This window comes from Mytilus galloprovincialis, chromosome 7 (assembly GCF_965363235.1).
Source record: "Mytilus galloprovincialis chromosome 7, xbMytGall1.hap1.1, whole genome shotgun sequence".
Classification (NCBI taxonomy): domain Eukaryota; kingdom Metazoa; phylum Mollusca; class Bivalvia; order Mytilida; family Mytilidae; genus Mytilus; species Mytilus galloprovincialis.
In genome coordinates, this window is record NC_134844.1 from 57,011,564 (window position 1) to 57,083,652 (window position 72,089).

General features: G+C 35.3%; 2 protein-coding genes and 2 long non-coding RNA genes across 4 annotated transcripts; all 4 read right to left on the bottom strand.

Moving 5' to 3' along the window:
* Window positions 1–6,019: 6,019 nt before the first annotated feature.
* LOC143083350 (uncharacterized) lies at window positions 6,020–12,097 on the bottom strand. The gene is made up of 2 exons (XM_076259608.1): window positions 11,979–12,097; window positions 6,020–6,991 (listed from the first exon to the last, which is right to left on the bottom strand). The coding sequence occupies exon 2, from the start codon at window positions 6,982–6,984 to the stop codon at window positions 6,223–6,225; it is 762 nt and encodes a 253-aa protein (XP_076115723.1). The 5' UTR covers window positions 6,985–6,991; window positions 11,979–12,097; the 3' UTR covers window positions 6,020–6,222.
* A 7,177-nt stretch (window positions 12,098–19,274) lies between these two features.
* LOC143081800 (uncharacterized) lies at window positions 19,275–21,243 on the bottom strand. Its single transcript, XR_012980097.1, has 2 exons — window positions 21,127–21,243; window positions 19,275–19,953 (listed from the first exon to the last, which is right to left on the bottom strand). It is a non-coding gene; the product is annotated as an uncharacterized LOC143081800 (long non-coding RNA).
* Window positions 21,244–38,535: 17,292 nt separating this feature from the next.
* On the bottom strand, window positions 38,536–40,939 carry LOC143083351 (uncharacterized). The gene is made up of 2 exons (XR_012980659.1): window positions 40,802–40,939; window positions 38,536–39,220 (listed from the first exon to the last, which is right to left on the bottom strand). It is a non-coding gene; the product is annotated as an uncharacterized LOC143083351 (long non-coding RNA).
* A 2,701-nt stretch (window positions 40,940–43,640) lies between these two features.
* LOC143081801 (sialate:O-sulfotransferase 2-like) lies at window positions 43,641–50,770 on the bottom strand. Its single transcript, XM_076257495.1, has 5 exons — window positions 50,599–50,770; window positions 49,274–49,292; window positions 47,994–48,148; window positions 46,028–46,184; window positions 43,641–44,879 (listed from the first exon to the last, which is right to left on the bottom strand). Exons 1-5 carry the CDS (start codon window positions 50,653–50,655, stop codon window positions 44,626–44,628), a joined length of 642 nt encoding a protein of 213 aa, XP_076113610.1. The 5' UTR covers window positions 50,656–50,770; the 3' UTR covers window positions 43,641–44,625.
* Between the last annotated feature and the right edge of the window lie 21,319 nt (window positions 50,771–72,089).

The following is a 72,089-nucleotide window of genomic DNA, read 5'->3' on the forward strand; positions in this document are numbered from 1 at the left end:
TATAAGTATATTTACTTTAGGCCTAACACAGTGCCATATTCTGTGAGATGTCGATACGCAAGTATATTTCATTTGTCTACATGATTTATTTTCTTATGCTTGATTTGTTCAGTACGGTATACGTTTTGTCTTGTATCTACAGTATATCCTGTTTTATTTTAGAACATAAACAATGTCGCTCTCATGAAAGAAATCTAAGCGTGCGTGACATTGCAACATATAGACTCTTTAAATAAGTATCACTTAACTCTTTCAAATCCTGCAATCAAAATACTGGGACCCTTCCCCATGCAGTGTATAACTAAGTTCGGGTACATGTATGCTTTGTTTATTAAATGCGAAGTAATTTAAAACCTGAACATTCTGTTTCCAAAAATCAGACGATACGACCGTTTATATATAGTTGTTCCGGACGATATGAGTATATGGTCATGACCATATAGGTATATACTCATATGGTCCGACCGTACGCATATGGCATGACCGTACGCATATGGTCGGGGTAATTAACAGGTTTACTTTTAATACCTAACTCTTCATATAACCAATTTTATTATATTGTAGTGAAATTTAAGGTTCATTTAAAATTAACTCTGCTGCTTGCAAGAAAAAAAAGTGATTATTTATTTGAATTAATCTACATAAATGATTATTTGGAAAAATCACATTTCAAATATCTAAAATATATTCTTGGTGTAAATAAGAAAGCCTCAAATTTAGCAGTGTTATCAGAGGTTGCAAGATTTCCTCTTTATTTTTCTGTCATTATATCTATGGTAAAATATGTACACAGGCTTAACAAATTGGACAAACTTAAGGGTTACTTTATGATGCTTATGTTTGTAATAACATTTTAGATGCTGAAAACATTAATTGTTGGTATTCATCTATGAGATATGTACTTCAATCACTTAACATACAAAATTTAGATACAAAGCTCAATAAATTAATTAAATTTGTAAAGTGTAAACTTTGTAATAGTTTTAAAACATTTTGGTTGGTCAAAAAGATCTGAAACCTTATCACAAGGTAATAGTAAATTAGAAAATTATTTTAACCTCAAGACTGACTTTGTAAAGGAGGCTTATTTTCAATTAAAGATTTTAGTATAAGTAGAGCTATATGTAAAATGAGAATAAGTGCTCATGATCTTAGAATTGAGAAAGATAGATACAGTAAAAACTACATAGAGAGAACTCAACGTCTATGTCATCACTGCTTATCACATGGATCAAATTCTATTGAAGATGAGACCCATTTTACAGTAAATTGTCCATTATATAATGAACAGAGGAAAGTATTATTTAATAAAGTTATCACTTTTTGTACTAATTTTAAAGAACTACCTAATGATAAGAAATATTTCTGGCTGTTCACAAATGAGCATTTACCAACTCTCATGTACCTAGGAAATTACATTATTAAGAAATAAGATCCAGATGTAAATAAAATATATGAAATAATATAAGATTTTATTGTTATAAGATTTAATATAATAGTTATATAAAACACATGTTGTGTTAGTTTTATGTTTTGCTTTTTCCAATCATATTGTGTTGTAAAATGATGCCCTTTATGGGTTTTTGATTAGATTAATAAAATTCTTATCTTATCTTATCTTATCTTATAACCCTTCTAGTTGTCACGTCATTAAAAAGACACTATGAAAGGTCATTTTATTATAGATCTATTAGAAATTAATAATAAAAAGATTAAAACTAAAACAAATAAGCAGTTTCACACAGTTAATTTCATCAAGGATTTGTATATTTGTATATAGTGATACATAAATCCTTGATTTCATCACAAGTCAAAACTATAGTAAACACATTTTATTTTTTATAGTGAATGGCAAAATGTCGACGTGGGAAGTTATCTTCCATAAATATCTTAATTATCTGTTACATATACGGAGTCAACTGTTTTACTATAAACTTACATAAAAGTCGACAGGATAAAGAGTCTAATAATTTTCTTACTTTTGAAACTTTATACAATTAGCATTAGCAGTGCAATATTCAGAATTTTGTTACTCATACGTGTTTTTTGTTTTAAAAACAATGAATGATGTAACTGGCAAGGACACTAGTTTATGTTTAAAGCTGTCTGGTAATATGATGTGATTCAGTCATGTTACACAATTGGAGATCTAGAGCTTTTTAAAAACACCGTTGACACATCGGAATGACCTTGGACCCAAGAAAAGCTATGGTACCGTGTGGAAGTCATTGTCACCCTATGCATACATGCAAGAATACAATTAGCGATGAAAACTAACTTTTTCCTCAATATTAAATGTTTATGTAGCCTTTGAATTGTAACTAATAAATTTGCATATAGCCATCATTGTTTTTTTTATAAAGTTTTCTAATGCATATTATTTAAAAAAAAAAAAACCTAATATATGGTCCAAACACTCATTTGGTCCGGCCTGTTAATAACCAAACGAGTCACGACCATACGCGTATGGTCCGAATACTTAATATATGGTCCGGAACATATTATATATGAATCTTAATAAATTAGAGAAACATAATATTTTTGTAACTCGTAACTCGAACTTCGTAACTTGCAACTCGACTTTCGTAACTCGCAACTCGACCTTCGTAACTTGCAACTCGACTTTCGTAACTCGTAACTTGCAACTCGATGATAACGCAATGATAAGAAATCCTCAAGTCTTTCACTTCCTAAATTGTCTGTTTTTAGGTTTTATGATACATTGCCTAATTTTAAAGAACTGTTAAAACAAGTAATTATCTAGACTAAGTTGTTTCTCACTCATGGCCTTTCTCTGTTCAAATAATATGTAATATTATTTAAAAGCTGTTGAAATCTGAATAGGATAACTTTATATGTCCTTTCATGATTTCCTTGATAGAGGGTTGCTGCTCACAAGGAAGCTATTGAACCAAGAGTTCCAAATGGTGAAGTTGAAATCATCCCTTTATAAATTTTATGGGCGCCATCACGAGTTGGTTTATCGTTATGGAATAATCGTTTCACAGATGATATCGGATATGTTCCTTATGTCGTAACTGCAATCCCCTTCTGTTCCCTTTTCACGAATATGACCTACCGAATTAGACTATTTACCGGGTTTGTAATACCATGAGCCACACGACGGGTGCCACATGTGGAGCAGGATCTGCTTACCCTTCCAGAGCACCTGAGATCACCCCCAGTTTTTGGTGGGATTTGTGTTGCTTAGTCTTAGTTTTCTATGTTGTGTATTGTGTCTACTATTTGTGTTTGTCTTTTTCTTTTTTAGCCATGGCGTTGTCAGTTTGTTTTCTATTTATGAGTATGACTGTCCCTCTGGTATCTTTCGCCCCTCTTTTATAACACTTACTACTCTGTGAAAGTTTCAGGGAACCTGATTTAGTTGAGAAAGCTACACTATGTTTGAAAATACCATTGAAATAGTTCGACTCATTTTGTGGAAGTTGGAATTTAAGAATCAAATATTTTCCCAGAAACATCAATGATTTACAAATCAAAGAGTTGGAAGAGTTACTTGAACGCATGATTTATCTTGAGATTGTAAAAGTCGTATTTTTTATATAACTGTTATCCTTTCTAAACATTCTGACAAGTGTTACACGTATTTCGCCCTATTTTTTTTTTTTATTGTTTTATTATATGAAATAGCATTTTACTAAGTTAAACATGCATTTTTTATTCTAACGACGTTGTTCTAAATGTTGAAAAAATTAAAGTAATTTGATACGAAATTAGGAAGAAAATTATTTTTAAAAAGCTAAGTTATTAGTCTCAGTCAGTCATGAAATGAAAAATAAGGGACACGACGCATTTTTGTTGATAACAAATCAGTAAATCTTATTGACAATAAGCAGAACAGCGCGTGTGTTGCTGTTCTTCATTCTAAAGTCTTCATGGGAAACATATGCTGGCTTAATTTATCGAATTATTATAGACAGTAATATAACAGACACTTGATCTACAATGTTTACAGATTTCGGGTGAAATCTTCAAAATAAGTCGATCTGGAAGAATGTCGGAAATATGTGATTGCCATTTAAAACTTAGAGTATGCTGGGTAGGGGCAAATCTAAAGAGTTTTTGCAAAGGCTTTTTAACAAAAAGAAAGTGAGACATCGAATTTAACGACCCAATTCTGTAAATATGAATATTTTTTAATTCAAGCACCGGTATACAGTCGGTTAAGAGAGAAATGAAACTCGTGTTCGATCAGTAAGTCCTCTATATACAATAATGAACCAAAGATGGGATCAATATAAACAGGCTTATCGAAAAAAAAGTCTTGCAACTTTTTGCTTTTAGACCGACAAAATGATGCATGGACATGGATATAAAAATGGTATGCTTTGACGAGTTGGAATGGGTGGCAAACACACAGTCACGTTTTAAATGATATGAACCGTCGCTCTAATATTGACAGCTGTACATAAGCGTACTTATTTGCTTTGCGGAGTATGGTGTTCTGTGGCAAATAGATGTTGGTAAGTGTACGATGGGGAACTACTCTGGTAGAAAAAATAAATTTCTAAAAGTATCAGAGTTATCTTTCTTAATACGAAGTATCTACAAGCTATGCCTTAGTGAATATAAACTATTTTTAAGCAATTGTATTTAATACTATTTTATGCTTTATAAAATAATTATGTAATTTACTTTTTATTTTTCATGGGTGTCATATATTTACTAATAATGATTTGTTAATAGCTTACCAGAATATCAATGAATCAGACCAGTAGTCTGTTTTTAGTGGTTGTCGTTTGTTGGTGTGCTTCAGAGATGTTTCTTGTTTCTCGTTTTCTATATATAGATTAGACCGTTGGTTTTCCAGTTACTAGTATTTTTGGGGCCCTTTATAGCTTGCTGTTCGGTATGAGCCAATGGTCTGTGTTGAAGGCCGGCCGTACTTTGACCTATATATAGTTGTCTAATTGGCACTCATACCACATATTATTTATACAAAATTCCTTTCTTCACCAACTTACGCTCAATAAATACAATTTATTAGATTTACATGCAGCCATATTTAGAAGTCTTTGGAGCACGAAAATGCGAATAAAGAACAAAATTAAAATCACATCTAGTGCGATATTTTAGATGCTTATTTATTCAAAAATTGGCTTCTGCTTTACCGCGCCACATTCTTTGTATGCTTTTTTTGTATGTGATGTTCCTTACTTGTGAGTAGTCTTATTTCAGTGCTTTGTGTCTATGCATGGTTTTTATAAGAGTTATTATTGTGCATTGTAGCAATCTTTTGAGTGGAGCAGATTGCATCAGATTTTTCCAGTTTGCTATTATACAGTGTTGTTAAACCACTGTCCCAAGTTAGGGTAGGGTTGAGTGCTCACAATTTTTTTTTTTTTTATTAATAGCTATTGGCATGAACTAGCTGTCAGTCACTGTGAGTACTAACATATGTGTACATTGTGTCTTTTCTGTTATGGGGGATGTATAAATATCCTGCTTAGTCCGGTCTTTGTTTTTGATTGGCGGGAAATTGGCGCCAGCAAACATGTTCAACCCCGCCACATTTTGTGTATGCCTGTCCCAAGTCAGGTGCATCTCAGGAAGCAACCATTTAGTTTCAAGGGGAATGGTTATTTGTCGGAGTCAGAAATTTTGTCGGGAACATGTTTATTTACTTTTTTCAAACAATAAATCAATTTTTCTTTTTTTTTCAAAATTAAACACCATAAGGTATTGGGAAAATCAGTATAAAAATTAAATTTTTTTTCATCAAAGTGGGGATAAGAATATTTTTAGAAAAAATCCTACCACCCCCCCCCCCCCCCCCCTTCCCCTTTTGCAGTTAAATGGTCGTTCCCTTACATGTTGAATTTTACATCCCTCCGTCTCTAAAAAAAAATTAAACATTTCACACTGCATTAATATATTTGTAAACAAATGATTTTTCCTAAAACTTCACAATAAATGGTACAATCACTCAGTCGTGTCCTTTTATCAAAGTGTGTGTTTACAATATAATATTTTTATCTGGCATATCTTCTAAAATATATTGCATAAAAGCAGCGCTCATTTATTTTTTTTAGTACACTTTAACTAGCATGTTGCATATCGTGATTTGATAAACATATGACGGACTACTAAATTCATATAATCAACTTCCGGTAATGCATTTTTTTTTAAATGCATAAATTTTAAAAATCGTTCTCTAGTTTGTGTGTCTATCTAAGTTAATAATTCGATGATTTTGCGAGGTTAACTAATAGGCTCCTCTTCAAGTCGAACCGATTGTTCAATTCCGAATCTGAATTTACAGTTCCCTTCAATATCCCAAGTTATTGTTCTATTCTCGACTACAAATCCTTTTGCACCCCTTTTAGCTTCGTCTTTCATCATTTCTGAAAAATCTCCTTCCACAGACTGAATGAACGAATTGTTATCCTTTAGATTTGTAATAGAGACAAAAACAATTCCGCGGACTTTCACATTCATTTTATAACTTGCGGTAAATTCTTTTTCCTTTACCTCCATGACAGCTGTTGTTTTGGTCTTTTTCGGCACCTTCACTGTACTATTAACAGCCCAAGTTAATGATTTCTCATTGGTATCCTCAAATCCGGTTTCCATAGTTGTCTCCCTTCCGAACCCAGCTGTAATACCTGCGACTTCATCCGGAAGTCCAAGTTTCAGCTCTACGTTAAAGCCTTTCGTGAATCCTTTGGTTATATTGGTCGTACTAACGCATGTCGTTGTTCTCTCTGTTTGGAATGAATGTTCCTGCTCAGAATCCGTATTATTTTGAAAAGTGGACTGAAAAACAACTTGTACTGTTGGCACATCTTCCATCTTTTTATCTAAGTATTCCTCTCCCTCAGAAACAAAGCGGACCCTGGACCAATTCACGTCAAGTCTCACGTCATCATATTTTAATTTACTGAGTTCTTTTGATCGTGTTTTCATGAATGCAGTCCATGCCCAGGTCTTGGCGATTTCCTCCAAGTCTAATAAGTTAGACATTTCGGCACTGAAAAAATAGAAGCAAATGATAGATAGAACGAGATTATTTGTTTAACATTCACATATTTTATTCTATACAAAAGTAAAAGGCTAAAGGGACGTTTTTATATTAATTTAAACTTACTTATCCTTGTTGTGTTTTTGGGACGTACAACACTATAGCAATCAATCAATCATATGCTAGATAGATTCCATACAACAACAAAGAATTAATAAAATTGTGAAGTTAACATGACAATTGTCATAAAATATTAATTTAACTATTGTTTTGACAATAAGAACTTGACAAGCGTGAGAAATCCCGTCAGTCAGATATCAATTTTTGTTTTACATTTGCTATTTTGTGAGTAGGCGACAAATGTACAATCGTAATCGGGACATTTGACAATTAATTTATATTAAATTAGATTAAATAAATAAACTTAGTACATGTAGGTGTAATCATCATTAAACTTTTTGGATCATTTTAAATAATAATTTTTGTAATGTGTGTCCTATATAAGTTGCCATTTTATTGTTTTGACACATCAAAATAATGATATGGATGAAATGATTTAAGGCCTCGTTTTGAGTTAAATTGTACAAATGTTGTTTTATTACATAACAAAGGACTCAAAATTGTGCTTCTGGACAATACATATTTTAGGATTACAATTATAAACATTTTCGAACTAAATACGTAATTACAGAAGCCTAAAGTAAATCGGTCAATAGAATTTTATTTCTACATTAAACTTTCAAATGTTGTTTACACGAAAGATTACGGGATTTTTTTTCCTTCAATGATTGAAAAATAAACATGACGGACAAAACAAAGATTATATATTCATCATTGTAAAATAATTGAAAATATTTGAAGTGTGAACCAGTAAACAGATTAGCAACTTTTATTTTATTTTAAATTTTATGGTGTGGTTGTTAAATGTTTATAATAATTATAGTTTGACTCTTTTGTGTACCGAATGGTGAAAAAATGTCAGGTATTGGTAAGAAAAAAAGGAAATTTTCAGAACATTAAGCAAAATCCCATAGTATTCTATCACCCTTAACTTATATAAAAAAAAAAAAAAAAAAAAAGGCATTGTTCAAGTTTCAAACTTAACATTCGCTGAAATCATAGAGTTTACTGACGAACAATTCGGAACGTAATGATAGGCATTTTGAAACCTTGGGTATCAATGCCGGATGCGTAAAGAGTTAGACCGTTGGTGGTTGGGTGTGTGAGCCGAAGGGGCAATTTATCCACGAACAGGCAAAGTGTACAATAATTACAAAGTAAAAAAAAAAAGCTAGACTTATTATATTGCGTCCATGCTGAGTATAACATGTACCAGTATGAGAATGAAACATATTTATACATTGATAATCTATATTGATTGATAACATTCTTCCAATGATTACTAGTAGTTACGGTGTTGTAATTGACATACCGAGTGTTAATTACCTTACTCATACCGTAATTGATTAACTTGTAGTGATGTATCGACATATTCAACAACATGTTGTATTTTTTCACAGATCTGTATACATTATTTAGCTTGGGAATTATATTGCTTTCCAGTTAATTCATACTTATATAGAGCGTGTTATTAGACAATGTAAATAATGTGATTGATGATGATGTTGTATTGTTGTTTAACGTCCAGTTGCAACTATTACATACATATCAGCACGAGAGCATGGACCCTGCTTTGAAAATGTACGAGAACAACATTACACAACGATAATGCTTTTTGAATATCAATATTTTAAAAACCAAAGTAAAGAAACAGGATACATGTACATTGTAATTTGTACATGTAGTAGGATACTGCAATATCATCCAAGTTTGCTGTGATTCATTTATGAGAGTATCCAAACTTTGTACTTATGTGCTTGGTTATAGAAGAAAGAGGACACTTTCCACACCATTTATTAAATGTGGACGACAATTCGCAATCTATTTTACCATTATTCAAAGGTAGCTGTCTTTTTGTTAGAGAGAAAAGGGGGGGGGGGGATATAACAACCTTTTTGTTTGGAAGCTTTACAAAATTATTTTTTTTTGTATCTCATTCTTATTTCTTAATTAAAATTGTTGCATCTACAAGTTTAGTAAGTATTTTTCCTTTAAATCCGACATTCTTTACAAAATGATAAAAGCCATAATCATGAGATGTGACTAATATGGACAACAATGAACGAATTTAGAAAATTGCATCGTTAATATCCATCGCAAATTACTATTGGCAAAAGAATTATTTACACTAAAGTAATTTAATAACCTCTCTCCTTTATCGAGAAATTGGATTGTTTGTGATAAAGAGAACGGAATGTATTTGTTCATTCCGGAGACCAATAACTGGAGAAAAGAAGATTTGTTTTACATAGTAAACCTTCAAAAGATCGTCTTGATCAATAAATGATCGCATGATAGGAAAAGATTTTTGTGATGTGGGATTTCATTTTCATCTTAATGTAATTTTGAATATCTGTCAAGGGGTTAAATGGTAAATGAACAACAATCAATGAGCATTTATACTTAAAAGGAAAATGGATATATGGTAAGATGATTTTGAGATAGAAATCGACTTTCCTTAAGCTATTTTCCATATGCCAATAGATGTAGGAAGATGTGGTATGAGTGCCAATAAGACAACTCTCTATTCAATTTATAACAGTAAACAATTATAGATCAAGGTACCGCCTTCAACACGGAGCTTTGGCTCACACCTACCAGCAAGCTGTAAAGGGCCCCATAAATTACTAGTGTAAAACCATTCAAACGGGAATACCACATTTAACGGTCTAATCTATATAAAAACGAAAAACGAAAACCATAATAAACCACATAAACAGACGACAACCACTGAACATCAGATTCCTGACTTAGGGCAGTTGCAAACAATTGCACGTTTTTATATGTACAATAACTATTGGCAAGCAGATTCTTAAAGAACTAAACACTCCCCCCAAACCCCAATCCCCCCGATTTATATATATACCGAGACGATTTCTGTTTGATACATACAATACATATCGATAGGCTAAAGATACAAGAAGTAAAAAAATACCCCCCTTTTCCTCCTCCTTTTTTCACCAGAGACTCAATCTGTATCAAATCTTTTTGACTTGAAGCTAGAAGATTTCTCTGAGGAAGATTTAAGCGTCTGGCGTACTAACTCATAATCCTGGTACATTTACCTTTGATAACTATTAAGATCGTTATTACCTCCATGCCACATCAATTAAAGAGAAGAATTCGTAAGAAAGGTTAAAACAAAATGTTTGACATGTTTTGAACAGGAAGATGTGCTGATCGTGTGTGTATGTAATTAGTTTCCCTTTCCTCGTTAATGAACCGCATCAGCGTTTTATAGTGGAAGTCTGTACTTCATTATTTCCTGTGTGTTTATAATATGAATTATTAGGTTTAGACAGAAGTTGATCTTCTCGGCATTATTATAAACATGCTCAAAATATATACATGTGAAAAGTATTTAAAACCATAGAAATTATATTATGTTTGATAAAAGGGGGAGGTGGATGGGTCCATATAGCCTTGCTAAAAGAATGAAAATTGAAGGGGGTACTATAATATAAATGTATTTGCATTTTATACATTTTTTACCGTGTAAGATACAAAATAGTATGACAGGAGGGTATCGGATATTGGTGGGGTACAGATAGCCGTGTCTTATAAAAGTGAAAAATTACAAAATTATTTTTCTTTTAAATGACAAAATCAATAATATGACGAGAAGTAAAACAAAAAGAAACTATAAGAAGCAAATATCCATCAAATTATGAAATTATCATTACACATCATCTTGAAATTTGTTCCTTGGGTATATATCATTTTACCACTTTGCCAAAAGCAACAATTTTAATAGTGTACAACATTATCGTCTTCACTCAAGCGTTTTTATAACTTTTGTTTCAAGCTAAGTACATACTATCCCCTGAGACTGGGACTCTATTGTATATTAAAGTGTCAGTATGTATTTGTTGCAACAGGTACATACAAAATAATTAGTAAACCACACTATAGATGTAATACCCATATGGGTTATAAATGTAACAAAAAAGGGAGAGGCGTCTTCTTTGGATCTCTTCAACGTTTAATTGTGGAAATTTTCAAATTTATATAATTCATCCAATTCTTTCCTTTCTTTCGAATTTACCCAGCACTGAGATCAAATTTAAAAAAAATGAAACCGCTGTCCTTTAAAAATGAATTTATCCCTATAAAATGTGTTTGAATAATGAAATAGAAATTAGCATATTACTCTCAAAATATATATGCACACCCTGGCAAAAAAGGATTCATTACATTTTAAAGCGTTCAGAATGCCGAACCTGTCAAACTGGGGTAGACGGATGATACAATTTAAAAGAATTGAAATATTTTAGTTATTGTTTAAAGTATCTGTTATTGTTCATATAATGCGCTTTATTCTAATATTTAAATATTTATACTTATCAAAAGGTTCTTATAAAACAGACTAAACAAGTCAGCCGCCATTGTGAATATATTTGGATTATTTAATAATCACACGGAAATATCTGCTTGAAAATTTGTAGTGTTTTAAGTCTCATGTAAAAGTGTAAAATAAACTTATTTAAAAGGAAATAATTTGTAGATTTGGGTCACAGTAATGATAATGGTAGAGATATAAAAATCTAAGGAAATAATATTATCAAGTGAAAACAAACGGGGAAATGGAAAAAAATGGAAGCCCGACATTTTCCTCGCATTAAATAAAACAAACAGTATCCGTGCTACACGTATTGCAAAATATATCAATAATTATCTTTTTTGTTGATAAACTTGATCAATTCCCATTTCAAAATCAATGATTTCATCCCTCGGCCTATATTAAATTCCTAAAAAATAAGTCTCCACCCTTTTTCCAAAACGGAAAAACACATACAACACTAAAAATGTTTACTCCATTTCACGAAGATTTGTTCTGATATGTTTTGATCATTAGAAAAAGATGAAGAATACTTACCTTTATATATAATTACTGACAAAATTTACTGATCCAGGAAAAAATCCGATGTAACAGCTGAATATGGATGATGATGACTGATAAAATGAATGGTGATTGGTTGAGAATAATCACATGACTTCGAGTATTGATTTGGTCTGGCAGGTAATTTTTGCCAGGTGATTTATTTGTTTAATAATCACAGATGGTTTAATTAATTATTTATCAATAAAATGCAGAAATGTCACGATTTTCATTTCAATTATTTGAAAATTAATTAATTGTCGAACTACACCCTTAATAGCTATAGAATTAACATACTTACACATTTTGCTTTCAAAATACTTTGTTTTATCGATTATTAAAGTTACTCAACGACCAGCGGTCATGGAAGTAGATGCACAACCTGTAACGACAAACGGCGATTTTTTTGTAATACTCGAATATTAGAGAAATCTGACCCGTAAATATAGTGCGAAGTCTTTTCTGGGAGTTGCTTTGGGATCATGCAAGTTTCTTTGGCCTCAAAGAGTCAGATGTATAAAAACAGATGCAGGACTACATCAATTTTGTAGTTTAAAGATGTTTGAAAGCTTTTGGCTTTGGACTGATATAACATGTTAAGTTTCTTTGACAGTGTGTTTTTTCAGGCGACTGTTACAAATACTAAAAAAGTTACTAAAAATAGGGTTTCGGTTCAAAGTCAACTGATACGAACCATCAATTTTTTAATGTTACTTGTACCATAATCTATTATTTATCATTTCATTTTTCGAAGAATTAAATATAAGAGATTATGGAACATTCCGGCAGCACTTGATTCAATTTTTTTAAAAAGCATGAACTTGCTTCTACATGCTAACAGAAAAACTACAAAATCTGATAGCTAAAGATGGTAATTTATTATACAGAAAGTTCTTCTATAGTTTGACTGTTACCATGCAGACGTTTACTCAACACAGTCAATATTGTCAAGCAAATTTGTAAATAGAGATGTTTGTGCGTGTCTTTATGTTATGAAAGTATCCAAAGCATCAAACTGCATTTTCACAACAAAGTAATTACAAAATTAAAATCATTTATATAGATGCCGAATAAAGCTTTCTGGAAATAGGAAAATGTTGCAGGATTGTTAATAAGACAACTACCCGTACAAACTCAAGATAAAATTTGTGACTAAATATACTGCTGTTGATTTGATTAAATTGGCATGCATAAAAAAAAACCACTCTATCAACGTCTTTTAAGTGGTTCGATTCAATGTAAATGGCTTGTTGTTAATTTTTACTTTATCCTTCCATAGCTTCCAATAGCTATGGTGGCCGGTTAAGGCCATTTTGTGTTTTTGCCCTTCATATTCTATAGGGCGAAAACTCGAAGTCGAAAACGCGAAAACGCGAAGTCGAACATGTGAAAACGTGAAAACGCGAAATATTTTGTCCTTCTTTTCGACTTTGAGATCTCGGCGAAAACTCGAAGTCGAAAACGTGAAAAACGTGAAAACGTGAAAACGCGAAATATTGTGTCATTCTTTTCGACTTTGAGATTTCGCGCCAGTCGGATAGAGTATTTTTTGACAAATACCACGGCAGAGAGGGTAAAAAAGGCATATCCGTTTGCATATACCCCGGCGGCGTTAAAACATGAACGATATTCATTTGATACAGTAGATTGGTGACAAATACACTGGCTATCAACCAATCAAAACCCAGGATTCTTACATAAGGTGTAATTATCTATATTACGGCTTATTTGTTGTTTAACGTTTAACGTCCAGTGACAGTTATTTCATACGTATTTAGGTTGAAGATACATGTTAAACGTTTACAATGTAATCTTTAAAGACGAATGTGTATCGGTTAATGTTGATGACCACTAGCTCGATTCAAGTAGAGAGTGCCCCTCAGGTCTCACTATGGGGGTCCTAAATACTGAATAAAAGGGTCCATAAATGTGGAGAAGGTGTGAAAAGAGACAACTACAAGTATATTATCAATTCAACAGGTACCTAGTCGTTTTTCGACAAATTTGACCATACTGAAAGGTTTACTGAATATTTTACGGAGGGAGTTAGCCTATATATATATTATATATATATATGACGTGTGCTAGTCACGAATACGAATACTCGGTGGGTGTGATGCTTTTGCATCTCTCACAAACTGACATCGTGTTTAGCGCGGTTCCTTTCTGTGAGACGGAAAACGTCCAGGTACAACACTATACATGTACTATAAATCTCAAATACCCATCAATTGGATTTCAACGAAAATATGTTGACATATTTTATTTACATACAAGGTGTATACCATTCCATATCTATATATGTAGATTAAGGGACAATGTTTTATCAAAAATTAAGGCAATTAAAGATTTAATCTTCAAATAGAATTGTCATAACGAGATTTAATTCTACTCTACATGGCCTATTAAAGATTGACAAAGATTACAGAGGAATTTGCTACAAACTACATATGTAGATGTAGCAAATGTACATGCAATGATTCATCTCGATCTTATTTGAAATCTTGTGAACTATCTAACCTAAGGTCATTTGTGATACTTTAGATTATTTAGTCATCTCTCACAAACAAGACCCTATATATATATATATGTGACCGTATACAACAATGCGGATTGACTACATTTATATTCCTTTTCATCTGTCGCTATATATGCTGGTTTTTTTCCCCGCGGAATCACGGAGCAAACATTTGTCTTTGTCTTTTGTAAACAACTGTCACGTGACATGTCTCCTACATTTTGTGTTGCAGAATATTGATTTACATTCTGTCTGTTGAAAAAAGTTTTTTTTAAGCTCTTATAAGGCAAGAATACTCCTTTTCAAAGCCTCTCGTCTCCGTTCCCAGAAAAATAAAATAATCGTTAACCTTAAAAATATAAATACAATCAAAATTTTATTTAGCCTTGTGCATAATAAATACTGAAGTGTTTTTGATAAAACAAACAAATACAGTTGAAGAAATTTGGAACCAAATATACTGAATTAAAAACTTATATCTGTATTCTGTTTAACTGCACTGTATCTATCTATTTTAAATCTCGTTTAAATTACTCCAAAAGATGAGTTAGAAAAACGCCGGAAATACTTCAATATGCACAAATGTTGTCAGAACCTCATTGCAATCGTTCAGATGCACCCTTGTTGCCGAACCCGAATAAGTCGGTCCCTCTCAAAATTGGATCTCTCCTTATTGCAAAGTAAACGTAGATCAGCGGGAAAAGACATCTTCTCTATATCTTTAACCAAAGGCTTTACCTTGCCAATAAGCGTTTTTGACTTTTTCAAATTTAAATAAAATTTTCCCTTCAAGATGAGATGGACGTGTTGATTCATAATCCAGGCTTTCTTCCCCACATTAAATAGTATTAGGAAAATATTGCATCAAAACAATTTTGTTCTTATTGCATATGTCAAAGCATTCCTGAACACAAATTTTTAATATCATAAAAGCATCATATTTTTTTATTTTTGTGAATGTTTTGATAAGGTTATTGTACCCAAAAAAAATCATAGCACAAATACAGTTTTTTCTCAATAACATATAATGTATCTTAGTAATGTCGCTTTGTCCGACACATATTACTTTGAGTAACTAAACATAAAAACCTTTTAAATGTTCGTCGCTTCAACCCACATTCACATATCTTTACAAAACTATTAGAAAGTTAGAATATGAAACAACTTTTACCAAGAACGGTGCTTCTCAGTGCGAGCTGTATAGGACACTATACAAATCTGTCCCAAACACATTCGAGTCGGTAAAAAGGTTAGATCCATTTTTTCCCCTTTTGGAATGCTTATAAAAAGTCTGATGAATGGGAGACAACTCAACTTTCTAAAATATTTATGAAATAATCTGCACCACCGTGCCAACTACAAAGTTAGGACGGCTATACTAGAGGGCACACGAGTTTTTTCCTTAACAGATTGTTATTTTTTTTGGCAGAATACAGCATCTTTTAAACTGAAAGTCTATGCGACCCCCGCGGAGATGATGTAGCTGTTACTCACCCCGAGAGTGACAGATCAAGATTTCGAACCCCGCGGCCGGTCATACTAAAGACCTCAAAATTGGCATTTGCTAAGCACGAGCCATTTAGGAACACACATATAAAGACTGATTAAATCGGAATCAGGGTAAGCTAGGTGACATGTGTAGTCGCGGCCTTATATTTTGAGAAATAGCCATCATTCCAAGTATTTGCATTTAGGATTTACATGCTTGGTAAAGAAAAAACAAAATTGGGAATGGCATCTTCTTGCACGCAATAAATGGAGCAAACAACCCGGCTGAAAGTGACATGCACCGTAAAAGAAAAGAGGATAATATCAAAGGAACATTCAAACTCCTAAGTCGAATACAACTGACAAGGCCATGGTTAATGTATGCTCATTAAACTTTTTGTCTTTTTTGTGTTCTTAACTAATAGATAATTGGTAGAATTAAAAGTGGGCAAACCAGGATATACTAGTAAACCAGATATAGTATCTTCAACTTATTCTTTATTCCCATAAGAAACATTTTTAAATTTATTCACTTTGGTAACAGGAAAGAACTGGAATTTTTAATATCATTTTTAAAATAGCTATTGTTACCACATTTAACAATTGTTTGAATTACAGACCACAGTTCTCGAATACTCAATGTTTGTTCTTCGATTTGTGCTATTAAAATACCGGTTCTAAAGACATTTTATGGGATTTTTTCCTATTTCCAAAAATTAGACATTTTCAGATATTGTTTCATGTGCATGTCCCAAGTCAGGAGCCTGTAATTCAGTAATTTTTGTTTGTTCCTGTATGTTGATTTTGTTTTTGGTAATTGTTTTGTACATAAACCAGACCGCTAGTTGTTTTACATTTGTCACTTCGTGGTTTTATATAGCTTACTATGCGGTATGGGTTTTGACCATTGTTGAAGGTCGTACGGTGACCTATAGTTGTTAACTTCTACGCCATGTTGTGTCTGGTGGAGATATGTCTTATTGGCAATCATACCAAATATTTTCATTTTCATATTTATAATGCACTCCTTGGTGTAGAAATTCTGATTGTATGCTAAAAGAATCATCAATTACAAAGTGCAGATTAATTACACACATATTATAATGCCCATAATTAGACACCAACCAGACAACAGCAAACAAAAGAAATTTAAAAGTGTGAATCAATCTAACATACACTTCCAAAGATGTGTCATTAATAAATAAATTATTGAAAGAATAACACAAATTAATGTAAGCAAACATAGCTACTTTCTACCATATTTGATTTTCGTTTGTTTCAGAAATCAAATCGGGTTTCTAGTATGCATTGTAATTGTGTGAATTGTTTAACATTATTTTAAATGCCGGGATTTTATAGTCTACAATACGGTGTATGCTCTGCTCGTTGTTGAAGATCATACGATGATCTATAATTAGCTACATCCAAATCCTTTGGTGGATAGGTGTCTTGATAGGAAATCATACAACATATCCTTATTTTTCTAATTACGAGAATTCTGACTTCATTAATTTGTTCAACCCTAGCCATTGACCTGTATTTCAATATAATGCTAGCCAATTACTAAAGACTTCAATAGTAAAGGTTTACTTCATGATTTAAGGTGGAAAATAAAAATACTCTGTAAACAATTCCGAATGGTGGACATCAGGTCATGACAATAGTCGATTTCAATAATTTTAGGCATACGTTTGTTATAATTTCTTTTGGACTTTGAATTGTAATTCATAAAGTCCACCTCCCCGACCAAGGGGACTGGGGAATAGTAATATTATAACTTTTGGTCTTCTTTTAACCGGCAGTAAACCTTTTCCAAAGGGGGCGTCTGTTTTGCAGTGCGGGATGTATAAATACGCATCCACGTCCGGTCAGAATTGAAACTTTAAATTCGATGACTCGTGTAGGGAGAGAGAGTGCCACGCTCTCTGCACGAAGAATCAACAACTCTAACGAGGGTACCGTAGGCAGCCGGGTACAAGGTAGTATTTCCGTCCTTATCCAATTAATCGTTATTTTCAGGTGGAAGTTCACATTTCCCGACATTCACCCAGGACAATGCCTATTGTATTTATTGTTAGTTTGTTCTCGTCCTGCACATACTAGGTTAAATATGTCCCACCGACGTTAAGAAAACAACAATCAACCAATTTAAAAACTCCACCTTAATTGCTCTTGCTATCAAAGAAAAGATGAATACCAGAAAACCACCGAGGAATCTAAATTCGGAGTTTGTGTTGATGTCAGATACTGGCTATAACGGTTTTATTTACTCTGAACAACTTATGTATTGTTAAAGACATTTTTTTATTTGACATCCAAGTTTTTTCATGTTGTTCTTATTGCTAGATTGCTGTCTTATTACGAATACCTCTAATCCCTAAGTTTTCATATAATTGGCATAAATCATGACCGTCTGGTTTCCAAACACTGACTAAAGAGACAATAAATATGTCGGGTACTAAAGTGAAAAGGCCTTGAAAACAACCCAATGTAGTAAATAAATGTAAATGTTGCTTCGTTCGAAGTATTTTGTTAGGATAAAGCATCACCATAATAATAAAGTCCAAGAAGACCCTGGAGTTATACAAAAAGGGGGGAGGGGGCAAGAATTTTTCCCATTTATAAATATCTTTTGACTTTGTGGTGCCTGCAATACGTGTGTTTCATTGAATTACACATTTTTCTTGCGTCCTTTTTTCTTATTTTTGCAATCAGATCTTATTTACATTTTAATTAATTCCATTAACGGTTGATGATATCAAGAGATTCTGGTGATTCTCATGATGCTTTTTCATTATTGAAGATCGCATTTTGATCGCGACTTTTCTGTAAGTTGCTGATGTGTTATTGGATTTTTAAATAGCATTCAACAGTTAAAAACAACCATGATTGTTTAACGTCTTCCTTTGCTCAATATTCTGATATGACACTTGTCATAAAATACAAAAAAGAAGATGTGGTATGATTGCCAATGAGACAACTGTCCACAAAAGACCAAAATGACACAGTCATTAACAACTATAGGTCACTGTACGGCCTTCAACAATGAGTAAAACCCATACCGCATAGTCAGCTATAAAAGTCCCCGATAAGACAATGTAAAACAATCAAACGAGAAAACTAACGGCCTTATTTATGTAAAAAATTCAGTGTGTTGGAAAAACATGGGGACGATTACAGCTTATTTGCGACATTCCAAATAAACAAAACAAACTTAAGACCTGACTATTGTAGTCAGTTAACAGCGAAATCGCCAGGATAAAATTGAATAAAATAAACAAAATTCATTTATAGTATGAAAATAACTTATATTTTATTACATACATAAATTAGATAAGACATTGCACAGAGAACACAACATTTCATGTTGAACCATTAAATAAAAAAATACAATACGTACACTAAATTAAGTCTTATTGTTTCTGTACAATTAAATGCAAACAACAAAATTGGAGTATTGTAATACAACACAGAAAGTCAAGTTACATACATCGGACCTATTTACTCCGAAACAGTCCTCGTCAATATTGCACGAAGAACACAACACCAGTCTTCATATAACAATTATAACCCATATATACAGTGAAATTAGTTTGAACGTTTCAGTACAATTCAATGCAACAAACTTGATGTAGTTTAATTCAACACGTCATCATAACTATCAAGTTACATAAATTCGCTTATCGGACCTATTTTCTCCAAAACAGTCCTCGTCAAATTAAAAGTAAATATTTACACATGGAATAGCTTCCAGTTCACGCTTCTTTTTCTGGTTGAACATGGTTTCATGCAGCTGAGCATTTGTGTAGTTGCATGGTCTACGCATACATCATTTGAACCTCCGTGGATTTTACAGCTGTTTACATCACCCTGATATTTGTGTGCACAGTTTGTCCGACATGTTGCAAATGCTGTACCGACTAGAAAAAGTACGGCAATCAGAATTAATACTTTCCTCTCCATTTTCTACAAAAGAGTAGCGAAAAATTAGATAACATCTAACATGTGATTGTTAAATGATATAATAGAACATGTGAATGCTAAATGAAATACCAGAGCATGTGAATCTAAAATGAAAAAAAAAAACCAGAACAGAACTCGTGAATTTTAAATGAAATAACAGAACAGAACATGTGAATGTTAAATGTTAAATGAAATAACAGAACATGTGAATGTTAATTGTTTAATGAAATAACAGAATATGTAAATGTAAAACAAAATGATTCGTCCACATATTGTGTGCTTTTACTCATAACACAGCAAAATGTGTATATGTGACATAGGCACACAACTAGAAGCCGACATATTATATTGTGATTTCGGACCGGTTACATGTATGTAGCATGATATTTATCTTAGATATTATTCTAAGGGTAGCAAGTCATTTCGTACCTTGACCATTTCGTACCTCTGCCATTTCGTACCCCAAAAAATACATCAATGAGACAGCTTAACCAGAAAATCAAAAACATCTTACAAAATGGTATACATATAAATTTTCAATGAGGTACGAAGAGGTATACATGTAAATATTCCATGAGGTACGAAATGGCCAAGGTACGAAAAGGTCAGGGTACGAAATGACTATAATTCATTCAAAGTCACAGATTATCTTATGTTACAGAATTTTTCGATATTAAAACCTTCAATTTGCACATTTATAATAAATACGCTACATATGTTAAGGAGTTTGTACGACGATCTGTTATTTGGGAAAAGTTCATTTACAAGCGCCAGAAACCTCAAAGAAATGGATACAAATGAAAAAATATTGATGCGTTTCTTCTGAAAATAAGTCTTTTAACAATTAAGTCAAATTCAATTTCATTAATGTAACGTCCAAGATAAAAACATTGTAAATGTTTTACATTTGCTATTGTGTGACCATATATTGCTTGCTATGCGGTATGGGTTTTGCTCATTGTAAAGGCCGTACTTTGACCCGTAATTTTGACTTCTATGTCATTTGGTATCTGGTTGAGAGTTGTCTCATTGGCAATCATCTCCCTTTTTTGTATTTCCGAAAGAAAAAAAATTGTCAGAAAAGAAACACTAAATTATTTAAAAAAAAAATAAAAAAAATAAAAATACAGAGACATTCATGAAAGAATATATAAGTTAGAAATGAAGTGTACTTACAATTTCGTCTGCTTTTTGTGTATAATCAAAATGATAGCTTTGTCCAGTTTTGACTTTTATTTGGACAGTGACCAGTTTATATAGTTACTTTATTAGCCGGTAATCTCAAGTGACTAGATAAATACTCAGATGAAGATTGGAATATTAAGGCGTAATACTTATACTCAATATGTATGTTGTAAAAACCGCACCAATTGTATTTTAATAGTTGTATTCATTGTCAATAAAAAAATAAACGAAGCAGTCGGCAATTTTTGAATATGCTTGAAGTTTCGAAGCGGTTCCCGAAAAAAAAATCTTTTTTAAAAGGCATTGCTTTTTGTTTCAAGTTAAGGAAGCTTTTAATTTTATTTGATGACGACTGAGCTAGTCTGAAATTTCTGATGCTTGTTAATGTAGTTCATTACTGTATCCATGATTAACATGACAGGTGCCACATATGGGGCAGGTTTTGCTGGCAGGTTCTGCTTACTATCTAGAGAACCTGAGATCACTCCTGGTTTTTGTTTGGGATCGTGTTGCTCAGTCTTTAATTTTCTATTTAGTGTTCTGTGCACTTGTTTGTCTTTTCGTGATTTTTATATATATATAAAGATAAACGAGACAGTTTTGGAAACTAACCGTTTGGGTAACACTTGTTTCTGCATGTATATATGACATAAAATTGAGAATGGAAATGGGGAATGTGTCAAAGAGACAACAACCCGACCAAATAAAAAACAACAGCAGAGGGTCACCAACAGGTCTTCAATGTAGCGAGAAATTCCCGCACCCGGAGGCGTCCTTCAGCTGGCCCCTTAACAAATATATACTGGTCCAGTGATAATGAACGCCATACTAATTTCCAAATTGTACACAAGAAACTAAAATTAAAATAATACAAGACTAACAAAGGCCAGAGGCTCCTGACTCGGGACAGGCGCAAAAATGCGGCGGGGTTAAACATGTTTGTGAGATCTCAACCCTCCCCCTATACCTCTAACCAATGTAGTTAAGTAAACGCATAACAATACGCACATTAAAATTCAGTTCAAGAGAAATCCGAGTCTGATGTCAGAAGAAGTAACCAAAGAAAATAAACAAAATGACAATAATACATAAATAACAACAAACTACTAGCAGTTAACTGACATGCCAGCTCCAGACTTCAATTAAACTGACTGAAAGATTATGATTTCATCATATGAACATCAGGCACAATCCTTCCCGTTAGGGGTTTAGTATCATACCATCATAACATATATGAGAAGAACATAACCCGTGTCATACCAACAACTGTTTTTAGAATAAATGTGTTTAGTTCCGATGCAAAGACCTTATCAGTGACACAATATTAACGCCAAAATATGCAATCTTTAATGACTTGACAACAGTATCGTAATTTTATCCCTTCTTAATAAGTCTATTCAAAGGTTTTGTAAGTTTCTGAGGTGAATACTGACACCTTTGTGCTTTATAAAGAATATATCCATAAAAAATTGGATGTGAAATACCTGAACGTATTAGAAGTCTGCATGTTGAGCTATTTTTACGAATGATGTCTTTATACCGATTTATGACAGTTCTTTTGTAAACGACATTAATTTGCGGGAATTAAGTTTCCAATTTAGAAGGCTTTAATTATAAATTTAATTGAAGTTAAATTTTTCTGTGGTTTCTGACGCTTGTTAATGTAGTTAACTACCATGATCAACATAATAGGTGCAAATGTGGACCAATATCTGCTTCCGAAGATATTGAGATCGACCCCGGTTATGATATTACGTCTTTACTTTCTGTAAAAGGTTTGATGAACAGGTCTTGAGGTTCATGTCTTAGTTATGTCGATTTGTACGGGAATTTAGCACTAAATAGGATATGAGTCCAACTTGAAGTCTCAGAGCAGCTTATATCCTTTCCTTATTTATACTAATTTGATCTTTATGAAAAATTGGGAGATATGGTATTATTGACAATGGAAATCTATCCACAAGAGACAAAAGGACGTTGGTGTTAATAGCTAAAAGTCATCATACGGCCTTCATAAATGAGCAAAACCCTTACGTATAGCAAGCGATAAAAGGCCTCCTCATGACAAAACAGAATAAGAATACTATACGAACATTTGTATTGTTCCAATTCAGGGCCATTGATGAGCAGCATGACATTCACATACAGAACATTACAATATGATTTATCAAAAAAATTTCACATTTATGAATTTAGGCAACAGTAGTTTACCGATCTTGTAAATCCATTAGAAAGACACAAATCAAGGTTATAAACAAAAATAGTGGGAATCGTAGGAACTTCAAAAGGAGCTAGACTTGAAACAAGTCAAACGAGAAAACCACGACGAATTTTTGCTACAACAGTAAACGAAAAACAAATATGTTGGACAGCAACAATAGAAAATCACTGAATACAAACGCTCTGACTTTGGACAGGCATATGCAGAATGTGGCGGATCGAGTTACATGTATTCGTGTCAACTCTCTCTATATATTAATGATCAGTAAATTGTTATCAATTCCAATTATCTACCACAGCACCAATTTAACAGGTGTGTGTGTGTGGGTGAGGGGGGGGGGGGGGTATCAATAGACTACAGTCGCGTATTATGAACATAGCGCGGAACATATTCATTTAAAGTAAAAAAGTTTTAATGATGAAGGGATATTTTTTTTACATACAGTAACTATATATGGACATACCATCTTATATGTACCATATCAGTTAGGTTAGTCCAACAAATCATGGATCTGTTTCCTGTCCCCTACATTTGAACCTATCCTATACATTTGTATTTGTATGCCAAACCTTACATAAATTTAATATGGTCATTTCCAGTTATGCGCTGTTAATAAAGGCAGACAATTTCCGTATAATATATAGTTTGTGTAAAATATTTTGCCAAAATGAAATTTTATTTCCCTTCCTACCATTTATTTCCTGTCAAGAGACAGGAAAGAAGTATAATTACTTTGACCCTATGAATTCTGCAATAACTATTGCTTTACGACGTGTCGTTTTAACTTTTCTATTACGTACAGTCTGCTTGATTCTTTTTTTCTAGTATCTGAGTATATATTTTGTAAAACGTTTGTATAATCGCGGTTAAGCAGTCAAGAGCTGCGTCATTCACGATTTTGACAACTTCACCGATTAATAGTGTCATTGTTTCAGATTGATCCAGGTCAATCTTTTGCGTCAATCGTCGTAATTTCTTTTGAAATATTCTCTAAATTTAGTTAGATGAAATCAAAATAAATAATACACAAGATTAGATACACCCGTTGTTTACATTTGATGGATAATTATTTTCGGACCACGATCTTGACAATTATGTACAATAGGAATCATAATAATGCAATACTAGACATAGGAGAGTCATGTGCATTGTGTTGGTTTATTATGTACTGTAAAGTACCGGTATATACAAAGAGCGGAATCCGATCAAGATAGTTTTTTTTTTCACTATCATACGACAATATAACTATTGCAGAATGAAGGACGATGATCATGATGGGAAAAACTGTGTTTGTTTACATTTTGAAAAATAAAACCCAAAATAATTGATTTGAATTTATGTTTTAACACACTATCATTAGAATATGACTTTATATTGTTCACAACAGAATTAAAGTCCCAAAACGGTTATCAAAGCATCTGAATGTAGACCATCCAATTTTGTTTTACAACTAATTCTTTTGTATGGGGACCTAAGGTTGGGCCCCCTTTTATATGACTTGAATGTGTTGGAACCCTACTTTATAAAATGGCTACATCCGCGCCTGATATCGATTATTGAATTCGATTAATTTAATCACTGCAAGTGCGATTATTTCTGATGTGGGATTTATGGAGGTGCGATGAATTTTCATTGTGGTTTTATGTAATAATTGGACATGCAACAACTGGCAATATCCATTTGATGACTTCCATATTGATGATATTTACAATTTAAAATCCAAAATTATCGTACTTGCTTACTTGAATATACACAGGGCATCACTGCCGTACACTTGATTTGATTCTGGACGTTGTGAGTTCAACAACAAGCTGAGAGAAGCTGATATATGATTTTAAAAATATGTCGAGTTATATACACAATTTGTATATAAAAATTCATGTACATGTTTTTTGCAATCCATGTCATTTCAATAAATTTAAAAAATCCAATCTTAACTCGAGCTGTTTTAACTGTTTGAAAAACGCACGTATCCATGTTTACAAAGCAAGGTCACAAAAACGCCTTGAAAAATGTTTAAAAAATGAAACAATAAAATAACTTTAAATAACAACCGATATATGGGCAGATAGTTAGCGTATCTTCCTTCTGAATATATCTCTCATATCTAGTCTTTTGTAATATAATGGTTTCTTCGAATATTTATCCGTTTATGAAAATGTGTACTGTACCGTTTACTAACAGTACTGTATATTTCTATGGTAAATACATTGATAATTACGGAAGCGTATTAGCGCCACACATTTTTTTTATTTTTTTATTTTTCTTCCTATGTTTGCGTTACAACGCAAACCTTTGCGTTATAACGCAAACCTTTGCGTTATAACGCAAACCTTTTGCGTTAAACGCAAACCTTTGCGTTGTAACGCAAACCTTTGCGATATATAACGCAAACCTTTGCGTTATAACGCAAACATCTTTATTTCAATTATTCATTAAGTTTTGTATATATGTCCGTCTGTCATTCATTTCGGATGTGATTTACTAGTAGATAAAAAAAGAAACATACATACAAGGCCAAATCATTATAATAAATATGCATAGGAATAATGGAATAATTGAAGTGCAATTATACATAAATTAAGACTGATTTGTGCATCAGAAAAGTATATAATTTAACAAGAAAATAGATATAGTTTAGTATATAGTCATATTAAAATTGAAAGATCAAAAATAATGTCATACAATTGTGAAACCTCCAAGTCAAATAGACAAAATGATCTTTCTGCTTTAAAATGAATTATTAATAAGGAAACATTTTTTTTAAATCTCAGAATATGATCAAGATTCTTTGATAGAAAGTCATTGAATTTTCATTTTAATATAATGAAGTATTTTTAAGATGCTTGGGTAGCAATTTGAATAGAGAGAACATAATTTTATCAATAAAACATCTTCATTCTATAAATTTATTGCCAAAGGGTAGCTTGTTTGAATGTAACCTACTTTACTCAGTTCTCAAACGAGAGCTTACTTTGGAAGTATATTTATATTCGGTTATAGCTATATTAGCAGGGTTGATTTTTTTCTTAGGTATAACCTCAATTTACTCAATTTTCTTTGTAATATATATACTAGTAGTAACTTGGATATCGTTTTTGGGGACCTTTATAGTTTGTTGTTTAGTGTGAGCCAATGCTCCGTGTTGAAGACCGTAATTCGGCCTATGATGGTTTACTTTTACGAATAGTGACTTAGATGGAGAGTTTTCTTATTGGCTCTCATACCACATCTTCTTATATTATTCTGCTCATTATTAGTCATTGATATGATCTAATTATTCAAGCAGTTTACTTTGCAATTACTACAAAGGTGATAAATTTTATTATATACAGCCTCCTCCATTAATAACTACTGTTTCCTTTGAATCTTAAATAAGAAATAAGATTTGGTTTGCGTTATATCGCAAAGGTTTGCGTTATAACGCAAAAGGTTTGCGTTGTAACGCAAAGGTTTGCGTTATATCGCAAAGGTTTGGGTTATAACGCAAAGGTTTGCGTTATAACGCAAACATAGGAAGAAAAATAAAAAAAAAAATGTGTGGCGCTAATACGCTTCCGTAGATAATAATATACCTTTATGTAACTATTTGACATTTCTAACATTTCAAATTAAAAATTAAAACTCCTGAAATTTGGTTTATGTTTAACGTAGATCAGAACCAACGGGAGCTAGATGGACCCACTAATTGGGAGCACCTGAGTGCAATCCAGTTTATTCGAGATTTCGCGAAAATACCCCTAAAAATTTGCATCTTGAGGTCATGGTCACACGAAGATCATGATGGTATGCGATTGCATCGTCTTGAGGTGATATAATGACGTTACGCACAGTGTTCGATTTAGTAATGGTAACGTTACTCGACGTAGTTTTTTAATTATTTCAACCGACTTCTGTACAAAAGCTGACATTTTGATGTTTAACTACTTAAAAAAGAATAGACTGTAAACATGACTGATTATATATTTTTGACAAATAAACTGTATTTCCTCATAATCTTTACTTATTAAAAGTATATATTTCAAATATTTGTCACTGCCCATGCATGTCAATTGTTGCAAAATGCACATACTGTATTATGATGCTCAGGATTCCTTCATCACAAGTATTTAAATCTAGACATATATATTGCTTGGATACAGCCAGTACCAAAGCTGTTTAGTGCTTTAAGAGTATAAATGTTATCAACTTTAGCCTTCAAATGTTCCAAAGTCGAAAGGTTCGGTATTATAGAAAACTTATTTTTTACCAAAAACTTCGACGCCTTTAAGATCATTAAAAGGTTTACAATACTTGGTGGAAGTCAAATTTCCTTGTTTATTTATTACCTTTTAAAAGAAATTATTAAAAATTACCTCCAACAAATATATCATTACACAGAACGTGTCAAATGGTAAAGACACAAACATTCTAAACTTTCAGTCAATGGAAAATAAAATTATATATATTACGTCACATTAACGTTCCGTGCAAAAAACGTTCAATTTGGACGTGGTAACATTTTGGGGAGACACGGACAACTTGGTGGAAATTGATGAAAAAATAGCATTTCCTTAATATTGAAGGCTTAAACAAATCTTTAAAAAAATCACATGTCAGTAGTAACATTTGTTTTCATAGTTTATTTGTCTGTCACAAATTTGAAATACCCTTAATTATCATGGTACTGAAAAATCTTGAACAATTGATCTATGGTAACATTTAAGGGAGACTACTAAGAAAAATAAAAATGAGAGAAGCTGTGTTAGAAATAAAAATGTGTACGTAATATTAAATAAAATCAGATTTTCATGTAGAGATGGCGAACCTTTTCTATAATTTATGTGAAAATATTGATAGATCAAAATGCTTGCTTTCATTTTTGTATACTCGAATTTTCAAATCTTACAGCTCTTTTGAATTTCGCAAATAGCCGCTCGATTGCGAACTGACAGGATATTTATCTGGACCGTTTCACACCATAAATATGATCATATTATATCCCATCTGTACAAATTTCATCGAAATTCATTCAGTAGTCGATCCGAATGATGAATCAAGAACAGTAATTATTTAATAATACGCAGAATTGATTTCTTTTTGTCCTACTTATGCATCAAGAAATGGTCAAATGAAAAATAGACCGAATACCGTGCGTAAAATTATATACGTTCATGCATATTCAAAGATTTTCGATAAGTTTGCTTTAAGTGTGACATGGATAAGAAAATACATTAATCCAACGTATATTTCCCTAAAAAGTTTAAGTTCTTGCTTAAATAAATTTAAAAATTTGTTATGCAGTAGTTTAACATACATATTTCTACCATTTTGATCGGCTTTGAATAGTCAAAATGCACAACAAACAGTTCAAGAATGTACAACGAGCGGTACTAAACATACAAACTATAAAGACAACGAACCGCGTACAGTGACCAAAGTCAGAGGTTAGTCTTTAAACATCTATAAATGAAATATAACAACGGGTTTCTCATTCATTGTGACTATTGTAAAAAGACATGTGTATGAATTAAACTATAAACAAAAACATAGTATGTTGACTCAAAAACTAAATGTGATCGTGTATTTTTTTGTTGCTTGAATTCATAATTGGTGTTTATGTAATATACATGTTGACCTCGATACGCATCAACGTCCGGAATCAACTTTATGACTGTTATACCCGTGCTATACAAATTATCCAAAGTCATTCAAGGGTGAAATGTAAGTCAAAGTGTGTGTGTGTGTGAGCTTTTTGTGTCCAATATATTTGCACTGATGAAGCTGCATCGGTACGTGATGTAGCCCTGAACTGAAAAATAACCATAGCCAGTCATTCAAGCTTGTTATATATAGGTCGTTGTGTGATCGCTTTTTGTTATATATAAGATGCATCTATTAATGTTTCATTCGAATGTGATGTATAGTACCCTAGATATAGACGGAAACCGAAAACTTTTAGCAAATAGACCATTTTCGAGTTCATCCGTCACCGGAAAAAACTCGTCAATTATACGCGCCTTTATGACGTCATTTAACAGATAGAGGAGGTCGCCTGTATCCCTGCACTACATGTATCTACGTTCATTAAGCGTCTTAGTGATCGTCATTGTGCAGGATAAACTAGAAATAATGGTTGTTCTGTAGGCTTAATGACAATTCACTAATGACATCAATGCTGATTGTCAATTTTGAGAATGCAATTTGCCGAATAATTCGTACAATATAGAATTATAGTTTTCCAACCACTCGCTTAACATTGGAATGGAAGTGACGACGCCCCTAAACGCACAAATGACGTTCACTAAAACCAGAGTTTTTGACGGAAATGCATCGAACTCGAAAGAAAAATTTCATTAGAATGGATAAATTTTATCCTATGTATATACAGATCCAGACAAATTATTAAAGAAAAACAAAGTTTAGTTTTAGCAATACATATACTATTTATACGGAATTCATTGATCTATTACGTTAGACTTTAATTTACAAAATAAGCATTATCGAATCCTTCTGAATTTATATAGTTTTGAGTTAGTCAGCTGAATTAAGACTCTAATAGAACACACCCGCGAAGTCGCGGGCATTTAGTGCGTTGTTGAAAGTATGTAAACTGTTGTAGGATGAATTTTCGTTAAATATTTTATGACTGGCTAATTTCAGGAAAGGTATCAACAGTTTTAGCCTGCGGACAGGACAATTTTGTTTTAGACCTCCCACTCTTTTTTCAAAGTCCGTTATTGCTTGTTTTCTGTTTTTCTGTATACTATGAACATACATATACCAGAGACATATAATACATAATGTCTCTGCATATACTAAAAATAAAGCGTATTTGTCATTTACTATCCCTAGTCAACTAACTATCCACAGCAGTCACTAATATAGCTATATAGAGACTCTTTATATAATATATCAGCGACCACATCAGCGACAGCCGTGGATAGTAAACTTGGAATTGATAGTAAATAGCAAATACATTTTATTTATAGTATATATGTATGATCATAGTATACAGAAAACCGTGAAAATAATTGTTCTGTCCCAAGTACTTTTGAAAATTATGTGCTATTTAAAAACAGTTCTAAACGGAAGTCTTGTTTATGACTTAAAAGTCCGTTCGATGACGGAATCAATATCCGGACGCCTTTTTTTCGTTTTTCTCCCAAAATAACCAAAACTGAATAATCATAAGAATGGATGACAAATGCGACTATCCATGGTGCCTATAGGACACAGGTGCACGATGATTAATTCATTGTGGCAAGAAAAGATTTGTCTTATTGGCAATCATACCATAAATTCTCATTTTATATTTATAATGAACGTCTTGGTGAAGAACTTCTGATTGTAGGCTAAACGAATCAGCAATTACGAAGTGCATATTAACACCACTATTAAAATTGAGAATGGAAATGGGGAATGTGTCAAACAGACAACAACCCGACCAAATAAAAAACAACAGCAGAGGGTCACCAACAGGTCTTCAATGTAGCGAGAAATTCCCGCACCCGGAGGCGTCCTTCAGCTGGCCCCTAAACAAATATATACTAGTCCAGTGATAATGAACGCCATACTAATTTCCAAATTGTACACAAGAAACTAAAATTAAAATAATACAAGACTAACAAAGGCCAGAGGCTCCTGACTTGGGACAGGCGTAAAAATGCGGCGGGGTTAAACATGTTTGTGAGGTCTCAACCCTCCCCCTATACCTCTAACCAATGTATAAAAGTAAACGCATAACAATACGCACATTAAATTCAGTTCAAGAGAAGTCCGAATCTGATGTCAGAAGATGTAACCAAAGAAAATAAACAAAATGACAATAATACATAAATAACAACAGACTACTAGCAGTTAACTGACATGCCAGCTCCAGACTTCAATTAAACTGACTGAAAGATTATGATTTCATCATATGAACATCAGGCACAATCCTTCCCGTTAGGGGTTTAGTATCATACCATCATAACATATATGAGAAGAACATAACCCGTGTCATGCCAACAACTGTTTTTAGAATAAATGTGTTTAGTTCCGATGCAAAGACCTTATCAGTGACTCAATATTAACGCCAAAATATGCAATCTTTAATGACTTGACAACAGTATCGTAATTATATCCCTTCTTAATAAGTCTATTCAAAGGTTTTGTAAGTTTCTGAGGTGAATACTGACACCTTTGTGCTTTATAAAGAATATTTCCATAAAAAATTGGATGTGAAATACCTGAACGTATTAGAAGTCTGCATGTTGAGCAATATTTACGAATGATGTCTTTATACCGATGATAAAATTTAGTAAATGTTTTGACTAGTTTGTGATATCGAAAACCCTGGTGTAATAATTCTTCAGTAATACATAAATTTCTCTCGTTAAAATCTAAAACATTGTTACATACACGAGGGAATCGTACAAGTTGAGATATATAAACACCGTAAGATGGTGACAAGGGAACGTCACCATCTAAAAACGGATAATTAATGATAGGAAATGAAAAATCATCCCTTTTATCATAAATTTTAGTATTCAGCTTTCCATTAGTGATATAGATATCAAGATCGAGAAAAGGGCAGTGGTCATTGTTAGTATTAACTTTATTTAAAGTAAGCTCAACAGGATAAATTTCATTAATACTATTACATGTATAAAATGCCTATAATTACACACCAACCAGACAACAGTAAATAAACGAAATTTAAAACTGTGTATCAACCCAGCATTCATTTCCAAGATGTGTCATTTACCGAAAGGATAACAAAAATTAATGTAAGCAAACATACTAGATACTTTCTGACTTTGATTTTCGTTTATTGTTACAGAAATCAAGTCGGGTTTCTAGTTTGAATTGTAACAGTTTCATATTTTTTTAAATGCCGGGAAATACGGTGTATGTTCTGCTCGTTGTTGAAGGTCATACGATGATCTATAATTAGCTACAGTGGAGATCACTTTTAACCTCTCATTAGAACTGTCAGAATATCTGTCATAGAACTGTTCTAACCTGTCCTAGAACAGTTCTACCTAAAACAGTTCTACCCTAGAACTGTTCTAGGTAGAACTGTCAGAATCAGTTCTAGGTAAAACTGACTAAACCAATTCTATGTAGAACTGTCAGGATCAGTTTTAGGGTAGAACTGTCAGGATCAGTTCTAGGGTAGAACTGTCTTAATCAGTTCTAACCGTAGAACTGTCAGCAGAACTGACTAAATCAGTCAGGACTGTAGAACAGTTCTAAATGACGTCACTGCAGTAAGGGCACTTTAGAATTTAGAAGAAATAAATCACTTCCAATATTACTTCGCTATATAATAGCAGATATTCTATATTTTTTACTGATCAAACGTTACATGTACATATATCGAAGTTAATAGAAGGTTATCCAACTCATCGGAGAAATATTTTTATAAGATTGAATACGGAAACATCATTGTTTACGTTTCTTCGTTCCCCGTTTTTAACAGTCTCTTCCTAAATATAACTCCACATTTAATTCATGGAATTTTATCGTAATTTACCTTGTTTTCCTTGGATTTACATTCATTTAAGATTCTGTTTTGACAAATGTTCAAACGAAAATTGTACAGTGGATGAATTATGGGATATTAATGAAAAAAGTGTTGTATAACGTACAAAAACTATATACATTTGCACCTAGTCCGAGATTACTCTGACGTCCAACGGCTGTTTTGCCAGACAAGCTGGGGCCGTGGGACGTCAGAGCTCGTCCCATATAAAAAAGTGGATATTTGCCCACCCAAAATAGATGCGCTGCTTCGTCGCTTCTGGTGCCGACTGGCGGCCTTGGAATTATATAAATCAGGCATCAATCTGTTCATTTTTCATTTATCTCTTTATTTATGTATGTTTCACCTTATCGCTATTTGTCTGCCATTACTGGATATCACACAGGTTCCCGTAAAGTTTTGACGTCATAAAACAAAATATCTGACGCCACAATGGAAAAGTGATTGTTGTATGCTTCAAACGTTCAAGAGGCCGGGTCGGCCATGATTAGCAATAACTGAATAAGGTGTATTGTGTTCCAAGGTTGGTGTCATTTTTATCATACGATCCGTCCTGACATAGAAATATTATTGGTTTACAATGAATGAATGAGGCCATATATATATTTACATGATAAAAAATAAACATGGTAAATAAGTTCAGTTTTGGTTGATGTGGTCAAATAATTTTGTTAAAACGACTCAGTCTGATACATGTATATAGAAACTACTGAAATTTGTTTACAATTCAATATTTTGAATAAAAAGAGGACTTGCTGGTACTCTAATTGGATGGGGAAATTTTTTTGTAGCCAATGTGTTCCAATATTGCTGTCATTTGAATTATACAATCCATCGTGATATGTAACTATAAGTGATTTACTATGCCGCTATATATATATATATATATATATATATATATATATATATATATATATATATAACTCGTCTAAACATCAACCCAACAATGTTAGATCTGTAAATTTGCTTTCGCAAATATTTGGTTCTTCCCTCGCCGGGATTATAAGTACGTCTGAGTCAGTGACAACTCTACAACAGATGTATCCATCGGATCGCCATCAATGATGGTGATACATGGCTGTGTACATAATGTATATACAACTCGTCTAAACATCAACCCAACAATGTTAGATCTGTAAATTTGCTTTCGCAAAGAGATGTTTAGACGAGTTATATATATAAAGATTTACATAATAAAGTGTAAATATGGTCAGTTTTGGTTGATGCTGTCACATATCGTCAGTTTTGGTTGATGCGGACAAATAATTTTGTTATATTCATGAGTCAGTCTGAGATATCAAAACTACTGAAATTAGTTTACGATTCAAAATTTTGAATAAAAAGAGGACATGCTGGCACTTTAAACTGATGCGAGCATAATTTTGTTTTCCAATATTGCTTTCATTAAATTAAACAATCCATCCTGATATAAAAATATAAGTGATTTACTTTGTGGCTATTAAGATTGACATCATGTACATAATAATGTGCAAATACAGACATGTATGGTCAGTTTTGGTTGATGCAGACAAATAATTTTGTTATACCAGTCAATCTGAGGTATGAAAACTACTGATATTTGTTTATGATGCAATATTTTCAATAAAAAGAGGACATGCTGGCACTCTAAATTGATGCAAATGAAATTAGGTAGCATTGTGTTCCAATATTTCTATCATTTGTATTTTCATGATTATACAATCCATCCTTACATAAAAATATTACAGATTTACTATGCGACTATATATATATATAAGAGTTACATAAACAAGAGCAAATATGGTCAGTTTTGGTTGATGCGGTCAAATATGTTCAGTTTTGGTTGATGCTGTCAAATATGGTCAGTTTTGATTGATGCAGACAAATAATTTTGTTACACGAGTCAGTCTGAGGTATGAAAACTACTGATCATTTGCTGATATTTGTTTCTGATGCGATATTTTGAATAAAGATAGGAAATGCTGTCACTCTAAATTGATGCGAGAAAAAAATTTGTTTTCCAATTATTGCAGTTATTTATATACTACAGTCCCTCTTGACCTAAAATTATAACTGAATTACTGTGCAGCTATATAGATTTACATAAAAAAAAGCAATTATGGTAAGTTTTGGTTGATGCGGTCAAAAGATTTTATTACACGACTCAGTCTAAAGTATAAAAACTACTGATATTTGTTTATGATTCAATATTTTGAATAAAAAGAGGACATGCTCATTGGAGGATCAAGGGGAGGGGGTTCAGGTGTTGGAACCTCACTTTTTTTTTACGATCAATGCATTTGAATAGGAGCATAGAGTTGGAACCCCCCCTTTACTCATGGTTGGGACCCCCCCCCCCCCCGCCTTTTTAAAATGGCGGGATCTGCCCCTGCATGCTGTCACTATATGTTGATGCGAACAAAATTGTTTTCCAATATTGCAGTAATTTGTATATTACAGTCCCTCTAGACTAAAATTAAAACTGAAGTACTGTCCAGCTATATAGATTTGCAGAAAGAAAGGGCAAATAATGGCAGTTTAGATTGATGCGGTCAAAAGATTTTTATTAAACAGGTCCGTCCGAGGTATGAAAACTACTCTTTAACAGATATTGCATTTGGTTAATGAGGTCTGATAATTTTGTTATGTGATTACGAGCCATCCTGACTCCCGGAATAACAAATGTAAAACAATTCAAATAATAATGCCCCCTAATACTAACGGCCTAATTTATGTACAAATAAAGGCAACAGTAGTATACCGATGTTCAAACTCATAAATCCATGGACAAAAAAAAATCGGAGTAACAAACTAAAACTGAGGGAAACGCATTAAATATAAGAGGAGAACAACGACACAACACTACAGTGTAACACACACAGAAACGGACCAAGCATCAGACAAAATCCCACGAGAGTAACAAATATAACACCAAAACCAAATACATGAATTTGGAATAGACAAGTACCGTGACACGTCTTATCGCAATGGTAATTTACACTAAAAAATAAGAGAAAACAAACGACGCAACGTTAAATTGTAACACACACAGAAACGAACTATAATATAACAATGGCCATATTCCTGACTTGGTACAGGACATTTTTAAAGGAAAACATGGTGGGTTGAACCTGGTTTTGTGTTAAAGGAAAAAATGGTGAGCTGAACCTGGTTTTGTGTTAAAGGAAAAAAATGGTGGGTTGAACCTGGTTTTTTTCTTAAAAAATGAAAGAAAAACAAATAATTTATGTAACACATCAACACAAGAAAAACGCTGAATTACATGCTCCTGACTTGATGGAACAGGCACATACATGCAGAATATGGCGGGGTTAAATATGTTCTCTTGCCGATTATAAATCTGAAATAAAAACGGCAAAGTAGCAAAACTCTATATAATTTAAATCGCTATTTTACCCAAGCCTTTATATTAAGTTCTTAAAACTTATAAATAAACTCTAGCCGTAGAATTTATTAATCAATTTTAGCCGTAGAATTTATATATCAATTCTGGCCATAGAATTTATAAAAATCAATTCTAGCCGTAGAATTAGAAATCAATTCTTACCGTAGAACTGTTCTAGAAGTAGAACTGACCAAATATTTGGTCAGTTCTAGCTAGAACTGTCTAAAACTGTTCTAGGGTAGAACTGTCAGGATCAGTTCTAGGTAGAACTGTCCAAATCAGTTCTAGGTAGAACTGACCAAATCAGTTCTAGCATGGAAGTATTATATTGACAATATAATACTTCCATGGTTCTAGCTAGAACAGTTCTAACCTAGAACTGACTAAAAGGTGTCAGGCTGACAGTTCTACGTACTGTTCTAGAACAGTTCTCCTGACAGATTTACTGAGAGGTAAGAAGTGATCTCCACTGTACATCCACATCCTTTGGTGGATAGTGTCTTGATAGGAAATCATACACCATATCCTTATATTTATATTGACGAGACTTCATTAACATTTTCAACCCTAGCCTGTTTTACCATTCTTCTTCTAGAACAGTTCTACGGTAAGTTCTCTTATATTTAATGCGTTTCCCTCAGTTTTAGTTTGTTACCCCGATTTTGTTTTTTGTCCATGGATTTATGAGTTTAAACATCGGTATACTACTGTTGCCTTTATTTACAATATAATGCTAGCAAATTACTTCAGACTTAAATTGTAAACTTGAAGGTTTACTTCATGGTTTAAGGGCCGGAAAATAAAAATACTCTGTAAACAATTCCGAATGGTGGTCATCAGTTCATGACAATAATCGATTTCAATAATGTTAGGCATAAGTAACATATACATTTCCTTTCGGACTTTGTATTGTAATTCATAAAGTCCACCTCCCCGACCAAAGGGACTGGAGAATAGAAATATGGTCACGTTTGAGCTTCTTTTAACCGGCAGTAAAACTTTTCCAAAGAGGGCGCCGCTTTTACTGTGCGGGATGTATAAATACGCAGCCACGTCTGATCAGAATTGAAACTTTAAATCCGATGACTCGTGTAGGGGGAGAGAGTGCTCTAGATTTGCACGAAGAATCAACAACTCTAATGAGGGTACCGTAGGCAGCCGGGTTCAAGATAATATTGCCGTCCCTGTCCAATTAATCGTTATTTTCGAGTGGAGTCCACATTTTCCGACATTCACCCAGGACGATGTACATTACAATCATGATTTACCTATTGTATTTATTGTTAGTTTGTTCTCGTCCTGCACATAGGTTAAATAGGCCTCATGGTACGTAAAGCAAACAACAATCAACCAATTTAAAAACTCTATCTTAATTGCTCTTGCTATCAAAGAAAAGATAAATACAAGAAAACGACTGAGGAATCTGAATTCGGAATTTGTGTTGATGTCAGATAGTTGTATAATAACTGTTTTATTTACTCTGAATAATTTATGTATAATTGTTAAAGACATGTTTTTATTTGACTTCCAAGTGTGTTTCATGTTGTTCCTATAGCAAGATAAACTAATCGTAAGTTTTCATATAATTGAAGTTAATCATGACCGCAGCTGTTTTCAAACACTGACCAAAGAGTCAACAAATATGTCGGGAACTAAAGTGAAAATGTCTTGAAAACAACTCAATGTAGTACATAGTAATTAAATGTAAATGTTGCTTTGTTCGAAGTATTTTGTAAGGATACAGCATCACCATGAAGAACCTGGAGTGATACAAAAGGGAGAAAGGGGGAGCCGAATTTTTCCCATTGATACATATATCGTTTGACTTTGTGGTGCCTGCAATACGTGTGTTTAATTGAATAATTACACTTTTCATTGCGTCCTTATGTCTTATTTTTGCAATCTCATCTTATTTACATTTTAATTGATTCCATTAACGATTGACGATATCATGAAATTTCGGTGATTCACATGTTTCTTTCTCATTATTGAAGATCGCATTTTGACCTCTAGATGTGACGTTTTGGCGACTTTTCTGTTTTTGAGAATCTTGTTTGTTGTTCTTTTCGTAACACATTCAACAGTTAAATACAACCATGATTGTTAAACTTCATCCATTGCTGAATATTCTGATACCACACTTGCCATAATAAGTCAATGTGTGGAAACTGGGGACGATTACAGCTTATTTGCGAAATTTCAAATAAACAAAGCAAAGACCTGATAAATGCACGTAGTCGACAAAAGAATGACCAGGACAAAACAAAATAAAATAAGTAAGATTCATTTGTAGTATGAAAATAATTTATATTGTATTGCATACACGTAATAAATAAAACATTGCACAAAGAACACAACTTCAATACGTACACTAGATTAAGTCGTATTGTACAGTATCTGTACAGTTAAATGCATAAAAAAAGGAAAACAATGGTGTAGTGTAATAGAACACCAGACATTATCAAGTTACATACATTCGTATATCGGACCCATTTACTCCGAAACAGTCCTCGTCAGTATTGCACGAAGAACACAGCATTTCATGTTGAACTATCAAATAACAATTATTATGCATAATGTACACTAAAATTAGTTTGAATGTTTCTGTACAATTCAATGCAACAAACTTGATGTAGTGTAATACTACGCGTCATTATAACTATCAAGTCACATAAATTCGTTTGTCGGACCAATTGTCTCCAAAACAGTCCTCGTCAAATTTAAAAGTAAGTATTTACACATGGAATAGCTTCCAGTTCACGCTCCTTTTCCTGGATGAACATGGTTTCATGCAACGGAGCATGCGTGCAGTTGCCTTGTCTACGCATGCGTCATTTGAACCTCCATGAATTTTACAGCTGTTTACATTATCCTGATATCTGTGTGCGCAGTTTGTACGACACGTTGCAATTGTTGTACCAACAAGAAACAGTACTGCAATAAGAACTATGATCACTTTCCTCTGCATTTTCTACAAAAGAGTAGCGAAAATAAAGTAACATCTAACATGTGATTATTAAATAAAATTAACAGATCATACGCATGTCAAACGAAATTACAGAAAATGTGAATGTTAAATAAATTACCTGAACATGTGATGGCTAATTAAATGGAATAAATGAACAGAACATGGGAATGTTAAATGAAATAACATAACAGAACATGGGCATGTTAAATAAAATAACCTAGCAGAACACGGGCATGCTAAATGGAATAAATGAACAGAACATGGGAATTTTAAATGAAATAAATGAACAGAACATGGAAATTTAGAACAGATATATCATGTTATGGAGGGGTATTTGCGAAAAATACCAGTCAAGGGACTGTGAAATTTCCCGAGCCGCCAGGCGAGGGAAATTCTGTCCCAAGACTGGTATTTTTCGCAAATACCCCTCCATAACATGATATATCTGTTTAATTACACCGAATAGATTTGGATTGAAACTCTCTGTACATGTGCAGATAAATACTATCAAGCTGCAATTCATAATCATGTTTATGCATAATTTAGGGTATAAATGGATATTATCATAGAACCGCGGAATTATACATGTTCTAATACGCGTTAGCTCGCTTTCATTATGTAACGTCATATCCGAAATCTTTTGGCGGGAAGCTGCTCGCGAGGGTAAAAAAAGGAATATCCAAAATGGCAAATACCATGGTATTTGAGGCAAATTCACCGGCAGTGGTGAAAAACAGGCAAATTCGTTTGAAATGAGGAAAACATATTAGAATATGCGAAAAATACACTGGCTATCAACCAATCAAAATCTTGCTTTCTTATATAAGGTGTAATTATAAATGAAATAAATGAACAGAACATGGGAATTTTAAATGAAATAACATACCAGAATATGGGCATGTTAAATGAAATAACCTAGCAGAACATGGGTTGTTATACGAAATAAATGAAATAACAGAACAGATCATGGGAATGTTAAATGGTATAACAGAATGATTTAGAAATAAATGTAACAGGACACGGGAATGTTAAATAAAAGATTAAAAACAAAGCATGATAATTATAAATGAAATAACATAACAGAACATTGGAATGTTAAATGAAATAATAGAACAGAACATGGTAATGTTAAATATAAAAGAACAAAACAGGTCACGGGAACATTAAATTCAATAATAGAACAGAACATGGGAATGTTGAATGAAATAACAGAACAGAACATGGTAATTTTAAATAAAACAGCTTAATTCTGAATCATTTCTTCTTGAAATAAGTCTTAACAATAAAGTCAAATTCAATGTCATTTATTTAACGTCCAATATAGATTCATTTGTTGTTTTGGACCTTAACAGCTTACTAAGCGGTATGGGTTTGCTCAGTGTTGAAGTTTGTAATTTAGCCCATAATTGTTAACTTCTAAGTCATTTGTTATTTGGTGGAAAGTTGTCTTAATTGTAATCATCTTTTTATTTCTATATTTTGAATGTATTTTGCCAGAAAAGAAAAAAAAATCAATTTAATAATAATAAACAAATACACACGAATATATATATATATATATAAATTAATATATAATATACTTACAGCTTCGTCTGCTTTTTCGTGTATAAACAAAATAATAGCTTTGTCCAGTTTTGTCTTTTATCTGGACAGTGACTAGTTTATATAGTTATTTTATTAGCCGCTAATCTCAAGTGACTAGATAATACTCAGATGAAGATTAGAACCTTAATGCGTAGTACATATACTCAATATGTATGATTTAAAAACCGCACCAATTGCATTTACATAGTCGTATTCCTTGTCAATAAAAAAAATATATACGATGACGCCGGAGATTTGTGGATACATTTGAAGTTGTGAAATGTTTATCGAACATAGAAATCTTTTTGAAAAGTAATTGCTTGAATTTTGTTTCAAATTAAGGAAGCCGTTAATTATAATGTTTAATATCAGCTGAGTTGGTCTGCGGTTAAAGGCTTGTTAATTTAGTTAATTACTGTATCAATGATCAACACGAAGGGTGCCACATGTGGAGTCTGCTTACCATTCTGAGCACCTGCGATTTTACCCAGTTTTTGGTTGGGATCGTGTTGCTCAGTCTTGTCTTTAGTTTTCTACTATTTAGTGTTCTGTTCACTTGTTAGTCTTTCAGAGATTTAACAAAAAAAGATAAGTAAGGTAGTTTTGGCAACTACCCCTTTGGATAACACTTGTACCTGTGTAAACGATCATTTGTAAAAGGTTGGAATTTAGTTTCTAGTTTAGGTTGACTAGTTATCGTCCCTATTACATGAAAAAGAACTTTGTATGTATAAGGTTTCAAGTGAAAGTAATCGAGTATTGGGGCTAGCTCGCAACATATTCAATTAAGTAAAAAAAAAAAAAAAAAAAAATATTAAACCGATTTTTGATCGGGTAATATTTGTTTCTTAAATAGGAATGAACACGTATGAGTTTGGTTATGCCAACAAACATACTAGTTTATTGTCCTGCCTCCCTATACACTTTCACGCCAAACCTTACAAATTGTATAAACATTTTCTGTTTACGCATCTTTAAATCATACATACTATCTAAGCACCGTCAGTTCAAGAGTATTTCAGTATATAATTTATTTAAGAAATAGAAAAATTAAAAATGAAATCATATCACCTTTAATGTCTACCTTCCCATTTTTTCCCATTCAAATAACATGAAAGAAGTAAAATTCATTTAGCCTACGGAATTCCGCACTTATTTTTGTTTCGCGACGTAACATATTTTAATTTCTCTTATCACGTGCAGTTGGTTGATGCTTTTTTTTCTTTCGCCTCAGTATATGTTGTGTGAAACGTTTTCGTAATCTCGGTTAAGCAGTCAAGATCTGCGTCATTCGTGGTTTTAATAACTTCAAAGATTAGTAGTGTCATTGTTTCATATTAATCCAGGCCATTATTTTGCGTCAACAATCGTAATTTCTTTTGAAATATTCTCTAAAATTAGTTAGATGAAATCAAAATAAACAATACACAAGATAAGATACACCCGTTGTTTACATTTGATGGATAGTTGTTTTCGGAGATTTTGACAATTAGTTACGTGTATTATAGGAATCTATAATGCAACACTAAACATAAGTGATAACCGTGCATTTGTGTTTTTGTCTTTTATATGCCTTTTTGTGTTTCTTGTTACATTTTACGTGGCTCTGTACTTTTATAGTTGTTAATATAATGGAATTTTATGCGACTGTCATACAAGTGAGAAGTTTACCTAGCTATAAAATCAGGTTTAATCCACCATTATGTACACAAGGAAATGCCTGTTCCAAGTCAGGACTATGACAGTTGTTATCCATTCGATTGATGTGTTTGAGATTTTGATTTTTCGATTTGATTGTGGACTTTCCGTTTTGAATTTTCCTCGGAGTTCTGTATGTTTGTTATTTTACTTGTTTGTAGCTTTATAACGTACTGTATAGTAGCAGTGTATACAAAGTGCAAAGTCAGATATTCTATTTTCACTGTCACACGCGAGTATTCTATTGCAGATAAAGGAGATAGAATGAGCGATTATTTTCTATATCGGATATTTTGAGGTGCGATGAATTTTTATTGTGAATGTATGCCATAATTAAATATGCAACAACTGATCGCCGATTTTAAATGCATTAAAGATGTATTTTTCTAAATTTTTATGTTCTTTATATACTTTTTAAGTTAAATAAATTTAAACAAACTGTATCTTGTGACTCTGCTGTAAATTTTAACAAACTTTTACTTGTGAATCCGCTGTTCAGTAGGTGCCGTTTGTTTATGTGGTTTAATTATTTTTTCATTGATTAGACCGTTGGTTTTCCCGTTTGAATGATTTTACACTAGGTTTTTTGTGGCCCTTTATAGCTTGCTGTTTGGTGTGAAGGCTCCGTGTTGAAGACCGTACCTTGATCTATAATGGTTTACTTAAAAAATTTAAAAATTGGTATTTGGATGGAGAGTTGTCTCATTGACACTCATACCACATCTTCCTACATCTATTTGCCTAGACAAGTAACATTTCTGGATGATCGAATTTTAAACAAACTTCTTTAATGTTCGGACACACATGATTACACGTTAGCCTGTAAAAAGTCTATCAATTATTTTTTTAAAACAAACAATCGATTCTATCGCTGTCCTAAAAGTTCTGCCTTCTCTCGAATTATAGAAATTCTTGAAAATAAAACTAGAACACACCAGCGAACCTATGCCTTGTTTTTAGACTGGATTTTTAGTATTCGTAGTTTCATCTGATAAAGTTATGCTGCTTATATATTTAACAGTTTGGTCTGCTTTGAAAACCTTTCCGTTTGAACCAGTTTCTTAATACGATCGGAAATTAGGCATTGATTGGTATAATTTTTAATTAACATTTGTCAAGTTTACAGCTATACATTTTCCTTTATTAGTAATATATAAGGTTGGAATTTTTGGTTCGTCGTTTTTACAACATGCTGGCTAAAAAATACAATCTTTGTTATTTTCAGTACTTTAAATATTTGCCAAGATTCAACTATAACATCGACGAACTGTAAACTATAAGGTTAATTTTAATGTCGGCACATAAAGAAAAAACACGAAGACTATCTCCGGCGGTGAGCTGACAACATGGGATCTTTCTGCTGCCAGTTGCTCAACTCACTGCTGTGTCAAAGTTTACAGTCTGTAGCATTCAGCTCTAAAGTTCAGTGTAGACATATGTCTTTGTTTTCTTTTGCAAAGATCGGACTGATGCTTAAAGAGGGGCAAAATATACCAGAGGGACTTTCATACCAATAAATCGAAAATAGTCAATGTCTAAAACAGAAAAAAACCCAGACAAGCAGTAGTACACCCAACACAACATTAAAGACTATCAAACACGAACCCCACCAACACCTGGTAGAGGGTTCCCAAGTGCTCCGGAAGGTAAACAGATCCTGATTCCCATGTGGCACATGTCGCCACATATGGATCATTGCATTTAAAATAGTCCAAGTTAACCTTCATACAAGTTAGAATTATACATTTTGTACGTCCAACAATGCCACCATGAAATATAAACATGTTGATACACTTGTAGTTCAGTATAAAGAAAAAAACATCTAATATAAAATTAAGCAGTATTAATTGCTTTGTTCAACCTTTTTGCACCTAATAAATTTATTAAAAGAAGCATTCAATTCTTTCTGAAGTCAAAACATTTACACATGTACTTCTTGCGAATTATCAAATTTTAAATAAAATGTGTTTAAGAGTCATGCGAAATCCAACATGCCGTACAAAGTATCAAACAATATATATATAAACATGTGACTGTTCTAGATTATAGCTATAACATTTTCAAGAGTCAACTGAAGTAAAAAAAAAAGAAGATCACAGTCCTTTTTCACCAGTATTTTTTTATACTCATTTCATCATATAAACTTGGAATCCATCTACTTGCTGGACTCCCTCGCACATAATGGTGTAGCTGTTATACAAACTACACTGTCCTGTTTCTGTGGAAATCACATACACCTTACAGGAGTCCAATATTTTGCAGTACAGTGCACAATCAATATTGCTACTTGATGTCATAACTTGGTTGGCCGGTGCTGTAAGAATCGTGCTGTTTAAAAATAGCTTATACTGAATATGTCCTTGTTTTAAGGGAAGATATCCTGAAATGCACATGTAAAAGTGTAAGTAGTTAGTTAACTCTTTTATACAAAAACCTTTCATTATTAGTCAACTGATATAACTTTTTTTTAAGTTCTTTCTATGTGTTTTGGAATTCAAAGTAATTGTTGTCATTTATATAAAGGAAATGCGAAGGATTTAACTAAACTTTTGACGATTCTTAACCAGTGAAAAAACGATACAAAGAGCCTCTTTCAGCGATAAAAGGATAAATCGTACTGAATATTAGCAACTTTTTAACTTAATTTATTTTCTTAGGTGCACAACACATTCAATTATTGACGCTTCTCATGTCGTTCCTGTTTTGGAGAAGTTTGAAATTCATTGGTGTTTTTGTTTGTGTGCTTTGATTTGTATGTACTTAATGGATATATGCGCTTTTCAAAAGAATGGCGAATGATACTAATTAAGATACTAATGGTAAATTCAAACGTGTAAGTCAAAACAAAAATTACAGCTCAATGATTGAAATAGAAAAACAAACCGGTCTAAAACACAACATAGAAAAAAATCAAAGACTGCGCAACATGAAGCCCACCAAAACCCGGGGTTGATATCAAACGCGCTGTATATGGCAGTCGTCGTGTTGTGTTCAACATTTGTAATTGATGGAAGTTTCTATTTCATCAAATGTGTCATGTTATTATTAATGTTTGAAATTAGTTGTGTTTCTCCCTACCAAACTAGAAGACAAATAGACGATATTCAGCAAAAGTAATACTATTGGCATCATCACATTATATAATAACCGACCGAAATGGGACAAAACAAAGGAGCGAAACAGTAGCACTAAAAACATGAATCTGACTGCAAAAAATATCAGGACGCAACAGAAAAGATAACAGAAACAGAGCTTTGAAACTACATCAAGGAACCGCATCATAAGGATATGTTTGAGTTTTTTTTACATGTTTTATGAGAATTTGATTTAGATGTGATAGCTTTTTGCCAATGAAGAATTGTAAGAAATTTGAACAAGGAATGGTAAAAAATTTAGCTGGAAATACTCATTGGAGTTTCATATTATTTAATAAAGAATATTTGATTATGTTTTTCACTATCGTTTTTCAAATAATCCTACAACCTTATCTTGAAATGTCCATGCATATTCATGATTCAGTCTCATTACCTGTTTCATACACTGATAGCCTCCATCCACCTCCACAGATCTGCTCAGAATCGCCACGACACGGCTGATCACAATCATTATCCCCGAGGTAATAATCGATTACATCTCCAGGGCCGTACTGATAAGGGTCATCCCCACAGAAGCATTCTTTAGCGTTCTAAAAATAATTGAATCTGTATCTTTGGTTAAGGTCAACAGTATGGACGTGTGAATTTAATAATAGTGTTTATGATAACGACGATTGGGGCTATTATATTATTGGGAATTTATGTAAATGAGAACTTTACGCTAAATCAGTTGGATGTTGGATGTGCACTGTTCGATATTTTAGTCTTAAACTCATTACTTTTTATGAGTTGTTAGTCATTGACTTCAGTAAGCTGTCATGATTGTTAATACTCTCATATCTGTACTTATTGCCTTTTTTGGTTGTTGGGTTGGACATCTTTTTGCGTGATTCGAGCTGATGAATTTAGCATTTTTCAACTTATTTCTGTACATGCCTGTCTAAAGTAAGTAGCCTGTAATTGAGTGGTTGTCTTTTGTAACTATACATCGTATTTATCAGCTTTTCGTTGATAATTATATATGTGCTTAACTCGGGTAGTTTGTTCTTTCGTTTGAAATGTTTTATATTTGTCATTTTGGTCCTTTTATCACTGACTATAGCTAATTATGCAGTATGAGTTTTGATCATTATCGAAGGTAATGACCTGTAACTGTTGACTTATGTGTCATTGTTATCCCTTTCATATGCTTTGTACAGACAGTAATAAACCAAATTCATATCTGAAACAGTAATTTGGGTGTCAACAAGTCTTAATTTACGAAAAGCAAATACTAATTCAGTCTTTCTGCCAGTAGCCTATTGCGATACATTGTGCACTGTTCTTGCGATTACTTCCTACATGCCATATTAACATAACCGAATGTTTGTAAAGAGGTGGCCTACTTAAAATATCCAATATAAGAGATACAAATGATGATGCGAATACGCGTCTGCAATACGCACTGATATGTCGTTCGGCAAAATTCCCCAGTGCTCCAGGTTTATTTATATACATACTAATATGCATTAAGTTTACCATCTTTGAGAAGTGTCCAAATTTGACAGAGGTAAAATATGATATATAATATCGTTTCGTATTTCTTCACCAGCATAAATTCTTCACATTTGTTTGTAAATAAAGGCAACAGTAGTACATGTATACCGCTTTTCGAAATTCATAAATCGATTGAGAAAAAAACAAATCCGGGTTACAAACAAAAACCGTGGGAAGCGTATCAAATATAAGAGGAGAACTACGACACAACAGAAACACAAATTTTAAATGTAACACACACAGAAACGAACTATAATATAACAATGGCCATTTTCCTGACTTGGTACAGGACATTTTAAGGAAAAAAAATGGTTGGTTAAACCTGGTTGTGTGGCATGTTTGTTTTGTTTGAAGTATTTTGTTAACATTAAACAAGTCAACTTGTTAATTGTCCTGTATTCTATCTTCGAAAGTAATGACTGCAAATTTTTGATAATGCTGTTAACGAAGTCTTGTAGATCTATAATTTGTTTACGCTACATTCGACAAAAAGGAACCTGTGATGTAGTTCACAATAAGAAGAAGTAAGATTAAACATGTTTTAAACGTTTTATGTGCGATTTGACTATAACATTATTATCATTATTTTTATTTTTAAAATGTTGTATCTGTTAATCTAAAAAATGATCTAGTTCTGTATTTAAAAATATACATTTTGAATAATACAACTACAAATCGTGTCCCTACATCATGTACATAGACTGTTGTATGAAAAGCAATGAAAGATCATAAAAATTGACAGCTGCTGTGTAGCAATGCCTTCATTTGCTTCTAATCAACAAAATTACTATAAATTTTACAATAACATGTCTAACGTTTAAAACACACATTGTTTTTTGCTGACACGTGCTTATTAACTTTACCTGTGTTCCAAAGTACATGTAACTCTGTTCTTTACAGTAAAGCATACACAAGTTGTTTTCCAAATCTGGGGGATTATTTCCGTTCAACCAATATTTATGTGGTAACAGTCGTCTTGTACGTGTATCAACGAAACATCCAACGTAATCATTACTATCTGTTCAAATGACAATTGAATACCTTTGTGGGATAACATGAACATATTGGTAAACAAAAAATGTCAAGACAAATCATTTGCCATTTTTACTTAGCGTAGAAGTTTAATGCTGTTCAAACATGCAATTTACCTTTCTGTGTGAATGAGGAGAAAAAAGATGAATTTTGAGCAATTTTGAAAGCAGAAAAAAAATGATAAATTGTATCCAATACCGTTTATTTAAACCCTTCATAGCATCTGTTTGTCGGAAATTGTATCTTCCTGATGACAAAACCACAAACCGAAAGACATTTTATAATATCGAGCGAGAAAAATAATATACACCTATTGACTGGGTGTGAGGGTAATAGCAAGTTTGTTGTCCCTGAGGTACCAACTATTGCTCGAGGCAAAGCCGAGAGCAATAGTTGGTATGCGAAGGGACAACAAACTTACTATTACCCGCACACCCAGTCATTAGGTGTTTTATTATACTGAACAACACAGCCATTAAGTATTTTATATATATACCAAATAAATAATTTTCTAAAAGTGTATATATATATCATCTGAAAGAAAACAAAAATGTCACATAACTTTATATGCACATGATGAACTATACTTTTTTTTATAATTCGTTTTGTATTAATAAATATTTCATTAATTTCAATCAAGACAAGAAATACTTATGTTAAACTTTCTGTGCTTAAAACAAATTCTAGCTAAAATACACCAAACGCAAATTCACTTTTTATATACGGAGAGCGAACCCATATTAAGAATAAGGTACTATATTTTAGATCTTTAAAAAATTCCCAGTGAAGATTTTTTTTTCTTTTTTATAATTGCTTCTTATAAGTGAAATTACAATCAACACAAACAGATTCCACCGTTTACAATATTAGCGGGAGTTTGACGTTGCAAAGCATACGTAACCAAGCAGAGTAGTCAATGACATCATTATCGTCCAATGAAAAATAAGCATGAAAGTACGGGAAAGATGATTGACTGGCAAATGGTTCTGTGGAATGAAATAGCACAACTATTTCATTACTTTTTATATAGAAAAAACACACTGAAGTATAATAATAAGTATTAGTATCATATGGAAACAATTTACATGAACTATTAGACAAAGAAACTCACCAATAATTTGTACCTGACACTGAAAAATAAAGAATTTCAATACAAAAAAGCAAAAGATAATACTTTTTAAATTCCGTATTTTCACCGGATATAATTAAGTTTTAATCCAAGAAAGCTTAAGACATTAAGGAATAGATTATAATGTATATATAGCAATAATATACAAAGCCTTATGAAGTAATATTATATAAATGGATGGCCAGCCTTCGTTTCAGTCCAATGGTATGATAAGCGATTTTAATTTCAATTAAAATGACTAGTAACAAAAAGAACGGTTAATGCCAGATTAGTTTCTTCCCGTATCTAAAACTTCATCAGCAGACTTATCATCATCATTGTTGTTTTAATTGATGTTAGCCGATGAATGAATGCAATAAGCCTCTTACTATATTCTTATATTATCATATTGATAGAAATCACAGTCCTTACAATTCCAACAAAACAGAAAAAAATAATGATAAATCTTATATTTATTTTACTTAAAGCTTCTAATTTTTACCATGAAATTATAATGAGAAACATCGTATCAGTTATAGATTAACACAATTGTTTATTAGAGTGTATCATAACCAATAGTAGTGGTCGAACAAACTTGAATTTGATGCAAGAGAGCTGTAACATAAGGTTACATCTTCTACGTTCAGGTATTTTACATCCAATCTTTTATTTGAATATTCTTTATCAAGCACAAAAAATTGGCGTTCACCTCAAAAGCTACCCAAACCATTAAGCAGCCTTTTTCAGAAGGGATATAGGTACGTCGATACTGTTGTCAAGTAATTAAAAATAGCATATTTTGGTAATAGTATTGATTCACTCGTAGAGTGTTTGCATAGGAAATACAGATTTGTTTAAAATACCAGTTGTTTGCATGATGCGGGTTATGTTCCTAGCATATATTTTAGGATGGTATAATGCTTAACCCCTAACTGGAGGGATTGTGCTTGTTCCAGGTCAGGAACATCCGGCATTTAAATGACATGTTTATTAAAAACATCGACGATATTTTTAACTTTTAAACTTTGTCTTGATGCCGATTGCCATTTAGCGTTTGTAAAGATATTTTTTATATTGACGTCGAGACATGTTTAGTGCGTTCTAAACTTTTGAGATGGTAAATCAGAAATAATAGGACGGAACTATAATATATTACATTTTCAATGAGAAATAGATAAATGATAAAAATATGAAAATTAATGCGCGAAACAGACAGTGCAATGCACTCGTAGTTAATTGTTATCAAAGGTACCAGGATTATAATTTAATACGCCAGACGCGTTAAATATTTTAATAAGTATATATAAATTAAACTAAAACAATACTACCTTTAATGATTCCATAGAATAAACACACATCAACAAGACAAACAGCTTCATAGTCATGACACTTTTACGAATTGAAACGGCAGAATCAACGTCAGATTTGAGAAGCTCCTTTAAACAAATATAAATGTTATATTTTATATGTAATACACATCTTTAAAACATTCAGAATTAATAATTTGATTGCTATAGCCAAATAACGACTCTTCTCTAGCTAACTAGCCTCAGTATGAATAATGTATAAGGAAATAATCAATGCAAGTTAACCATGCGTAAAAACGCAAAACAAATTTCACCTGCAAGATATAATATAAGCAGCAATGTCTATATTGATGATATATATTGTGGATGAGTATCCGAAAGAAATTATTTTTAACAATAGCTTATACATGTTAACATGTCCAATTTTGCACAATTAAAGACAAAAATTTAGAAGTTTAAATCTAATTGAAAAGCAGAAAATGTGTCGATTATTTGAATAGTTAGTAAAAGCTTCTTTTTATATTAAAGAATTCTGATAGAATTGTAAAACAAAAGTTTCCAGAAATCTAATGTACAAGCAATGCATCGCTTGAGGTAAAATAGAATTATGATGACGTGTTATAGGTTTTTTTATTTGTTGTTGCCAATTGTAACCTTTCGTGTTTAGTGCGGTTTGTTTTGTATGTGGCTCGGCATTTATACATCATGCCATTTTATTATTATGCCATAGCCTTTTTTTGTTTGGCCTTGATTTCGTTTTGGCGAATGTAATTTGTCTATAGTGAGTCTGTATGCATTTTCGTTTTTGTTTGCTGCTATGTTTTTTTTTTTTATAGTGATTAAGATTATAATAATTTATACTGCTTTACTCCTTTTTTTACAATTTTATGTCTATTTCTTTTCTCGCACATTGATGTCAATATAAGGGAATGCTATGCGACTGCCATACAAGTGAAATGTTTAGCTATAAAATCAGATTTAACAACCATTTTCTACATGGAAGTAAGAACAGTTTGCATTATACTTTAACATTACTTTTCGCTATATAGATGATGCTCTTTCACTAAAATTGTGTGACTGCAGATAATGTATACAACAGATAAAGTTAAGTCTGTTTTATATTTTGACAATGAAAATAAGGTTGAAAACAAAATTTTCGACAGAAAACATATTGCTGCTTCCAAATTGTGAACTTTCTTTTTCACTGTAAAACACCATTCCAGCCTAGCCAACATACGGATCATATATCTCCCAGTTGATACAATATTCTAAGGCTGGTATGTCCTATCACTATTTACTTGATATATATTTTTCTGCTAACGAGAGTTCCAAATAGAGACGAGTTTGCTGATTGTAACGGCCTTACCATTTATGATATTGTAATTATTGTATTTATTTATGTTGGCCTGATTTGTATTGTGTGGCCTGATAGTTGTTTACAGAATAATTTTTGAATTGTGCAGTTTAGAAATCTCTGGAACAATTACAGAATGATTGGAACTTTCCAGAATGATCCTAATAAAAAATGCATTATATGAACTTCTACATTTTACTAGAAACTTCTGTTGTAACTTTCTAGGATGTTCCATTATAGACTGTTCTAGAATCTTCCATGACAAATATATATATATACAGACACTAAAGTTAAACTCACTCTAGTGCTTACTGTTGGACTTAGACTTAGACATCGATTCGATAGACATTAATATTCATAGCATTTGGATTGACACTTTTATTCTACAAACAACATCATACTGGATTGTGACCGTAATATTCAGATTGGATTCCGAAAGATATCCGGATACAGATAAAGATAAAAGATTGGACTCATATTTTGACAGTTAAGTTGACAGTAATATTTGTGAAATACTTCTTGTAAACATTTGTATAATAAATCTTGTTAATTTTTATAATTGATTTGTGTCTTTTGTTGGCTACAATTTAAAGACCATTTCTGGCCGTAACAATCTTGACACTATCTCGTCTTCTGACAAATGCCGAAAGCATAGACATCAAACGAAGTTATTGGTTTCTTGAACAAAAGCCGTTTTTTTTAATATACGAGTTTTTTTTTTTTTTTTATATATATCTAATCTTTCGAGAAGATAAGACTGATGGGAAAATAACCACATTTGACCTTCTATACTTAGTTAGCATTTTGTCTACATATAGAGAGGGAGAAGAGATATTTATTCACTTAATAAGGAATTAAAGTAGAGGTTTTGGATTAATAGCGGGAAAGGAATTGAAGATGGGACTTGTGCTTGATGGGACGTATGCCCATGTGTGGGTTTACCCTTTCTTTAAGTCATTACTAGTGCAAGACTTAGAAAGGTTTAGTTTTCATTAAGTACGTTTTCTATCTTTACCATGACACTTTACTATTTAGTATATCTGTTTCTTCAAGAAAAGGGTGTTTTCTTTGTCAAACAATTGCAAAATTCTGCTATGTATTAAGTAGATACTATTTAAACGCATCATTTAGTTACTATTTAAGCATGTTGTTTTGTTAAAAAGAACATTTTTTATGCTGGCACAGTATTGGAATGCTATTTTCAAAATAATGGTACGAACATCTTTAGAGTTACATCCCCGCTAAACGCAAGTCTTCATGTTTCAGCTCTGGGTGTCCCAGTGAAGACATATTTTTTTAAATCTTACATAGAAATAATTGAAGTACAAGGTTAACAGCATGGAAAAAATATGGAAATCTGAAGCACATCTTGACACTATCTCGTCTTGTGACAAATGCCGAATTGCATAGACATCAAATGAAGTTATTGGTTTCTTGAACAAAAGCCTTTTTTTTTAATATACGATTTTTTTTTTTTTTTTTATATATATTTGTGATCTTTCGAGAAGATTGGACTGATGGGAAAATAACCACATTTGACCTTCTATAATGCTGACAAATACATTTTGATAGTCCAACAATGCCACCGTGAACTACAAATGTACGTCATACATGTATAGTCATGGTGATGAACTCTAGTATGAAGAATGAAAAAATCTTACATAAAATTAAAGCAGTATTAATTCAAACAAAATGAAATACTAATATATTACAAACATGTCATAATTCATGACAGCTGATTATGAGCGGGAAACAAAGTTTACGTTTATTATAAATTAGTTAGCATCTTGTCTTTAATATTTCATTCTTTGATCTTCTCTAGGACTTGTTCATTTCTTTTCTCACTTTATCACACATAAATAAACACTTGTACTACAAGTTTAAATATCAATACACATGCATGTGTGCTTACTTGCATATTAAAGAAGATGTTGAATTTACTCAAATAAGACAGCAGCCTAGCTACAAAAATTGATCACAAGATATCTATTAGAATGTTTAACAGTAAAAATTATATTGGATAAACGTCAATGAGACGACAATCTAGCACAAAAAATGACTAAATCACATCTACATGTATGTACAAGTTTTACTATAAGATTGGATGAATACTATCCACATCACATGTGTTTTTAAGTTTGACATCAACGTAACACAAAACCGAAGGGGGGCAGTTAGGCACAAAAATATCTACATGTATTGTCTTTCACAAATTGAAATGAAGTAAAGTTAAGTTAAGTTACATTTAATATAGTAAACTGTTTTTTTACCTCCAGCTGTGGGGCGAGAACATGGGATCCTGATACTGTCAGTCGCTCATCTTACCGCTGCGCCACAGAAACCATTGTCAAAATATATGAAATGAAAGTATTTAACATTACTGCACGTTCAAGAAAAGTATATAAAGAAACTGATAATAATTCCAACAATCAGCTTTCTTTTGTCTAAGGAAGTTTTAAAATGATTTGCAAATGCCTTAATTTGAAGCATTAATAAGAGATACTATTTTAGTGCCTGTTGTTTTTTTTTTTCAATCATAAATCGAGCATTTTTATCGTTAGTTTTCGGCTATTCAATAAATGAATAAATGAGTGGAGTTGACAGATAACTGTAGCATTTATTGTTTATTGTTTTAAAATAAACTTTGTTTTTGCTATAATAACCTCAAATCTGTGATATAGTTGTAATATATGCCGCTGAACAAAACGCCTTATGAAATAATAACTGCGACCTTGCTAGAGAACGAACGGTTTTGTCTATTTTGTCTATATATAAAGAGGGAGAAGAGATATTTATTCACTTAATAAGGAATTAAAGTAGAGGTTTTGGATTAATAGCGGGAAAGGAATTGAAGATAGGACTTGTGCTTAATGGGACGTATGCCCATGTGTGGGTTTACCCTTTCTTTAAGTCATTACTAGTGCAAGACTTAGAAAGGTTTAGTTTTCATTAAGTACGTTTTCTATCTTTACCATGACACTTTACTATTTAGTATATCTGTTTCTTCAAGAAAAGGGTGTTTTCTTTGTCAAACAATTGCAAAATTCTGCTATGTATTAAGTAGATACTATTTAAACGCATCATTTAGTTACTATTTAAGCATGTTGTTTTGTTAAAAAGAACATTTTTTATGCTGGCACAGTATTGGAATGCTATTTTCAAAATAATGGTACGAACATCTTTAGAGTTACATCCCCGCTAAACGCAAGTCTTCATGTTTCAGCTCTGGGTGTCCCAGTGAAGACATATTTTTTTAAATCTTACATAGAAATAATTGAAGTACAAGGTTAACAGCATGGAAAAAAATATGGAAATCTGAAGCACATCTTGACACTATCTCGTCTTTTGACAAATGCCGAACTGCATAGACATCAAATGAAGTTATTGGTTTCTTGAACAAAAGCCGTTTTTTTTAATATACGATTTTTTTTTTTTTTTTTATATATTTGTGATCTTTCGAGAAGATTGGACTGATGGGAAAATAACCACATTTGACCTTCTATAATGCTGACAAATACATTTTGATAGTCCAACAATGCCACCGTGAACTACAAATGTACGTCATACATGTATAGTCATGGTGATGAACTCTAGTATGAAGAATGAAAAAATCTTACATAAAATTAAAGCAGTATTAATTCAAACAAAATGAAATACTAATATATTACAAACATGTCATAATTCATGACAGCTGATTATGAGCGGGAAACAAAGTTTACGTTTATTATAAATCAGTTAGCATCTTGTCTTTAATATTTCATTCTTTGATCTTCTCTAGGACTTGTTCATTTCTTTTCTCACTTTATCACACATAAATAAACACTTGTACTACAAGTTTAAATATCAATACACATGCATGTGTGCTTACTTGCATATTAAAGAAGATGTTGAATTTACTCAAATAAGACAGCAGCCTAGCTACAAAAATTGATCACAAGATATCTATTAGAATGTTTAACAGTAAAAATTATATTGGATAAACGTCAATGAGACGACAATCTAGCACAAAAAATGACTAAATCACATCTACATGTATGTACAAGTTTTACTATAAGATTGGATGAATACTATCCACATCACATGTGTTTTTAAGTTTGACATCAACGTAACACAAAACCGAAGGGGGGCAGTTAGGCACAAAAATATCTACATGTATTGTCTTTCACAAATTGAAATGAAGTAAAGTTAAGTTAAGTTACATTTAATATAGTAAACTGTTTTTTTACCTCCAGCTGTGGGGCGAGAACATGGGATCCTGATACTGTCAGTCGCTCATCTTACCGCTGCGCCACAGAAACCATTGTCAAAATGTATGAAATGAAAGTATTTAACATTACTGCACGTTCAAGAAAAGTATATAAAGAAACTGATAATAATTCCAACAATCAGCTTTCTTTTGTCTAAGGAAGTGTAGTATTCGTTGGTATTAAGCCAGACCCTGCCGGAAGTGCACGATCCCATGATGCCTCTCTCTCTCTCTCTTTCCGGCAACCAAAATATAGACAAGAACAGAATAACCAAAAGAGACAATCTTCATCCTAGAAGAGACCACAAAGCCAATCAGTTTCTTGGGTAAGTTTCATATTTACTCGGGATCACAACATTGGCGCTGCGAGCACTTATTTGCGTGGTGCATTGCAAGTAATTGCTTATATTGTGATTTGAGGCGACGTTCGCTTCAACAGTGTTTCCCGCGGAAAAGGATTCGGGGGAAACCTTTACCGATCGTTTTTTGTTGTGTAATACTCTGGTAGAGAATATTACATAACATTACAGGGGTTTTGCAGCGCGGTAGAACCCATGTTTTTTGTGTAGCATTGAGTATTCGTTGTTTTTTCGTATTTTCAAGACGACTTGGATCACGTGACCTGGGAGGAACGGGGAACCAGTCGTGTTGTTAATTGTTCTGTTTACCTCTGATAACTGCAGACCAGAAGGACGGGTTACCAGTAGTGTTATTGTTCTGTTCTGTTTGCTTCCGCTAATAACCGCAGACCAGAAGGACGGGTTACCCTAAGCGGAAGTTTTGTTATTCAATAAAAATAAAATAAAATAAAAACATCTGTATTATTAAAAGAGTTGGTTGTTGTTTATTGATAAATAAATAAACTTGGTACAAAAACAGTGTTGATTGTTTACAGTTACAATGTCCATCATAAACATAAACACTTGTAGCTTTCAAGAGTTACTTCAGCTCCCAGGTATAGGAATAAAAACTGGGGAGCAAATTATGGACATAAGGGAGGGTAAGGGTTTTATGACTGAGTCAGATCTAGCCACAATATCCCATCTTCGAGTGACAATGGCCCTCTTGTCTAGGCTAGACTTCAATCAAAATGGGGGTGGCCAAAATAATGGACCACCACCTGAAGCCCAAGGCAGGCATAATGAAATGTTAAGCAGGGTTAACACATTAATAGGTGGGGGACACGTTGCCTCACAAGGCACCCCAGCACGGGTACATGCCCAATCAGAATTTAAGCAAGAGGCATGGCATCAGGGGCAAAGTCCTGGACCCTGGAATGGTCCTAGTTAGATGGACTCTGCCTTTCTTGAGTGTAGCCCATATTCCGGGGATGCTGGAGCTAGACCTAAGACCCCAGGAAATTGGGATGGGGGATACAGGGAACAAATTACAAAAAATGAGTGGAGTCAACCCATGATGGGTGACCCAAACCAAAGTAACCCCCAACAGCAAGGGAGTAGTATCAATGCCAAACAGCACTGGCCAGGGGAAGCCAGTGCATGGGACAAAACCGTTCCAACTAAAAGGGGCGCACCTTCATACCCCATGGGTCACACAAGCAACTATGCAGGTCAAGGGTCAGCACCCTGTACCCAACCAGCTCACACTGGCGGGGGACAGTATGAAACACCCCGCAGTAGGTATGGCAAGTGGCAAGACAATAGGGGCGAGGACTCCAGGCAAGGACCTGCCCCGACGTATGAAGAAAGACCAAACAACAGGGGTGAGGACCCAAGGCGGACCCCTGCCCGTGCCTATGGGGATAGACAATCCCAAACTCGGTACAACCAAGGGTATACACCGGTGCCCCCACAAGGGATCACCACTGGGGGGAGCTACGAGCAACATGCTTACCCAATGCCACACAATGAGGATAGGCCCAGGGAAAACATAAGGGGACCTGACAGCAGAGGTGGGGCACGAGCAACTTCAGGTGCAGTCTCTAAAGTTAGCAATGCCCCAAAAAATATCAAGTATGACGGGAAGGGCAACTGGCAGGCCTTTTTCACAAAATTTGCTAGATACGCAGAGGTTTGTGAATGGGGTCCCCAGGAATGTAAAGACCAACTTTGCTGGTGCCTTGAGGGGAAGGCCAGCGAATATTATGCCCTCATAACGGAAAGGGACAGGGAGGTAAGTTATAGGGAGCTTGTGGAAAAGCTTCACAAGCGCTTTGGTTTCAAGGCACTCCCCGAGACCGCCCGGGTTCAGTTTAACAATGCTCGGCAAGCCCCTGAGGAGTCTCTGGAGGACTGGGCTGACCGGGTGTTGTCCTTAGCCACTAGAGCCTTTAGAACCCTCCCTGATGACTATATGTATGAGCAGGCCGTGATGCGGCTGTGTCAGGGTATTGAAAATAAAGAGTTGGGGGTGCAAGTTTCTAATCTTCAGCCCCAAAGCATAGAGGAGACCGTAGATAAAATACGGCTATTCCAGCACAATACCCAGGCAATATATGGGAGGTCAACCAGGCGTGAGGTTAGGCAGGTAATGGGTGGCCGGTATGACGACCACCAAGAGGTGTTCCAAGAGTACCAGGTACCGCAGGTAAGAGCCACTATGGCCCCAGAGAGGGCCCCAGTGAGTACTTGGAAAAGTGAATTGGAAAAGACCAATACAAAATTTGATAATAAGTTGGGTCAAGTGCATAAGAAATTGGATGACATGATGGACCAATTTAGGAAACTCCTCACTCGCCCTCCGGCAAGAAGCCCCTCACCGGGCGGACGGCCAGCTGCCGGAGGATGTTTCCACTGTGGGGAGAGAGGACATTTCAAACGGGACTGCCCAAAATTTAGGGGAAGGTCGCCATCAAGAAGCCCATCCCCATATCGAGGGTCTGGGCGGGAAAGTGTATGCTATAACTGCTATAAACCTGGGCATATGCGAAATGAGTGCCCAGATCTGCGGTCAAAAGAGAAAACAGTAACTTTTGCTGACCAATCTCGTATGGCACCAAGTTCGTTAAACTCCAACGGGGCAGCTCCACAGGTCAGAGCAAGCCCCCAAAAATAGAGTTTGGCCTGTCAACAGATGTGCAGTTTAGGGATCAAAATGTAGGGGAAGTAACCTTGGAATATCAGGGCCCAAAATCAGTTTGTCAGGGGAATGAAGTAATGCCCATACAAATACAAGAGGCAGAGGGGTTGTTATCAGTAGAGTCTGAAGGGGAGGGCACCCAGGACATAGAGTCTGTAAATAACCCAGCCCCTGAGTGCCCATTAGAGGATAAGGAGAATGCTTCCTCCGATTCAGAGGAGGAAGTAATCCAAGACCATGGAGTTGACCGTCACTTGTCAAAAACACTGATATATGTGTTGCGGCACGGTGCCAGTAAATGGGGACTCAAGGTTCTCCCTGGGGGATTCGTGTATGTTGATGAGTTCCTGTCGAGGCACCCAGGATTGTCAGGGTACACTCTCAAGGAGCTCACCCGTCTGGTTGAGGTAGACGTGGACAAACGTTTCACTTTAGAGAGGGACCAAGATCATGGTTGGTGGAAAATAAAGGCAAACCAGGGGCATTCCATTGAAGTGGGATCTTTTGGTATGCCCTCAGTAGAGGAAAATACTGTTGCCCATGCCTACCACTACACAAGCATGCTTGCCTGGGGGGATATAGAAGAGGAAGGATTGAGACGGATGAATAGGCAGCACATTCATCTATTGAGTGAGGTACCCCTACCTTCAAGCCTCATTGGGAAGTACAGATAAAGATAGATGTACCAAGGGCTCAGGCCGAGGGTTACGAGTTCTATTGGGCACCCAGTAGGGCTATATTATGCTCGGGTAACCAGGCAGGAGTCTTGCCCGTCAAGTTCTTTAGGGAGGTTGTTCATCTAGACTCTGGAGCACAAATCAAATTTGGACCCCTTATTGTTCAGTCAGTGCTTACCCAAGATCAGGGGGACCCTGGGGGTGAGGAGAGGGGAGAAATACCAGGGAGCTTATGGTTTGAACGCGAAGATACAAGCCTGGCAGCAGTAGCTAGGGCCAGTTATGGAGAACCCCAGGGTAGCTGGGACTCCACTGAAGACCATAGCCCTCCCAGGGCGGTAAGAACCATTGATACTGACCTGGAAAATAACGAGGAAGCCCATAACAGTGGGGCCTCCTCTTCAGAGGGGGAAGCAGACACCACATTGGTTGATGAGGAAAATGATTGTGAAATTGTCACTGTCTGTCAGCTCCGTTCCGGGACAGTATTTAGGGTACCCATAAAAGTTCAGGGACAGAGTTTGTTTGCTGTGGTGGACACTGCAGCAGAAGTGACCCTAATATCAGAGGAGGTATACAGGTCCCTAAAGTCTGTGCCCCCCATCCTCAGGGAAGTCATCATGAATACAGCAGGAAAGGGGATGCAAATGAATGGGTATGTTGTCGGGCCCGTGAATTTGGAACTGGGTTCCAAACTCATACAAACAAATCTGTATGTGGCCCCTATAGAGGACGACATGCTGTTGGGTTTCGACTTATTAAGGGCACATTGCATCGACTTGCAAATGTCAGATGGACAGCTGCGGGTAGGAGACGAGGTCATACCCATGACTATGGGTAAGGTCGGGCGGGCACCAAGGGTAGCTAACGTGACAATCCGTGATAAAGTTACGGTGCCGCCCAATTCAGTGATGAAGCTCAGCTGCCAGGTTAACTGTGAAATGCCCAGTTATATTGTCGAGGCAGGCAGCCCCTCTGGTCTTTTGGTTCCCCGCACTTTACATGCGGCGGGGAGCCAACCAGTAGTATGTCTGATAAATACTTCAGATAAGCATGTACATGTGCGTCAGGGGGAATTAATTGCCCAGGCGGTAGAAGTTGAGAAAATAGAAGTCCCGGCAAAGGTACGTGTAGTAGGTACAGGGGGGGGGGGGGGGTACTGGCCAAACAGAATCTGACCAGGGAGTACCCGAGCACCTCAGAGATCTCTTTGATCGCTCCAAGACACTACTGGGAAGCCAAGAGCAAGAAGCCCTGGCATCTCAGTTAAGGGAGTATGGGGATGTCTTTGCAGCAAGTGAGTTTGATTTGGGGAATTTTTCGGCCATTGAACACCAAATTGACACTGCGGGACACCCCCCCCCCCCAATAAAGCAACGAATGAGAAGAACCCCTATTGGGTTTGCTCAAGAGGAGGAGACCCACTTAAAGAAAATGTTGGAGGCAGGGGTCATTCAGCCTTCAGTTTCTGAATGGTGCTCTGCCCCGGTACTGGTAAGAAAGAGGGACGGGGGTGTCAGGTGGTGCATTGATTATAGAGCTTTAAATTCTACCTGTGTAAAAGACGTATTTCCTCTAGCTTTAGTAGAAGAGTGCCTGGATACCCTTGCAGGGAATCGGTGGTACTCTAAGCTGGACGCTAACTCAGCGTATTGGCAAGTGAAAATCAAGGAGGAGGATAGGTCAAAAACCGCATTTATTTCAAAATACGGCCTTTTTGAGTTTGCCAGGATGGCATTCGGGCTCTGTAATGCCCCAGCTACTTATGCTAGGGTCATAAGCTTGGTTCTAAGGGGGTTAACCTGGGATATAGTGTTGGCCTTTCTGGACGACATTTTGGTTCTGGGAAAGGATATAGCTTCTCATTTGGCCAACCTGAGGGCGGTCTTGCAGCGCTTTAGGGAATACGGCCTCAAGCTTAAGCCAAAGAAATGTGAACTGTTTCAAGAACAGGTAGCATTCCTTGGCAGACTAGTAAGCAGGCAGGGTATGAATATTGGCCCAGGCTATATAGAGGATGTGAAGAAATGGCCAGCCCCTCACAATACTAAAACGGTAGAGCGTTTTCTGGGGTTCGCCAATTATCACCGGGCTTTCATTGAGGGGTATTCTAAAATCGCAGTTCCCCTTCAAGATGTTACAGGCAAAAGGTCGTTCACATGGGGGGAAAAACAGCAGGAGGCATTTGATAAACTGCGGGAGGCTCTCACCTCTGCACCCCTACTGACCCTGCCCAATACCTCTGATCCATTTATCCTAGATACAGATGCCTCAGACTATGCAATCGGGGCAGTCTTGTCCCAAGTACAAAATGGGGAGGAAAGGGTAGTTTGCTATGCCAGTTGTACTCTAACTCCAGAGCAACAGCGGTATTGCACCACCCGGAAGGAGCTCCTGGCCGTAGTACGCTTCACCAGACAGTTCCGGCACTACTTGCTGGGAAGGAATTTTGTAGTCCGCACAGACCACAGTAGCCTCACCTGGCTGCTTCGCTTTAAGCAGCCCCAAGGGCAGCTGGCCAGGTGGCTCGAGGAGTTGAGCCAATATCACATGGAGGTGCGACATAGGGCGGGCTCCAAACACATAAACGCGGATGCCCTGTCCAGAATGCCTGTTGACTCTCCATGTCAGGACTTTAAAACCGAGGTCAACTTGGCAACCCTGCCCTGTGGGGGTTGTCCATACTGTGCAAGGGCTCAAGCACAGTGGTCTAAATTTATGACGGATGTGGATGACGTGGTCCCATTGGCATCCAAAGGAACAGGTGTGGGGAAACGGTCTGTAAACGAAATACTGGTCACTGGCCAAAATTCTGATGAGGTTGGGTTTTTAGACCGGTTGCCGATCCAAAACCAGCCGATGAGGGTATTTGCATTTCACGAGTGACAGTGGCCACGGTGGGTAGAGATGTAGTGATAGTCCCAGATGACCCAGAATGTTCCATCCGGGTTGTCCAAGATGGGCTTGGGATGGTTTTAGGGAAATATTCTGTTGAACAAATTTGTGACGCACAGAGCAAAGACCCGAAATTTAAGTGGCTCACTGAGTGGCTTGACGATAACAGTTGTCAACCTGCTCAGGGGGACCTGTTTCGAAGTAGCCAACCGGCAAAATTTTACTGGACAATCAAGGAGAGGTTCAGTAGGGATGAACGGGGAATGATAATGTATCATGCAAAAGACGGAGAGGGAAATAGGTTGCTGGTGCCCCGAGAATGGAGGAGGGACATTATGGAATTATGCCATGACATCCCCTCAGCTGGGCACCAGGGCATGACTAGAACCCAAGAAAGAGTAAAACAGTTTTACTACTGGCATGGGCTTAAAAGGGACTTGGAGGGCTATGTGGCAAGTTGTACGGCATGTAACCAGAGCAAGAAACCGAATAAGACCGCAAGGTGTCCAATGACAATGTTTCACGCTGGGGCTCCTATGGAGAGAGTGCACCTCGATTTTGTAGGGCCCCTACCAAAGTCAGACAGAGCAAATGAACACCTGCTCATGATTGTAGATCAATTCAGCAAGTGGGTGGAGTGTATCCCCCTCCCCTCTCAGACGGCTGAAGTCACGGCAAGGGCGGCTGTTAACGATTTTTTCTGTAGGTTTGGGTATCCATATGAAATATTTACAGACCAAGGCCGTAATTTCGAGAGTTTACTCTTCCAATCAGTTTGTGAACTGCTCCACATCCACAAGGCTCGGACCACCCCATATCGCCCTTCTGCTAATGGCCAGGTAGAGAGATTTAATCGAACCCTCCTGGCCTCCATCAGGTGTTTTGTGGGTACCAATCAGAAGACTTGGGACTTACACATTCCCCAATTAGCGGGGGCAATTAGGGCATCAGTGAATCGATCCACCGGGTTTACCCCCAATCGCCTCATGTTGGGCAGAGAGGTAAACCTCCCTGCTGAGTTAATGTTCAGGCCACCAAAAACGGGGCAACCTCCAGACCTGGCCGGGTATGTGGGTGACTTAGAAGAGGCTCTAAGGTCTGCCCATGAAATTGCGAGGGCAAACCTCAAGACCTCCCAGCTTAGAGCTAAGCAAGCATACGATCTTAGGGTAGTTGCCCGTCAGTACAAGGTAGGGGACGTTGTCTATAAGCTGGACACAGCTTCACTGCCAGGAAAGTGCAAAAAGCTAAACCCTATGTGGAGGGGGCCAGGGGTCATCCTAGCAAGAATCTCGCCTTACCTGTATAAGGTAAAAATGAAGAAAGCCCTCACCACGGTGAACCATGACCGTTTGAAGCTGTGTAGGGATAGGGAGCTACCGGTATGGGTCAATCGGGCAATAGAAGAGCTTCAAAATGGGGGTGTGGCCCAAGCAATGCAACCTAACAACCCAGTAACCCCTTCACAAGATAATGTTCAAGATCCTGTCAGGGTGGACCAGGTGCCCCCCACCCTACAATCAACTGAGGGTAGAAAAACAAATGCCTCAGGAAGTACTGGGGCACTGTACTGCACTTGCCGAGGACCTTATACGGGAGAGTTTATGATCTCCTGTGACAGGTGCAGTGAGTGGTACCATGGCAGGTGCGTGGGAATCTCTCCACAGGAGGCGGAAGAATGGGAGAACCAGGACTACATATGCTCTGGTTGTAAGATAAAACCAGATCCACCGCACGTTAGTCTGAACCCTACTGGACTGCGCAGGTCAGCCCGTAGGAAGGGTTCAGAATAGGGTGCTGTTATGATGCTGTTGTTGTACATAAGGAGTCTTTAAGTCATTGTAAATAGTTTCAGATATTGTACATATGGAGGCAACTATTTAACTACATTGGTATCTAGTTAGATAGCTGCTATATTGAATGACGAGGCCAGGTGTAATTAAGTTGGGCCTTCAAAATGTTGTATTTTTTGTATTTGCAGAAAAGACAGATGTCCAGTGACGAGGGGAGTTCGGGAGGCAGCCCAAAAAGAAGTTGGGCTGCCGAGGAAAAGAAAGAGCAGAGAGAGGTAAGCCCCAGGGGACGACACCACGATAGGGTCCCCTCAGTTGAAAGGGTTGTCCCAAGCCAGGAAGATGCAAAGGGTCAGGAGGGGGAGTTCGAAGCTAAGGTCCCAGGAAAAGACATCTCTGGGGACCACAGGGACTCCTCCCCAAAGGCTAGGGCTACGGGTTCTGGGCTAGTTAGGGGCACCAGGGATGGGAGCCATGATTCCAGGGCCCGGTCAGGTAGCAGGGAGGACAGAGTTAGGGACCCCAGTGGAGGAAGGAGCCGCTGTTCCGTTTCCAGGAGCACTCCAGGGGCCGCTGTCCCGATGGCTAGGGACACCCCTGTGGGCATTCCAACCGACCGGGATGCTCACAGCGCGCCTCCACTGGGTAGGGGTTTTCAGGGGAGAAAGGAAACCACCCAAGAAAGGAAGAGAAGAAGGAATCGGCAGAAAGAGCGCCAAGCCGAAGAGACAGCCAGGCTGCAGAGGGCACTAAGGGAGGCCCAACAGAGGCGGACACCAAACTCGTTCCAGGGAGGAGGAAGAAGGGACACAGGGGTGTCGTGGCAAAGGACACCCCAACATAACTACACGCCCACTGGGACAGGGGTGTCAGGACAGAGGACACCCCAGAAGTATAACACACCGAGAGAGACTGGGGTGTCGGGTTATATGACACCCCAGGGAGGCTGTCAGGCGAGGAGGACTGGGATGTCGAGTCAAGGGACACCCCAACAAGACTACCAGCCGAGGGAGACGGGGGTGTTGGGCCAAGGGACACCCCAAGGAAACCAACAAGCCAGGGGGGCTGGGGTGTCAAGTCAAAGGGCACCCCAACCAGACTACAAGCCAAAGGAGACTGGGGTGTCAAGTCTAAGGACACCCCAACCCGACTACAAGCTGAGGGAGACTGGGGTGTCAGGCCAAAGGACACCCCAAGGACCTACACTGCCAAAGTTGATGGACATCCCCACCCTACAGCAGTGCCCCATCCAGGGTTGCCCCATAAGGGCATTGGATATTCAGCCACATGTGATGCTGGAACATGTGGCTGAAGTATTCGGAGAACAACGAGACCAACCAAGGGCTTCCCTCGCTCCAATCAGGGTAGCAGCACTACAGGCACAGGCCTGGATGCTAGTGGGTGGGGACCTAGAGGATTTGGTCACCCATGTGAATAGGCTGGAGATAACACGGCCCCACATCATTGGGCAGGCAGTCCAGGGCCAGATGGAGGAGGTATGCCGGGAAGGGGGACGACCAGTTCCCCCATACTTCTCAACAGCACCGGTCAACTCTCCTGGAGCCCTCATTGACTGGAGGGTCCAGGCAGCCATAATGGGGGAGTTGGGAGACAGGGCGGATGCGTTTAGGGGGATGTTTAGGCTGCAAGGTCCCCGGGCAGCCATAGGGTCCTCAGCAGGCCAGATAGGACAGGCAGAGGGGGGAATAGATCCGTTGAGGTCCCCCTCCGACTCCCCTCCAGGAAAAAAACTATTTGTGGACAGTGCAGTCAGGAGTCCCACACCTCCCGCATTTGACTCCCACTTCCATTTAGACCGGGGGTGGAGGCAATGGAGGATGAACGGGAGGATGGACCGGCAACGGTTCATCGAGATGCGCCTTCCCACCCCCCCCAAGAAACCCAGTGGACCTAGTAGGAGGGGTTATGGTGTATTGTGACCCAGGGACATGGCCATCTGCATTGGCATTGCAGGAACCCCCTGGAGGATCACCCTGGGTCACAGCAATAGGAGTCCACCCCAAAAAGGCCCAGCAGCTGGACGATAGTTCGTTCGACAAGATGGAACGGCTGCTGGGGTTGCCTGGGGTTAGGGCCATTGGAGAAGTTGGGTTGGACCAGAGCCAGCGGGACCCACCTCTTCAAAGGCAGGTTAGCACCCTAAGGTGGGTCCTAAATTTGTGCAAGGGGAGGCCAGAGGTTCCCCTCATTCTCCATATTAGAGGGGCTCCCGAGGATCGCCATAGTGCGGAGGCGCACCTGAAAGTCCTAACCATAGTCCGGGAGAGGGTGGACCCTCAGCAGAGGATCCATCTCCATTGCTTTGATGGGGGCAGGCAGGAAGCGAGGCGTTGGAGGGATGCCTTCCCCAATGTCTATTTTGGGTATACGGGGGAGGTAATCCGGTTTGACCAGGAACAAGGGCAAGTGGTGTCGTCCCTCCCCCTAGACAGGATACTACTGGAGAGTGATGCCCCCTATTTCAGGCCATCATGGGTGCCCAATCACAGCTATGGGCATCCCCAGTATATTGCCGAGGTGGCAATGGGACTTTTGGCCTTTAGGTCGGGGGACACCCTTTGGGCATTGCTGGAGGCCATCACCAGCAATGCACGAGTTCTGTATAGGGTGTAGGTAGTGGGAGCAGTTTTTGTGTACATAGGTGTAGATATCTGTAAACTTGTCCAGAGAGGACAGTTATTTTTGGTGTAAATATCTGTAAACTTGTCCAGAGAGGACAGTTATTTTTAAGTTCATTTTGTTAAGTTTATTATAGTAACTTACTAGCCCCACCTACATTTGTAATCAAGGGGGCATCACCAAGGATATGAGGGGACTGGGATCGTTGCTGGAAGGGGTAAGGGACTGGCTGTACGTTCCAACAGGGTTAACTTAATTTAGCAATCTCGAGAAGAAAACGAATAATTAGTACCCTTGTCTAATCTGGGCCCCTCTCATCTGAGGGGGCCCACCTGGAAAATTCACTATTATTATTTTGGACAATTTGGCAATAAATAAAAAAAAAGGAAAATTCTATACTTACAACAAACATATAAAACTGGGGGGAGTGTAGTATTCGTTGGTATTAAGCCAGACCCTGCCGGAAGTGCACGATCCCATGATGCCTCTCTCTCTCTCTTTCCGGCAACCAAAATATAGACAAGAACAGAATAACCAAAAGAGACAATCTTCATCCTAGAAGAGACCACAAAGCCAATCAGCTTCTTGGGTAAGTTTCATATTTACTCGGGATCACAACAGAAGTTTTAATATGATTTGCAAATGCCTTAATTTGAAGCATTAATAAGAGATACTATATGCCGCTGAACAAAACGCCTTATGAATAATAACTGCGACCTTGCTAGAGAACGAACGGTTTTGTCTATTTTGTCTATATATAAAGAGGGAGAAGAGATATTTATTCACTTAATAAGGAATTAAAGTAGAAGTTTTGGATTAATAGCGGGAAAGGAATTGAAGATAGGACTTGTGCTTAATGGGACGTATGCCCATGTGTGGGTTTACCCTTTCTTTAAGTCATTACTAGTGCAAGACTTAGAAAGGTTTAGTTTTCATTAAGTACGTTTTCTAACTTTACCATGACACTTTACTATTTAGTATATCTGTTTCTTCAAGAAAAGGGTGTTTTCTTTGTCTAACAATTGCAAAATTCTGCTATGTATTAAGTAGATACTATTTAAACGCATCATTTAGTTACTATTTAAGCATGTTGTTTCGTTAAAAAGAACATTTTTTTATGCTGGCACAGTATTGGAATGCTATTTTCAAAATAATGGTACGAACATCTTTAGAGTTACGTCCCCGCTAAACGCAAGTCTTCGTGTTTCAGCTCTGGGTGTCCCAGTGAAGACATATTTTTTTAAATCTTACATAGAAATAATTGAGGTACAAGGTTAACAGCATGGAAAAAAATATGGAAATCTGAAGCACATCTTGACACTATCTCGTCTTTTGACAAATGCCGAACTGCATAGACATCAAATGAAGTTATTGGTTTCTTGAACAAAAGCCGTTTTTTTTAATATACGATTTTTTTTTTTTTTTTATATATTTGTGATCTTTCGAGAAGATTGGACTGATGGGAAAATAACCACATTTGACCTTCTATAATGCTGACAAATACATTTTGATAGTCCAACAATGCCACCGTGAACTACAAATGTACGTCATACATGTATAGTCATGGTGATGAACTCTAGTATGAAGAATGAAAAAATCTTACATAAAATTAAAGCAGTATTAATTCAAACAAAATGAAATACTAATATATTACAAACATGTCATAATTCATGACAGCTGATTATGAGCGGGAAACAAAGTTTACGTTTATTATAAATTAGTTAGCATCTTGTCTTTAATATTTCATTCTTTGATCTTCTCTAGGACTTGTTCATTTCTTTTCTCACTTTATCACACATAAATAAACACTTGTACTACAAGTTTAAATATCAATACACATGCATGTGTGCTTACTTGCATATTAAAGAAGATGTTGAATTTACTCAAATAAGACAGCAGCCTAGCTACAAAAATTGATCACAAGATATCTATTAGAATGTTTAACAGTAAAAATTATATTGGATAAACGTCAATGAGACGACAATCTAGCACAAAAAATGACTAAATCACATCTACATGTATGTACAAGTTTTACTATAAGATTGGATGAATACTATCCACATCACATGTGTTTTTAAGTTTGACATCAACGTAACACAAAACCGAAGGGGGGCAGTTAGGCACAAAAATATCTACATGTATTGTCTTTCACAAATTGAAATGAAGTAAAGTTAAGTTAAGTTACATTTAATATAATAAACTGCTTTTTAACCTCCGGCTGTGGGGCGAGAACGTGGGATCCTGATACTGTCAGTCGCTCATCTTACCGCTGCGCCACAGAAACCATTGTCAAAATATATGAAACGAAAGTATTTAACATTACTGCACGTTCAAGAAAAGTATATAAAGAAACTGATAATAATTCCAACAATCAGTTTTCTTTTGTCTAAGGAAGTTTTAATATGATTTGCAAATGCCTTAATTTGAAGCATTAATAAGAGATACTATTTTAGTGCCTGTTGTTTTTTTTTTTCAATCATAAATCGAGCATTTTTATCGTTAGTTTTCGGCTATTCAATAAATGAATAAATGAGTGGAGTTGACAGATAACTGTAGCATTTATTGTTTATTGTTTTAAAATAAACTTTGTTTTTGCTATAATAACCTCAAATCTGTGATATAGTTGTAATATATGCCGCTGAACAAAACGCCTTATGAATAATAACTACGACCTTGCTAGAGAACGAACGGTTTTGTCTATTTTGTCTACATATAGAGAGGGAGAAGAGATATTTATTCACTTAATAAGGAATTAAAGTAGAGGTTTTGGATTAATAGCGGGAAAGGAATTGAAGATGGGACTTGTGCTTGATGGGACGTATGCCCATGTGTGGGTTTACCCTTTCTTTAAGTCATTACTAGTGCAAGACTTAGAAAGGTTTAGTTTTCATTAAGTACGTTTTCAAACTTTACCACGACACTTTACTATTTAGTATATCTGTTTCTTCAAGAAAAGGGTGTTTTCTTTGTCAAACAATTGCAAAATTCGGCTATGTATTAAGTAGATACTATTTAAACGCATCATTTAGTCACTATTTAAGCATGTTGTTTTGTTAAAAAGAACATTTTTTTATGCTGGCACAGTATTGGAATGCTATTTTCAAAATAATGGTACGAACATCTTTAGAGTTACGTCCCCGCTAAACGCAAGTCTTCATGTTTCAGCTCTGGGTGTCCCAGTGAAGACATATTTTTTTAAATCTTACATAGAAACAATTGAAGTACAAGGTTAACAGCATGGAAAAAAATATGGAAATCTGAAGCACATCTTGACACTATCTCGTCTTCTGACAAATGCCGAACTGCATAGACATCAAATGAAGTTGTTGGTTCCTTGAACAAAAGCCGTTTATTTTAATATACGAGGTTTTTTTTTATATATATTTGTAATCTTTCGAGAAGATTGGACTGATGGGAAAATAACCACATTTGACCTTCTATAATGCTGACAAATACATTTTGATAGTCCAACAATGCCACCGTGAACTACAAATGTACGTCATACATGTATAGTCATGGTGATGAACTCTAGTATGAAGAATGAAAAAATCTTATATAAAATTAAAGCAGTATTAATTCAAACAAAATGAAATACTAATATATTACAAACATTAAACGACAGGAATCATATTTCATGACAGCTGATTATGAGCGGGAAACAAAGTTTACGTTTATTATAAATCAGTTAGCATCTTGTCTTTAATATTTCATTCTTTGATCTTCTCTAGGACTTGTTCATTTCTTTTCTCACTTTATCACACATAAATAAACACTTGTACTACAAGTTTAAATATCAATACACATGCATGTGTGCTTACTTGCATATTAAAGAAGATGTTGAATTTACTCAAATAAGACAGCAGCCTAGCTACAAAAATTGATCACAAGATATCTATTAGAATGTTTAACAGTAAACATTCTAATAGATATCTATTAGAATGTTTAACAGTAAAAATTATATTGGATAAACGTCAATGAGACGACAATCTAGCACAAAAAATGACTAAATCACATCTACATGTATGTACAAGTTTTACTATAAGATTGGATGAATACTATCCACATCACATGTGTTTTTAAGTTTGACATCAACGTAACACAAAACCGAAGGGGGGCAGTTAGGCACAAAAATATCTACATGTATTGTCTTTCACAAATTGAAATGAAGTAAAGTTAAGTTAAGTTACATTTAATATAGTAAACTGTTTTTTTTACCTCCGGCTGTGGGGCGAGAACGTGGGATCCTGATACTGTCAGTCGCTCATCTTACCGCTGCGCCACAGAAACCATTGTCAAAATATATGAAACGAAAGTATTTAACATTACTGCACGTTCAAGAAAAGTATATAAAGAAACTGATAATAATTCCAACAATCAGCTTTCTTTTGTCTAAGGAAGTTTTAATATGATTTGCAAATGCCTTAATTTGAAGCATTAATAAGAGATACTATTTTAGTGCCTGTTGTTTTTTTTTTTTCAATCATGAATCGAGCATTTTTATCGTTAGTTTTCGGCTATTCAATAAATAAATAAATGAGTGGAGTTGACAGATAACTGTAGCATGTATTGTTTATTGTTTTAAAATAAACTTTGTTTTTGCTATAATAACCTCAAATCTGTGATATAGTTGTAATATATGCCGCTGAACAAAACGCCTTATGAATAATAACTACGACCTTGCTAGAGAACGAACGGTTTTGTCTATTTTGTCTACATATAGAGAGGGAGAAGAGATATTTATTCACTTAATAAGGAATTAAAGTAGAGGTTTTGGATTAATAGCGGGAAAGGAATTGAAGATGGGACTTGTGCTTGATGGGACGTATGCCCATGTGTGGGTTTACCCTTTCTTTAAGTCATTACTAGTG

What these genes read in the sequence shown, in the direction of transcription:
- LOC143083350 (XM_076259608.1), bottom strand. Translation starts at nt 6,984, where the DNA reads ATGTCTAACTTATTAGACTTGGAGGAAATCGCCAAGACCTGGGCATGG.
- LOC143081801 (XM_076257495.1), bottom strand. Translation starts at nt 50,655, where the DNA reads ATGACTATGAAGCTGTTTGTCTTGTTGATGTGTGTTTATTCTATGGAA. An exon ending in ACATGTACTTTGGAACACAG is followed by an intron (nt 46,185 to 47,993) that starts GTAAAGTTAATA and finishes AATTATTTTTAG; the next exon opens with AACGCTAAAGAATGCTTCTG. An exon ending in GCTATCAGTGTATGAAACAG is followed by an intron (nt 44,880 to 46,027) that starts GTAATGAGACTG and finishes TGTGCATTTCAG; the next exon opens with GATATCTTCCCTTAAAACAA.